At 41.5% G+C, this 72,089-nt stretch overlaps 1 long non-coding RNA gene across 1 annotated transcript; it reads right to left on the bottom strand.

The window, feature by feature from the left end:
- Positions 1–54,014: 54,014 nt before the first annotated feature.
- On the bottom strand, positions 54,015–65,949 carry LOC133385795 (uncharacterized). The gene is made up of 5 exons (XR_009762960.1): positions 65,864–65,949; positions 65,566–65,670; positions 63,739–63,872; positions 61,881–61,957; positions 54,015–54,092 (listed from the first exon to the last, which is right to left on the bottom strand). It is a non-coding gene; the product is annotated as an uncharacterized LOC133385795 (long non-coding RNA).
- Positions 65,950–72,089: the final 6,140 nt, after the last annotated feature.

Genomic DNA, 72,089 nt, shown 5'->3' with positions numbered 1-72,089 from the left:
CAAAAAGACTGTTTTGTGGCAATATGTCATGATAGTAGCAGAATGCACTGAAATTCTCTGTGAGAAAAAAGGAACAATTTATTAAGTAGTTATTTCAACAATATGTATGATGCCCAGAGAGTATTTGTAACTGGGTGTCTAACAAGGTAAGTAGGTAAAGAAATTATTGCCAATTTCTTTAAATATTTCTCTTCAGCTCCTATTTTTGTGGGTAGCAAATAATAATAATAATTTAGAAAGTTGTGGATAAATATGCTTGCAAGGTATAATATTTTTAGCAATAAGAATATAATTTTGAAAACACCAACCGCCACTAAACATTTCTAGGAGATAGACCTTACAAAAGATTTCTGCATTTTAAGACATCACCCCTTCCAAGCACTGTGGTTGGAGAGGATTGGGTAGGGCGATAGCACTCTAGCCTTCCTCCTTCTCTTCCTATCCTGGGGTTCTCCTTATATGGAATTCTAATTGCTTTATCTCAGAGACATGATGTCTGGGTTCATTAGAGACTGTTTTGAACTACAGATCCATGCAATCTGCTCTTTAGATATTTGTAGCTGTTTCAGCCCAATCTGGACAAGACACAATTGACCCGATTTGGTTTGGGATTTGTACAATTCTAGTGCATAGCCTTGGTTAAACAATGAATATGGACAGTGACTCAGTTCTTAACCATTCTTAGAAAGACAATTTCTAATTTGAGTTTCTAATTTTCTTTAAATCATCAGACTAGAGAATGCAACAAAGGTGCATTGTTGTAATGTTCTTGTTTACCTTTCTGCACCTAAGAAAGAAGATTTCTTGTTGACACAGAGCTCTAGAAGTGAACAATAAAGGTAATGGATTAGTTGCTTAGAAACCATGACATCATATATATATATATATATATATATATATATATATGACAGTTTTGAAAGCAACAAACATAACTTCACTCAAGCTTGCTCTGGATCCCTATAAGGATTCCGTTAATCACCTAATATATATATATATATAAACGTAATTGTGATTAACCAAACAGAGGTTTTTCTTATATTAACAAAACATTTCAGCTTCTGCCTTCATCAGCTGCTAACATACGAATGCTGTTACCAAGGTGGCAGTTATAGAGCTTTGAGGATGGAATGCTCAGAGGGGCTTCATTTGCAGAAGCTAAATAGTGGTGGTACTGTCCTCCAAGTTGAGGCCATGTGGGGCCAATGTATCCAGAGAGTATATCCAAAAGTTCTCCCTTTTAGTCAATGCTGCTGGATCTGCTGACATCTCTATCACTGTAATGGAAAAGTCCAACAGGCTGTGACCCTCGATGTTAAAATGCTTTGCAACCAGTTGCTCCACTTTTTTTGTCAAAATTGCCGACTTGTGGTTCCTGAAGCACATGCGTAGGTCAGTTGTGGTCTTTCCTACGTATTGGATATGACATCCTGGTCTTTTGCACTTGATTATGTAAACTATATTGCAGTTAGGTAACTATCACCGAGCAATCAAGGAGAGCTACCCATTGCTGGCAAACTCTGAACGTCGTACCAGAGCCATCAGCAGGCCTCCTGTTATAGCATTTCACCAACCTCCTAATTTGCGCAGACTGTTGGTAAGAGCTATGCTTAAGCCACCTATCACCAATTCAGGGTCTCATCCTTGTCACTCCAAATGCTGTATCACCTGTGTATACCTCAGGGAGAAAACCACTTTTACAAGCACTAGGACAGGCAGGACATATTACATCAAACAACATCACCTGCAGGTCCTGCAATATAGTTTACATCATCGAGTGCAAAAGACCAGGATGTCATATCCAATATGTAGGAACGACCACAACTGACCTACGCACAAACTTCAGGAACCACAAGTCGGCAATCTTGACAAAAAAAGTGGAGCAACCAGTTGCAAAGCATTTTAACATCGAGGGTCACAGCCTGTTGGACTTTTCCATTACAGCGATAGAGATGCCAGCAGATCCAGCAGCATTGACTAAAAGGGAGAATTTTTGGATTTACTCTCTGGACACATTGGCCCCACATGGCCTCAACCTGGAGGACAGTACCACCACTACTTAGCTTCTGCAAATGAAGCCCCTCTGAGGATTCCATCCTCAAAGCTCTATAACTGCCACCTTGGTAACAGCATTTGTATGTTAGCAGCTGATGAAAGCAGAAGCTGAAACGTTTTGTTAATATAATAAAAACCTCTGTTTGGTTAATCACAATTACGTTTATACACACACACACACACACAATTTCCTTACTCCCGGGTAGTCTCAGTAAAGTCAATTGGATTATTCTGAGGCAAGCAAAGTGACAAGTGCTCTGTAAAAAGAATGAACTTCTGACATCATGATTAGGTTTTTTTAGCAAGTGTTTCTCTTTACAGGAAAAAAAAACACCTTTAAGTGCTAAAAATTATCCTGCTTGTTAATCAAGGCTGATTACATTAGAAGCCAGGCAACTGTTTTAAGAGATATTTGAAAAATCATCACAGACAGTTTGCTTCAGCTCTTATTTCAGTGAGCAATTATTATCAAAGGAAGGCAGTTTTGTGACATCTTGCAAAGAGTTCATAACAATCAAGCTGCAGATGATATGGCATCTCTGATCTGGCCCTTCCTCTTGTGTTGACAGTTACAGGATGTATGCATTTTGTTAACTCAAACTGCAAAGCACACCTTAGTAACTCAAATATGAAATAACTTTCTTGACTTAGTTTTTAATGTTAAGTAATGAAGGAAACATAGTATCTGGAAACTGCATATACAGAAATTTAGATGCAGGTTCTCAGCCAGTGGACTTCCCAAGTCATCATCCCCCCCTCCCGGTTTTTGTAAGGGGAACAAGATTAAGAAAGCTCCAAAAGACCTGCTCTTGGGATATCACTTCATTGTGGATATATTCAACATTAAATTTAAAAAAAGTAGTTAATTTTTTTAGGTCTGGCCTAAAATGGAATATCCAGTTTTTCAGCCCCATTTGCAAAAGTCTATGTGTAGCATTTTGTGGGATTTTCAGGATGGGGGACAAAATTTGGAGGGTGGCCACTTCCACCCATGACAATATTCACGAAGTGCAAATTTTGCCCAGCAATGAAATGGGAGAAAATGCACAAGTAGAGAGTCTGGTTTTTTCAAAGCACTTAAAGGGACAGATGTTATTTTGGAGATGGAACATGGTCACCCTACTCTATAGTTTCATTCAGGGAATAGTGCAGTAATGCTATGTGTGTATCATTAGAGTGGGTATTTGTGGGTATTTTTATTGCTACTATCTCTCTCCTTACTAGGCACTTTGTGTCATTAGTAATTGTTAAATAATGAAGAGGTGTCTGTATCTAAATCTTCCAGGGACTATTTGTCTTGATACCCTGATATTGGATCTAAGAGGTGTTTCACACAGCATTTGATCTTATCCCCGTAACAATGATTCATTTGGTGAAGTTATATCATTTCCAATTAAGCACTACATGTAGCAATGATGATTTGGTTCCCTGCAGCTTTGAGTTCCATTAGAGATTCAATTATTTAAAAAAGGGTGAAGCTTAATTAAATAAACTTAATTAAAAATAAATTAACCCTTATTTCATGGAACTGCCTGAAAGTTCAGTTGCATCAAAAAGACAAAGGAACACATAAATCCCATAATGTTACTCTGTGTGAAAACTGTCTTTGAAAGTCAGGTTAACATATGTTTTAAATTAAAAAATTTGCCAGCCTGGAAAACAAAACAGACACTTTATAGAACTATGTTCACCAACTGGGTCTAGGACTAGTCTGAATTATTTATATTGCCTCTTGTCTGATGCTGTGAAACCTCTGACACTGATTGAAAGTGAGGTGTTATTAAATAGTCATGTTTCTGGAAATAAAACATTTGCAATCCAGATTCTGTGAGGGAAGGAAAAGTTATCCATTCAGCTGGCATTAAAACTTCTCATAGAGTAGGCTGAGCATTGAATACAGGGGATCTAAGGGATAAGACAAGGAGGATCAAGAAGGGATGAACAGAAAGCAATAGATGGAGGCAAAGGAACTTTGTGGAAGGGTAGTGGGAAATAAGCAAAGGAGGCATGGAACCGTAGCCCAAAGGGTATTGTGGGAAATAAAAATGAAGATTGTTCTCACTGCCCTACTGGTGAGCATTGCTAACTATGCGGGGACATGGTGATGGGGAATTTTATATATACATACATGTATAGCTAATGGGGAATTCAATATACATAAACAATGAGCAAAATATATTCTTTTATAAAGGTTCATAACATTTTAATAGTTTAGTGGGAAGCCAGATCTTTTTCTCTTTGGAGCTATCCTCCTGACTATGTTGGTTGTTTGGAACTACTGGTACTCAAAACAATTGATAACACTGTGCTCAATATCTCAGTACCTCTAAGACGTAGAAAGAATTGCAGAATAGCTAAAATGCTTAGCTCATTAGCTGGAGTGCTTAGCTCACTGTGAAAATGTACTTTCATGTGAAGTACTGAACATTGCCAAATTCATTAGAACACCAAATTCACTAGAACACGATGCAGAGAAGTGCAGTACCTATACAACGCCTATGCAAAATGCCTGTGTAATACTGTCATGTCTATGTCATTCTGATGTGTTAAATCCTGATTGGTAGATGCTAAAGTCTTTGTCCTGAAATGTATAAAAACCCCAGGCAACCAGTGCCAAGTTGCAGTTCTCCACTCACTAAGAGGGAGACTGACCAAGCATACACTTGTCATCCAATAAAGGCCTACCTTTTTGCTGCAAGACTGTGTCTTCAGAATTTTTATTCAAGGACCCCCAGCAAAAAAACCCAAGGAGAAATACAAAATTCTCCAAAATTTTGGTATAAAAGTGGGATTTTCTGGTGCTCCGAGAGAGGTGGAGGCTGACTGGGGCAGGTTAAAGGGACCAAGGAAGTGCACAAAAGAAAAGGGTAAGAGATCCATTTTAAAAACTCAGCTCCTTGCTGTCCTTTCCTTACTAGCCCTTCCAGACTCTCCTCTTCTTGGCGGTAAGACAGTCCATTTTTTAAAGAGTCTTCCATGTTGTATTGACATGATATTAAATTATATTTATACTAAATTTTGTTGATACTGGCCTTGAAGCAAACTGTTTTGGGGAAACTGTATTGGAAAAAGTAAAGTGTTTTATAATAGGGTTCGAGTCCCATGTGAATAGAAGATAATTCCTCATATTTGAGGTGCTCCATCAGGAATATTGTTATTGTTAATTATTAATGGTAGCTGTCCTAGTTCGAGTCTAGACAGGTTGTACCAGGTTATACAGGCTTTTAGCAAACTGTTTTTGGGGAAAGTATTTATTATTTATTTATTTATTATATTTCTATACCGCCCAATAGCCATAGCTCTCTGGGCGGTGCACAACATAAAAACATCCAATATACGAGTAAAAACATATATCAACAACTTAAAAACAATATACCAAAAGTAGTAGAACATAATTAAACATATAAACAACTACAACACAAGCCTAAAAATATTAAAACGTATTAAATCAGTTAAAAGTATTAAGATGTTAAGATGTTAAGTAATTAAAATTACTAAAATATTAAGAGCGTAAGTGCAAATGTAGGTGTTACAATAGATGTTAAAAATGTTGTTAAAATGTTGTTAAAAAGCCTGGGAGAACAAAAAGGGTTTTACCTGGCGCAGGAAGGACAGCAATGTTGGCGCCAGGCGTACCTCATCAGGGAGATAGTTCCATAGTTCGGGGGCCACCACAGAGAAAGCCCATTTTCTTGTTGTCAAGGAATTTGGGAGGGTATAGTTAAGTCCAAGGGTATTGTTATTCCAGTTCGAGGCTGAATAAGTATTGTTAAGGTATTAAAACTGGTTTGAGGCCAGTTTGTTAAGTATTATTATTATTGTAAGTCCAGTTCAAGTCTGGCGGGTATTGTTATTTTTATTGTTAAGTTTGTCGTATTTTCCCGGGAAGTGAGAGTAGTATTAGTGAATGATCATGTGTATGAATGGAGTGTATGAATGAAGTACTCAAGTGTGAATTGATTCTAATCACTGACCCAGCAATCTGGTGGTTCAATGAGTTTGACTGAACCTTTCTCCCTGTATGAACACATACCTGAATGAGCCTTTTTCCTGTGTGAAAGTTATATGTGTGAATGCTATAAGAGAATTGAATATACTTATGAGGACAGTGCACTACAATTTCCTTTGGAAGGAACCTTTGATTTGGACAAATTAAGATATTTAAGAGGATTTCTGGAGATTAGCTAATATTAGTGCAGGCTATGCAGTCTGAGATAATGGGGGGTAGTGGTTTCCAATTGTTCATTTAGTAGTCTTTTAAGTTTGTATGAAGAAATTTGCTCTGATTGTCTAAGCAAGTGATTAAAAGGGATAGAGAATGTGAGGGTGAGAGAAGGGAGTGCAGAGGTGTTCCTGGAAGTTTTCAAGCTTCCCTATAGCAGGCAAAAGCATAGTGACATCACCTTTAATAAAGGGTGGTATGAGGAAGAAACCCCAGTTCCCATTGGACAGGGGTAGTGTTAAGATTGAGGCATACAGGATGTAGACAGAAGGTTTGAGATATGTGGAGAAACAGTGAAAAGGTCAATGAGTCAGCGACTCTTTGTGGTGGGTAAGGAATGTCTTGGGGAAATTAATGGATTGACTTATGTATGTATGTATGTACTGCCTTCAAGTCGATTCCGACTTATGGTGACCCTATGAATAGGGTTTTCATGAGGCTGAGAGGCAGTGACTGGCCCAAGGTCATGCAGTGCACTTCATGGCTGTGTGGAGATTCAAACCCTGGTCTCCCAGATCGTAGTCCAGCACCTTAACCACTACACCACACTGGATCTCATAATGGATTGACTTAAGGGGAGGGGAAAAGAATAATTTCTGTTTTATTTTTATTTTTTAAAATGCACCAGAAATACAGTCACGAATATAACAGCCAAAATTAAACAGATAGAGACACACGGAATGTCAGGGTCCTTTTTTTTTTATCACTGCAGCTCTGGGTTTTGTTTAAAATTTTAACCCCTCTTGTTAAACCTTCCCTTTTCACTCAAAATACTGAAAGAAAGCAATGATACTGTGAGAAACCTCAGATAGGGCATTCTTGGTAATTGCACCATGACTACTGAAAACACTTGAAAATACAGACAGCCACAGCACTGATGGCTTCTACCTAATGAAAATGATTTCTCCCACACTTTTAGAGACCTTGGCCATGTCTTCTCTGGAGTTTTCCTTTCAGTATAGTACAGTATGTACTATTGCACTCCTGATGGTTTTAATGCTTGAACTATTATTTTGGTTTATTGTTATGTTCTTATTTTCATGGTAAACCACTTTGGGTCAATTTAGGTGGTGAAAACTGGTCTATATAATTTTATAACTAATCCAGTCTTTTTTTTTAAAACCCTATAATAGACCTAATGAAAACAATCAGTTGTGTCCTTCTTATAAGGCTTAAAATGGGTAGTGTACCTCAAATCTGGGGTCTGAATGTGATCCTTCAGGCCTCTCTGTCAGGCTCTTGGGACTCTCTCCAGGCCCCCCTCTCCACCCCCTTCCTACAGTTCAAAGGTAAGAATTACATCCACGATTTGCCACCTTGTCTCTGGTTGCATTCACTTTTTTCCTCTGTCCACACCCACCACTCTTGTACAGTTCACAAAACGTTTATCAGAAAGGAGTGCAGCTCTTGGGCTGAAAAATATTTCTGAACCCTCTTATAGGCACTTTCCATATTTCCAGCTCATAAACTGCAATCCAAAGCAGACTTACTATGACATGAACTCCATTAAAATCAGTGGGACTTACTTCTAAGGAAACACTGAATTTAGGGTGGCCAAATGTCTTACTCTGAAAAGGTTCCATTTAAAGGGCTATTAAAGGGGATTCCTCTATTTGAAGGCATCTTTTGTTTGAAGGGCTGTTCTGACTCAGTTTAAAGATAAGCAGCCATAAGAAGGGACAGCATGGGCCTTGAAGATGCCCATAAACAGCACCTGGAGAGCAGATTAGGCAGACACACAGGTCATCTGGTTACAGTCTTCACCTCTATGGTAAGATGTACTGTATTCTTATTTAAATTACAGAAATTATTTCTAAATGTGCATTTATACTTATGAATTAGCATATGCAGATTTTATGTGAATATGTGCTCTATTTTGTCCTTTTTGGTGATGCATAAGTACTTCCCTCTCATAGAATTCCATTTCATATGGTATTTCTCACAGGATGGAAAGAGGGGAGGACAATCTCTCTCTGTCCCTGTCTCTGTCTCTCCTGCAGAACAAATGGCTAGAAATATGCTATTTTTCCTTGCAGGATTGGATAAGAATTTTATTCCCTTGGCAGTTTCCAGTGGGGAATTAAACTCATAGAAGTCAAAGCAGGATCCTTTCAGCCACCAGAAAAGAACCCAACTGAGACATGCCTGGTTTGATGCCTTGAGGCATGATTTTCAGATGGTGAAGGGAGAAAGAGAAGTCATCCCCCTGTGTTCAGATCTCAGATAATTATTCTCTGTGGTTATGAGGCAGTCTACAAGAATACTATACAATTACTCTACAAGACTACACTTAACTTTTTTTGTTGCAGTATTATCTCAAATATATCCAAGAGTAGGTCAATGAACATTTCAGTGACTCTTGACCTCACCCCGCTGCAATCAATATATGTATTCAACATATATAACTCAGGTACAGTGTCCCTGTTGATATTTTAAAGTGAAATGTTTGAAACAAGAGAATTTGCTCCATGATTTGGTACATGCGATTTCCCCTTCTCACTCTTACTTTTTTGCACAAAATAATTGTTGCTTCTTGTGGTTTTTGAGTCAGAGTTAACACTTCTAAAAAATAAATGGTGATAGCAATGGGATTATTTGCTACCAAATTATTGCTACTGAATGCATGGGTAGACCTGTGATTTCACAGCAAAGAGGCCTTAAGTAGCTGTTGATTTCTTCAAGTTGTTTTTCTATTATGCCCTGGAGAGCTGGAAGAATTTGGTCAAAAACTATGGTCAAAACCTTGGTATACATCAGTCACTGATAGGGTTCCCAGGTTCAAGGCCTGAGACTGATCCTGAATCTTTAGGAGAAGATAAAGTCATCCAAGTGCAGGTGTTCTTGCAACCCTGTAATGGGGAAAATCACAAGGTGGAATTCTCCCTTCCCCCTGCACAAATTTTAAAGATACAGAAGACCTCTTGGAGGCCGGGCCGGGCAACCAAGAGGTCTTCTGTATCTTTAAATGTTTAGCAGGGGGAAGGCAGAATTCCACCTTGTGGTTTTTCCCATTACAGGGTTGCAAAAACACCTGCACTTGCCTGACTTTCTCTTCTCCTAAAGATACAGGATCAATCTCAGGCCCTGAACCTGGGAACCCTATAGCCAGCAGTCCTGTGCTCAGTTACTAGAAAAGGAGTGAAACCTGCAAATGTTCAACACTGACTAAAATTTCACTACTCTAATTTTGATTGTGAAATAATATTTTAAATTTGCAAGACTGAATTTTGTACTTGAAAATTTACCTCAGAACTCAAGCAACCTATTAGAATCTTTTCAAACTGTTTTTAGTGTGGTCGGTCAAATATTAAGTACCATTCCACATCGACTCCTAAATATATTCACTTAGATGTTGCAAATTTTGAAGTAAAAAAATTTCTTGATGTCCAATACTGATGTCAGATATTCATTTGACAGTTAACAAATATGCAGAGAATATTAATTGGATTGTGTTCAACTAAGACCTGCTCAGAGTAGACCCACTGAAATTAAAGAACCTAAGGTAACCATGTCTATTGACTTCAATGGGTCTATTGTGAGTAAGGAATAGCACTGAATACCACCGATTCCTTGAGAATGATTTTCCAGTGGCACAAAAATTCAAAGAGTTAAATGTTTGAGGGGAGGGGTAAGAAGAAGGAAATTCATTTAAGCTCCTGCATCAGTTCCACTGAAACAGTGGGACTTACCCAAGCATAACTGATGGCAGGACCTTTAGTATGTGCATATATGTGTTAGGAATGTTTGTGCCAAGTGCTGAGTTCTCCTGCTGTTCTGTGTATCTCTGGCTTCATTATTTCAAAACTATTTTTTATGTTGTAGGACATTTCTAAGACATAATTGGTAGTGATTCAGTCATGCCTTGGATTAGATCAAAAGATTAGAAGCTGTTTTATATTCCATCCAAGTTTCCCTATAACTCCCAAGGTTATATTTAGCCTTTACAGCAATTGTGGAGTGTTCTTATGGCCTGTTTCCTGCATAGCCATTTGTTCATCTCACAGGAAAAGAAATGTACCTGTATGAATTCTACGGGATTGAAGCTTTAACTGTTGTGTGCTAAGATCTTCTCTTGTACATTTAAAGTGGTTGCCTTAGAAGGGCCCAGAGTAGGGCCAGTTCTAAAGGGCGGCCAGTTGGGGCACTGGCCCGAGGGCCCCTGGAGCTGCAGGGGGCCCCTCCACTCCCCTTCCGTGATCTGTGGCACCAATCGCAGATTGCAAGGCAGGAGCTTCTGCCTGCCCACCATTCCCTCGCCCCGCCTACCTGTCTCCTGCCTTTTAGCATTGCCCTTAATGAAGATGGCAGCCACGTAGCACACACATGTGACATCAATAAAGATGGTGGCAGAGGCTTCATCCCCTTAGGGAAACCGTGACTGCCATCTTGATTAATGGCAATGGTAAAAGAGATGAGACAGGTAGGTGGGAGGGTGTGGGGGCTGCACTTGTGCACACATGCATGTGTGCATGTGTGTGCATGCTCACTGGGATCCAGGGCAAGCTGATGCCCAATGGCCCCAGCATGCTTGGAGCCAGCCCTGGCCCCAATTCCCAATAACCCTCTAACCATTACTATTCTAACAGATTTAGCACAATGGAAATCAGCATCACTGCTTTGTTTTCAATGTAATTTATTACAAAGGTGGTACGTTCTACAGTCATGGTTAGTAGATAAGAAAATAGATGTCAGAAGGTCCATATAAGCCAATTCTAATTAGTGGTGCCACTGACATTTCTCCTGCAATGTTCATCAAAGTGCATTTGATGGCCTCACCTCAGGTAAAACACCTGAGGAGTTTTGAAACAAGTGAAAGGAGTTTTTCTTTAAAGACTATTAAATATACTAAAGATCCTCCGTGGCACAGAGTGGTAAGCGGTGGTAATGCAGCCGAAGCTCTGCTCATGGCCAGAGTTCGATTCCAAAGGAAGGAGGAAGTCGAATCTCCGGTAAAAGGGGTCGAGGTCCACTCAGGCTTCCATCCATCCGTGGTCAGTAAAATGAGTACCTGGCATATGCTGGGGGGTAAAGAAAGGCCGGGGAAGGAACTGGCAATCCCACCCCATATATACGGTCTGCCTAGTAAACGTTGCAAGACGTCACCCTAAGAGTCGGAAACGACTCGCACTACAAGTGCGGGGACACCTTTACCTTTTTTTAAAATATACTCAGGGTTTGTTCTCCATCACATTCCTATGCTGGATTTTGCCAAAAGTGACTTTTGAAAAGAAGATGGAAGTTTTACGCAGGCAAAGCATCTTAGGAATTCTGAAGAAAGCCCCTTTTGATAAGAATAGCACAGTTTCATAAAGGGTTTTGCACATTCTTAATCCTAATGAAAGTTAGTAATTGCCATTGGATTGCATGCACTTTGTTAGACATTAGACAGCTATAAGGATATTGGACCAGAATCATTCAAGGAATTAAAAATATTGTTCCTATATTTATTGTGGGGGCTTCAACAAGAAAAAAATGTATAGGGAGGGGAAAAAGAAATGTTCTGTTTGATGAAAAAGCAATGTATAAGCCTTTGTTAATGTACAAGGCATAATTAGTTAGATAGTTGTTTGTGATATATATTGAAAAATAATAAGAATAATAAAAATACTGTGGTTGCCAGTTTGCAGAAAATGATGGAAGTTTAAGTTCTATGTAGCTCTTTTAAAAATAAAGAACCGTTTAATGTTATTTACAGAGGTGCGGGGAGAGAGAGATTTGAATCACTTTCCTTTTCATACAGCTTGGAAAAACCATTGCAGCCCATAGCCAGGAAAAGAGGCAAGACAAGATGAAGTGTACGTAAATCAAGGGCCATGTTTATTCGAATAAAGCCAATTAAGTGCTCGATTGTACAACAAATGATCTGTTAGAATAAGCAAACTTGCATGTTCTTTTTAAGGGATATTTGGGGAATATCCCATGTACCTGTTTGCCAGTGATTTAATGTCTTAAAGGGTGGGGTTACCTGGCTTTCTCTTCCTCCTCCTTTGTTTGGGATTTTTGCATATTCTCCATTAAGCCTGAGGAGAGTGAAGCATGTACATGCTTCTCTTGCAAGGTGACCATTACCATGGACTGAGACTTCTATTTCTTCATCTAAGCTAGAGCCTATGTTTTCTGAACATATGAGAGGTCGTGAGTAAACATTCTTTATCTTTTACTTAAGAAGATTGTGTCTGTTATTATTTGTTTCTGAGGGAAAGAGTGGACTGGTTGATTCTCATCCCGCTGCTTGCATTTATATCTCTGCTAAGAAATAGGACCACAAAACTATTCCTATTTCACACATATTTTCAAAATACCAAACATGACACCCTGCCATGGAAAAGGGGGTGGTCCAAGCCCAATCTCCTTCTCTGGGCCCCATCCCCGCAGAGTGGCTAGGGAGGGCTTCCTGCTCCCCCACTAGCACCACACAACTCTGAGTGGGTGTTACAGGTTAGCCCCAAAGGTGAGCCTTATCCTGCCAACAGGCCTCACAACCTGGAAGGCAAGCTTCAGATCCCACCTATCACTTTAAAGGGTGCCTAAGGGTGCTCACCAAACCCTACCCTGTGAAATTCCCACACATATCCACCACAAAAGAGGACAAGTCTCAGCTTAGTCCCTCTTCCCTTACTTGTGGCAAATAATTTCATGTAGGGCACTCTGCAGATCAGACATAAACAGATGGTTAACCAAGTCAGACATATGGACACTGTCTGGCCGGTAAAGATCAGCCCTGCTACACTTCACCTCCGGGTGATGTATTACCTTGCCCTGCCAATCAGCAAGAGTGAGTCGACCTCCCTATTTACCTTCTTATGAGCCATGTTCCTGGGGTCAATTCCCGCCCTCCATATCCTCCTAGGGAGGATATCAGACCAAACAATCATGGTCTCAGACCACCTTCTATGTATGCCCTCAAAGTCCAGGCAAGCCTGAATGATAATGGCTTTCTCCTTCAACATTCCCAGGCCATTGCCTCCCAAATGAATAACCAAATCCTGTGGAGGGTGCTGCACCAATGAAGCATCAAAGAGCATTGGTAAGAAGCATTCCCACAGCATGCCATGTCTACCCAGCCACTGGACAGAAGTGCAATGGCTGAGCCCCAACTGGGTTCCATACCTGGTCTGTGACACCCTCCTCTTGGCCCAGAACACCATGCTATGGCCACATATGAGTATCTTGACTCTCTCCAGCACCCTCCAACCTGTTAAAACAGAAACAACAATTAACAATATGCTCATTAGCGCAACAGTCAATGTAGGCCCTTGATTGGCCTGACATAAGTATGGAACGCACTCGATCACCAGTGCACCACAGTCTGAATCGCAGTGCTCCCAAATCCCAAGGTAGCTGCTGTGGAAGCTGCACCAATTCTAAAAGAGTGTGTACGAAAGAGCCCGGGATCCAAACCCAAACATGACAAGGTCCAAAACTGGAACTTAGCCAAAGGCTGACCATCCTGGTAATGAAATAGGAAGCCTGCAGAAATACCACTAAGTTGCAAAAACAAACCCAAGGCCCGGACTGGACACAGCCCATCAACAGGGAAAGAGGCTAAGGTGATAATGGCTCCTCACCCTCTCTGGTTGGTCTTTGACTTGCACAGCTGAATCTGCACACCGCTGCCATCCACCATCACATCACCTACCTCCAAAGATCAACCGGACCTGCCATTTCTAGAAGAGGCAAGCAGCTCTTCCATGCGAAAAGCCCCCCAAAACGCTATAACAGCAACTGCAAGAAACAGAACTGCCTCATAGCTGGAACTACATAATGATACCCCAAACCCATGAAACCCCAACAAAATTGCTCGTGAGATAGGGCAATGAGTGTCTGGTGCAGGATGGGCCCTAATCCACCTTCAAGTATCCTAAAATCACAGGATGAGTCAGGGACACCCTTAACCTTGGCCAGAAATCCAATCCCCACTAACTTTCCCCTAATGGTCTTCACCAAAAGCCCCTGCCAGTGAAGAACCAAGCAGAATTCCACCAACCAATCCACTAAGATAGACCAGAGGAGAGAATACCACCTGCTCAAATGAAAACTGTCAAATTCCCTACCTGCTCTCAAATAGGAGTTTCTTGTGCTGGTGGCAAAGGACAACAGTATGGCCGTCTCAGCTTCAAACTGCCAAGATTCCACAGTGCCACCAGCAATGGCTCTGGTCGATGCCTGGCTGAAGGGGCCAGCTCCTGAAAATGTGACATTTGATGGCAAGAGAGGGCATCAGCCACGCCGTTGTACAGACACACCGCTGCCAACAGGAACATGGCAGGAACATGGCAAGCAAGAAAAAAAATATTAAATTTAAGGCACTAAGTTACAAAAGCACATACCAAAAACATCACTCTACCATTGCTAGAAGTAAGAGAGTTGATAATGCACACCGTGGCCTGGTTGTCACACGAAAAATGCACCACAGAGTTAGCCAAATCAGCTGCCCACAGATGCACAGCAACCACTATGGGGAAAAACTCCAAAAAGGCCAGATCCCTGGTGATGCCAGCCTCAGCTACATAGAACTTATCTGGATAAGCTTCATGGAACTCTCTCATCAAATCAGGCATGTGGATGTTTGTCATTGCTTCCCAGGAGCTTTCCTTCGGACTGAACTCCCTCCAATGAATCAGATACTGCACCTTTCCTCAATACCGGTGGGAGTCGAGGGTCTGCTCCACTTCATACTCCTCTTGACCATCAACCATGACTGGTGTAGCAGAGCTTCGGGTGCTCGGTGGGGGTCTGGCAGTTTCTCTGGAGTGAGCAGGGATTGGTGAAATACTGGGTGTATCTTTAAGGATGCGGGTAAGCTAAGAGTAAGGCATTCAGGTTGATTTGTGCTTCCACTTTAAAGGGTTCCAGCCTCCATGCCTCTTACTTGTGAGAGGGAATCCACATCAACAAGTAACAAGTGGAGAGCCACACTTTGTCACCTACTTGTATTTCAGGGCCCATCTGGTGATGCTGTTCTGCTACTCTTTTGTAGTCAGCTTTAGCCCTGGCTAATTGTTCTTGTAGCAGCTGCTGCATGGCTTGCCACTCCTACACAACTCCGCCGCCACTGAGATGGCCGGATTAGAGCTGGAGGTGGTGAAGGTGCATGGGTGGTAGCTGAAATTGGCAAAGAATGGTGTATGCCGAGTGGATGCACGTACTGAATTGTTGTAAGTGAATTCAGCTAGGGGCAGCAAGGACACTCAGTTGTCTTGCTGGTAGTTCACGTAACAGCAGAGGTATTGCTCCAGGGCTGCATTCACTTTCTCTGTTTGCCCATCTGTCTGGGGGTGGTGCATGGATGACATCCTCAGCTCGCTTTGTAACAGCTGCCACAAGGCACACCTGAGCTGCGCCATGAACTGGGTCCCCTGATACGAGATCAAACTGGTGAGGAGTCCATATAGCCAGAAAATGTGATGAACAAACAATTGGGCCATCTCCCTCATGGTTGGCAGTGCGGTGCAGGGAATTAAGTGAGCCATTTTACTAAAGGCATCCATGACTATCAAAACCGATGTTTTCCCCTGAGAAGCAGGCAGGTCTGTGATGAAGTCGAGTCACCATTCTCCACAGTCCTTCAGGCGTGAGGAGCAGCTCCAGCAATCTAGCTGGCCCCCCTAGGGTGTGTTTAGCTCTCATGCATGTGAGACAGGACTGTACATATCTTTCCATGTCATGCTTTACCAGAAGTCCCACATGACCACCTGTAAAGTTTTAAGTACCCCAAAATGCCCTGTGGTTGGGGAATCATGGCATTGATGGACCTTGGCTGAAACCTCTCCTGGAGGCACATAAAGGGTTTCATAGTGATAGAGCATTTCTCCCCTCCCCGGGAGAAGCCTGGCATGCTGTCTTGGGAGAGCTGCTCTAGTTCTTGCACCCTCTCCTGAGCAAAAAGATCTTGCTCTTGAGCACAATGTAATTCCTTGAACCATGGATCTGGACAGGTGACCACCACCATTTTCTCCAGTGGTATAATGAAACAAAGTGAGAATGGAGGTTGGTGTTCTTTATACTCTGGGTTGCAGGATAAGGCATCAGCCCGGCAGTTCTGCACCTGTGTAATGTAGTTAATGTGAAAGTAGAACCTTGGCCCACTGCACCTGCTGTTGGTTATACTTGTGGGCTGTCTGAAGTCTCTCTAAGTTTCAGTGGTCAGTGCAGACCTCCACTTCATGCCGACCTCCCTCCAGGAGGTGCCACCAAGTTTCGAACGCATCATGGATGGCGAATAACTCCTTCTCCCAGACCGCTGACAGTAATCCGATTGGAAGGTCACTGTAGCCTTTCCCTAAGTGATGGCAGGATCGTGTTGGGCCAGCCAGGTCATTCCCAGGACCACTGGGAATTGAGGCAAATCAGCTAGATAGAATGACATCCCTTCCACATCTCAGTATCTCCACTCTCAACTCTGCTGTGGCTTGAGTTACCATCCCCAAAGTCAGGGGCCACCCACCAATGGTTTTCGTGGACAGTGGCAGCTTGAGCTTGATGATTGGCATGCTATGCATTTTGGAGAAGTCCAAGTCCGCAAAGTTGCTGGATGTGCCTGAGTCTACCATAGTAAATACCTGAACATCTTGCCCCTTGGGCAAGCCTAGGCGGGCTGGCAAATATAGAGCAGCCTTCGGTGGGAGAGACTTGAGGTCGCTGACTCATGGTCAATTCCAGCTCGTGGACCTCTACAAGAGCTGGCATTTGAAGTTTTCCTGCCACGGGGCCTTGTCCGACTTAGCCAGGTGCCCTGCCTTCCCACAATATAGACACAGTCCCTCTTTCTGATGCTTCTCTTTCTCTGCCTCTGTCCAAGCATGGCCATACCCCCCCAATTGCATGGGCTCCACCCCAAGTGGCATTGAGGTTCCCATGCCTGGGAAGATGCAGGTGCAGGGGAGTGGTAAGGGAGGCAAGGATTGAACCATCTCAGCTTTGTGCTCCTGGCGATGACCTTCAAGCCAGCTGTCTATCTAGCGGCACAAATGGACCCCCTCTGGGAAAGTACTCGGGTGTGCGGCTCACGCCAACTCGTCCAGGACCTCCGCACTGGGCCCACTGCAGTACGAATACATTAAACCAAAGTCATTAAAGTCTGTTTCCTGGGAAAGATACAAAAGTCCTAACCAAGTTTTTCTCTTGCCGCAAGTTTACAAGTTGGTGGGACATGATGTCTCTCCACTGGGGGTCTCGAAAGATCTCAGCCATGGTGTCAACAAAGGGACAAGATGGGGTCATTTCAGAGCAACAATGGGGTGGCCCACTGGGCAGCTTCTCCTTCTAAGAGACTGATGGTGAATGCCACCTTCATGTCATTGTTGGGGAATTTTGACTGCCACACCCATATGTAAAGCTTGCACTGGGCTATGAACGTGGAGAATTGCTCTACTTTCACACCATAGTGGGCAGGCATTCCCACTGGAGACTTGATTCAGGGTGTTGGCACGGGCAGGTTGGGTCCCTGTGCTTGATGTGGGGGGATCCCCTGGTCACTAGTTGAGTCATTAGGAGGCACAAGGCCTGATTCTCGTTCGTAGAGACTGGATCTCAGTTTGAAGGCTCTGAACTTCAGTTAACAGGGTTTCCACAACTCTCTGTAAGTCCTCCCTGACTCTGTCACTAGCTTCCATTCCTTCTGTCATGGGGGCATCAGTTGGAGGAGGTTGTGGGTGGGTCAAACTGTCCTGTCCGAAGTCAAGGAAACCATGCTCAGACTCGTCTGTGGCTTTTTCTCTTTTAATTAAAATAATAGATACGTCCAACGCAGTTCACCTCATTAACCTAACTACTCTTTCTAGGAACTTTGCACTGCTATAGCTCTGACTAAGCATGACCTCATGACTCTAAGACATTGACTCAGCAACTGGGTTCCCCCCTGAGTCCCCTTAAGTAGGCTTGGATCTCGCATGCAAACGAAGACTCCTCCTCAGCTTAGTCTGTTGAACTTCCCACCTCAAATGCCTCCAAGTGTGGGGCGAAGATGGTTTGATCTCAGCTTCCCCCTCTAACAGAGGGGGCTGCTAGCTGTCAGTTTGGGGGGGGGAAGCAGAGCAGCACTCAGCTGGGAAATATCTGACATGCAAGGCTGAATCTCTGGTGGTGGCAGTGGCAGTGTGTCCAGTTGGAGAGTGTCAGACATGCCAGGTGGCACTTCCACAGAGGGGTCAGGAGCTGAGGGGGCTGAGCTGTCCAAGATGGAGGCTAGGACACTCTATGAGTCCATCCTGTTGTCTGCCCCCTTCCCAGGTTCCCAGTCCAAGTCCTCATCCTTTGTTTCACCTTCAACTATCCGTCCCCTCTTTGCTTGGTTCATGACACCAGAGGCATGATATGGGCTGCCTTTGGAGCCAGCTTACCTCATCTGCCCAAAGTTGTAGGGCCCTGGGAGGTGGTGATATGAGAAGCCTCCCCCGCTCACCCTCAGGGTGTGGTGGGGGTAAAGGATAAGCAGAATGGTTTGCCCTTGCCCTAGCAGGGGCTGGTCGCCCTATACCTGTAGGTCATCTGCTTGCTTATAGTCAGCTCCCACACCTAGATATCCCCCTGCAGGTTTAGTTTAAGGGGGTTTGTCTGAAGTTTTTAATAAAGTGGCCCTTTGTTCAACCCAGCTTGCTGTGTCCGTGTATTTTTTCAACCCTCAGCTGCAACCATCCTTCCTTTCTTTCAGGTGACTCTTGAAACCTGAAGTTTTTAGACAATGCTTTTAACATGATTTTTCTCCCAACCAATGCAGTATTTATTGATGTTTTTATTATTGTTTAAATGTTTTTATTGGTATATATATAAACAATTAGGGGTGTGCATCAGCTCTGTGTGTGGGCCAAATAATGAGGGAGTTATCTGAGGAGTCTTCTCCCCTCCTGAGTTGAAACATGATGTCAATAACACCCTGTCAAAAGAAAAAATCAGGCTAGGGGCCCCCACGAATCCTTATCTCAGGGCTTATCCACATGGGAGCATACCTTATTTATTTATTTATTTATTTATTTAATTACATTTCTAGACCGCCCTATAGCAGAAAGCTCTCAGGGCGGTGTACAACAAATAAAATCACAATTAAAATATGAGCAAGTGTGAAAAATATAATACAATTATAAAAACATTAAACATGATAAAAATCCAAAATAGAATTGCCATTGAGTTTATAAATTAAAATCCATATTAGGTTTAAAATTAAATTTAAAATGTTTAAAAAGCCTGGGCGAAAAGGTAGGTTTTTACCTGGCGCCGAAAAGATAACAAAGAAGGCGCCAGGCGTATCTCGTCTGGGAGGGCATTCCATAGTTCGGGGGCCACCACCGAGAAGGCCCTAGATCTAGTTGTTGATCTCCGGGCCTCTTTATGAGTTGGGACCCGGAGAAGGGCCTTCGACGTCGAGCGTAGTGAACGGGTAGGTACATAGCGAGAGAGGCGTTCCACCAGGTATTGCGGTCCGATGCCGTTTAGGGCTTTATAGGTAAGAACCAACACTTTGAATCTGGCCCGGAAACATATCGGTAGCCAGTGCAGCTGCGCCAGGACAGGTGTTATATGGTCAAATTTCTTTGTCCCAGTGAGAACTCTGGCCGCAGCATTTTGCACTAGCTGAAGTTTCCGAACCGTCTTCACAGGTAGCCCCACGTAGAGTGCATTACAGTAGTCCAATCTAGAGGTTACCATAGCATGGATAACTGAGGCGAGATTCTCCCTGTCCAGATAGGGTCGTAGTTGGGCTACCAGCCGAAGCTGGTAGAATGCATTCCGTGCCACCGAGGCTACCTGAGCCTCAAGTGACAGGAGAGGATCTAATAAGACCCCCAAACTACGTACCTGCTCCTTTAGGGGGAGTGTAACCCCATCTAGGGCAGATCGAACGTCAACCATCTGGGCAGAGGGCCCTCCCACCAACAGCATCTCAGTCTTGTTAGGATTGAGTTTCAGTTTATTAGCTCTCATCCAGTCCATTATCGCGGCCAGGCAGCGGTCTAGTACATCAACAGCCTCACCTGACGAAGATGAAAAGGAGTAGTAGAGCTGTGTATCATCAGCATATTGCTGGAAACGCACTCCAAAACTCCTGATGACCTCACCCAGCGGCTTCATATAGATATTGAAAAGCATGGGGGACAGAACTGAACCCTGCGGGACCCCATATTGGAGTACCCAGGGACTCGAGTAATGTTCCCCCAGCATCACCTTCTGGAGACGATTCCCGAGATAGGAGCAGAGCCACCGCCAAGCAGTGCCTCCCACTCCTAAATCCGTAAGTCGCTCCAGAAGGATACCATGGTCGATGGTATCAAACGCCGCTGAGAGATCAAGGAGAACCAACAGAGTTACACTCCCTCTGTCTTTCTCCCGACAGAGGTCATCATACAGGGCGACCAAGGCCGTTTCTGTACCAAACCCCGGCCGAAAGCCCGATTGAAATGGGTCCAGATAATCAGTTTCATCCAAGAGAGCCTGGAGTTGGCGAGCGACCACACGCTCTAGGACCTTGCCCAGGAATGGAACATTTGCTACCGGCCTATAGTTGTCCAAATTATCAGGGTCCAAGGAGGGTTTTTTTAGGAGCGGTCTCACCACCACCTGTTTCAGGCAGGGTGGGACCACTCCCTCTCGTAAAGAGGCATTAATCACCTCCTTGGCCCAGCCGGCTGTTCCATTCCTGCTAGCTTTTATTAGCCATGAGGGGCAAGGATCCAGAGCAGAAGTGGTCGCCCGCACCTGTCCGAGCACCTTGTCCACATCCTCGAGCTGTACCAACTGAAACTCATCCAGTAAAACAGGACAAGACTGTGCTCTGGACACCTCATTAGGATCAACTGCTACAATAATGGAGTCAAGGTCCCGGCGGATGTTCATGATCTTATCACGAAAGTGTCGCGCAAACTCATTACAGCGGGCAATTGATGGTGTTATTGCGTCCTGGGGACCAGAGTGTAAAAGTCCCCGGACAACTTTATAAAGTTCCGCTGGGCGGTTAAGAGATGACTGAATAGAGACAGCAAAGTATTGTTTCTTTGCTGCTCTCACTGCCTTCACATAGAGTTTGGTAGAGACCCTCACAAGTGCATGATTACAGCCGTCGGGAGTTCGCCTCCATTTGCACTCAAGCCGTCTCCTTTCTTGCTTCATCACTCTTAGCTCCGGGGTAAACCAGGGAGCCAATTGAGCTCTGCAACGGAGAGGGCGCACCGGGGCGATCGTGTCAACTGCCCGGGCCATTTCTGTATTCCACAGCGTGGCCAGGGTTTCGACAGGACCGTCAATTCTATCAGCCGGAAAATTCCCTAGAGCCATCAGAAAACCCTCAGGATTCATTAGTCTCCGGGGACGGACCATCTTAATTGGTCCTCCACCCTTGCAGAGGGGAGAAGACAATGTGAGTCTAAACCTTAATAGGCAGTGATCTGACCATGACAAAGGAATAGATGTAAAATTCCTCATACGAAAGATGCTGCTTTTACAGTCGTGATAGATTTTCAAGGTCCACACTTTGTTCTCAATGGTAGCTTCAAATCTGCTGTTTTCCATTCACACTAGTGAATACTAGGGAAGTATTAGTGCCGCTGTTTCCTTGTGGCTCCACCCTCTAATTTTACATGTTTACTCCCTCTGGTTCAAGCTGAAGCTGGGAGAGCATGTAGGTGTGCAATTGACAAGAAAATGTGAAACCTCCCCTCACCTTCTCCATTGTCCAAGCCTGGGTGAAAGGCGGACTGGGGGGACTGAGTGAAAGGCAAAGTAGGCAGTGGCTGTGGCAGCTTTTGCAGGCAGCAGAGAGAGAGGGAGCGGGCAATGGGGCATAAGAGTGCCTGCCCACAAAAAAAATTGAAGTAAAGCACCTTAAAGACGAGCGCAGCACAGCTGAGACAGTTTTTCCTTTCCTTTTCACATTATCAGCGGATTGGGTTAATACAGATTTAAAGGGGAAAACTGTGTGACAGCTTCTGCATGCCTGCAACATCATGTGAACCATGTGAATTACAAGGGAATGTATTAGCACCAGACACACACTAAATCACCATGTGGATGAGCCCTCACTCCACTTTTTCTGTACATTTCTCTACCATATAGCTCAAATGTTTTCCTATTTCTCTAGGTCTGTCTAGGTCCATGGGCTTTGCAAAAATTGAAAGTGTCCAAATTGTCGCCTGCCAAGCACTGAAGTTATAGCTGTCTTTAGATTCCCCATTATAGTGAATGGGGAAATATACAGCTTCATTTTCCACATTGCAGTCTACAAGCTTAATTACACATCGTAGAGGAGAATACACAGAATGACTCAGAAACACATCAGAATTTTTGAAAAATTTACATATACATATGCAAGGAGAATCTTGGAGACCATGTATACCCTAGTAACTATGAATTAGATTATTCTTATTTGCAGATATAACAACCAGTAAAATCTGTTCTTGTCTACTTAATTGCTATAGACCTATGAATAATCTAATCTTGGTAAATGTTAATGAGGTGTGGCACATATTAAGGCAATGTTCCATGAGACCACAGTTACCATTTATCATGTATTTCTCAACAATACCTTTATAAATTGAAACAATGTATAAATAATATCTTTATAAAAATAAACAATATTGTTATTAGAAGCTCATAAAATGAGCTGCTAGTCAGGATCAGTGAACATAGAATGGTTTCATTATTATTATTATTATTAGTAGTAGTAGTAGTAGTAGTAGTAGTAGTAGTAGTAGTAGTAGTAGTAGTATCATAAAAAACCTATCCTACCCTTCCTCCTAGAAGGAGCCCAGGGTGATAAACCAGTGACAGAACACTAAAAATATCTTAAAATATCTCAAAAACACAACACAATAAAAAATCTTTAAAATATCATAAAAACATATTTTCCTAATTTTTTTAAAAAAAAATTCCTAAAAAGCAACTACTGATACTAATACTAGCAGCAGTAGTGGTAGTAATTTATTTTTATTGATTTGTTACATTTATGTCCCTCCTTTCCATACAAAAAATACTCAAGGTTCAGCAATGTGGACAAGGGTGGGACAGCATTTGTTACATGAGGTTGCATCCAACTTAGCACTACATCAACAATCCATCAGTGCAAATATTTCTGCTTGTGTTACAAAACATTCTCTCCATCTCCTTCCCCTGTTTACCCTCTAATTCTGGTCTAGGGGTTCCCTCAATCTTCTGGAGCAGATTTGGAGAGGGCACAGGGTGGCCATGGGAGAAGGGGGCAAGTCCTGTAAGAACATAAGAAGAGCCTCTGGATCAAGCAATTGGTCCATTTAGTCCAGCATCCTGTTCTCCTAGTGGCTAAACATATACCTATGGGAAACCCACAAGCAGAACCTGAGCACAAGAACACTCTCCCTCTTACGGTTTCCAGCAACTGGTATTCAGAAACATACCACCTCTGATCATGGAAGGAAAGCATAGCCATCAAGGCTAGTAGCTACCAACAGCCTTATCCTCCATGTATCCTCCACATAGCACAAGCAGAAATCCTTGTGCTGATGGGGCACGTTAATTGAGTACCAGCCCTGGCTTCCCAATGTCAATAACCAAGAAGGGGAGCAGGAAGGTGGTGGGGAGGTCGATGTGGTGTGGGTCAATCTGAGACTTGCACTGCTGTGCCTGCACTGACCTCCCTGCCACCTCACCACTCCTTTCTGTTATTGGCAATGATCACTGCATTGGGAAGTCAGGTAAGCAACACCACCACTCCGCTCCTTCTTGCAAACTGCTACTGAGCTAGCCAACAATAGAAAACTCATCCAATAGTATTACTGTAGTAGTAGTAGTGATGGTAGTAGTGATAGAGAAATTATTATATACAAACAATAAGCAAAATATATTCTTTTATAAAGCTATAAAGGTTTATATCATTTTAATAGTTTAGTTTAACATTTAATAACACTTTTCTTCTTGCAGCTGTCTTCCCTGACTGTGCTGGTTTGTTTGGAACAACTTGTACTCTAAACAACTGATAACACTGTGCTGAACATCTCGGTATCTCTAAGACACAGAAAGAATTGGAATAGCTAAATTGCTTTGCTCATTTGCTGGAGTACTCAGCTCATGGCGAAAATGTACTTTTATGTGAACATTGCCAAATTCACCAGAACATGATGCAGAAAGTACAGTGTCTATGTAATACCTGTGCAAATGCCTGTGTAATATTGTAATGTCTATGTAATTCTGATGTGTTAAATCCTGATTGGTAGATGCTAAAGTCTTTGTCCTGAAATGTATAAAAACCCAAGGGAACCAGTGCCTGTGGCAGTTCTCCACTCACTAAGGGAGAGACTGACCGAACGTACACTTGTCATCCAATAAAGGTCTACCTTTTTGCTGCAAGCCTGTTTCTTCGATTTTACTCAAGGATTCCCAGTCCAACAAACTACAAAATTCCACATCAGTAGCAGTAGCAGTATTAGAGGGCCAACTATATGCATGGAACTTTTACAGATATACATAAGCAAAACACAGACAGGCTCCCTGATCCCAAAGAGCTTACACAATTTAAGTCCAACAGTGAGGAAAACAGCAGAAGAAGGAAAGGGAAAGTTAAGGGGAGCAAGGGGCAGAGCTTGGAAAATTTACTTTTTTAAACTACAACTCCCATCAGCCCCAGCCAGCATGGCCACTGGATTGGGCTGATGGGAGTTGTAATTCAAAAAAGTAACTTTTCCAAGCTCTGGCAAGGGGTATATGGGAAGAAAAGCTAACTTTTATTTAAATTTGGTTACAGTTGGGAATGAGGATTAAGAGTTTGGTCAACCATCTCAAGGAACAGCTGAGGCATGACAATTTTAAGGAAGAGGAAATGTAGCATTTCTCAAAGAGAGGCTTTGTTTTCCTTTCTAAAGTGCTAGGTATCACTGAAAGTAAGAAGCAGATTGTTGTGTTGTTGTTTTTCAAACAAGATATTTCACAGCAAGCATAATGGCTTTTTGGTGCTGTATGATACGTTAAACAAATGTAGAAAGTAACATGTGGGATGGTGCCAGTAATGTAGAGTATAAATATCTTATGTGTTGCTTGATATCTAGTATGCTTTTAAGTCTATCAGTCTACATTTTAAACTGATTCATGCTGTCCCCATTGACTTTCTTCATAAAAATGATGCATTCTTTTTATGCTTGCATTTCAGAGTGAATTTCTGAAAACCGATTGTTGTGCCTCAGTCTGGAAGCCACAGAAAATCATTTTTATTGGCTGGTTGTGTGCATGGGCAGTGTAACTGGACAGTGTAATAGAATGTTTATGGTTTGAAAATGTGTTTACAATATCCAATGGGCATTGAGAGACACTGGGTTATTGCCTCCACACCCCAGAATGGCCCTGTGATATGTAAATAGCCCTAAGGCTGCTCATATTTTGGTAGGGTGGGGTAGGTTTTGTCCTTCTTAATGCATTGTTGGATGAGCATTATAAGTATTTTGTATTGCACATTGTTTTTAATTTGGCTTTTAATTGGGTTTGCTTGTTTGCATTTTATCCTGCTGTGATGTAGCTTTCATTTTTTTTAATAAATCAGCTAACAAATGCAAATACTACTAATAATAACACCATAGCTTTATTAATAATAAGGATCTGCCACAATTAAAGGCCAATATGACAAGAGTAGACAGCCTAACTGGGTGAAACTGATGGGAAGACTTCCCTCTCGTTTACCTGGGCAGGGCCATCCTAGCTCCAAGTAACCAATCAGATGGTTAAGTCATCTATGCCAGCAGTAGACAGCATGGTGGGGCTGTGCCATTCACCTGACCTCCCTCTGACTGAGTCACTGCTGCATACTGGGTCTGAGAGGGTGAAGGGTGAAGTGGCAGCGAGGTTGGCATAGTGAAAATGCACTAGTGGAGCCAATCTGGTGCTCTGGCTGGCATATTTGTCTTGTGTTGGCCTTGCCACCTCCTCACCCCTCTTCATCCCAGTATGCAACAGCAATTCAGCTGGAGGAAGAGCAAGTGAACAGCATGGCCCCAACATGCCATCTACTACTGATGTGTGCCCTTCATCACCCATTTGCTCTAAATGTGAAATGAGGGGTGCCTTTAGGAAATGTCTCCATTCTTCTGTTCAGAGGGAAAAACCTGCCAGTGCCCAAGGTATGTCAGCCCTCCCATTTGCCCTCAAGCTGGGTGACAATCAGTGTAGATTGAGCTACCATCCCTTCACCATGCACATGTCCTCAGGGGCTTACCAAGGCACCTAATCTAAACCCCTTCCTGTCTGCTTAACCTGCCAGTTGTGACAACCAAAATAAAGGATCAGCAGTATAGAGCAGGTGAAAAAGGATTTCACTACCACCACCACAACCAACCATCCCCAAAAATCCTACTCGGCTTCAAAAGGCAACAGCTAATCCTACACTACATCAGCCTTTCCCAACCTTTGGATCCCTAGGTGGTGTTGGACTACAACTCCCATCTGCCCCAGTCAGCATGGACAATGTTCAGAGACATCTGGGAACCCAAAGAAAGGCTGCACTACATAAAAGGATAGGAAGGTAGGGTGCAGCACTAGCTGCTAAAGAGGCCAAGGGAGGGCAGAGCCAGCTTTAAAAGCTGGTAAAATGTACCCACATGTGACCTGGGTATGTTGGACTCATGTGCCTAGAAAATATTGCATGAGCATCCTAGCAAGTGGGTGGGGAAAAGAAGCCCCTGAAGCCATGGAGCTCCCTAAGGGCAGAGTATGAGTAACTGTAGTCTTTGAATGAAGGCTGACACCATTATGAAAGAGGAAGATCCACTTATACTTATCCAGTGCCAGAATTGGTGTGTGTGTGTGTGTGTGTGTGTGTGTTTTAGAATCATGGATCTTAGAATTATGGGACTTGATTCTAAGGGGATAGGAATGGGGAGGAAGGAGTGAAGGAAGGGTGAGAGAAGGGGCAAGAGGGAAGGGATAGGAAAAGGGAGGGTGGGTCTGATCATTTGCACACTTTTTGAGTTCAATGGGATTTATTGCTGTGAAATCATGTTTAGGATTGGTGAAACTGACCTGGGGGAGGAGCAGGGCAGGGAGGAGAGGAGATTGGGTAGGTGGGCATTGGGCAGAGGTGAAGTCCCTTTCCTTTCCAAAAGGAAAACATTGGGAACAGTATCATTGCTTTTCAGCATTTCCTCCACCTTTTTATTCTACAGCACGCACATGTAGCCTCCAACCCAAATTTAAACCAATGCTGTCCCTGGCCATATCCACACTAGACCTTTACTTCATTTTACACAGCCATGGCTTCTCTCAAAGAATCCTGGGAAATGTATTTAGTGAAAGGTGCTGAGAGTTGCTAGAAGATGCCCTGTTCCTCTCACAGAACATCAATCAGAGTGGCTGACTGTTAAACCACTCTGGCCACTGGAGGTCTGTCGGGGAAATAGGAGTCTTCTCTCAACCTCCTTCACAAACTACACTTCCCAGGATTCTTTCAGGGAAGACATGACTGTCGAAAGTGAAATAAAGTTCTGGCATGGGTGTGGCCCCCTGATTAGCCAAGCCCAACAGCTGTAAATCTGGCTTTGAGAACACTGACAGTTGGTTCTTACTGAGCATGCATGACGTTATCATTGAGTTCAAGGTAAAATTTCTTAAATTAATTAAAAATCAGACATGCATTTTTTTAACTTTTAAACTGCAGAAGATGAAGGTCAGAGTATGGGGCAAGGTCAGTAATAGGATTACAGATACGCAGTGAACATGGCTGATTTTTAATGAATTTCAACAAATTATGAGAACTCTGACAGGAAAAAGTCCAAAATGGGTTTGGGGGTTTCTCTCTCTTTTTTTACACTTTGATCTATTGATTATCTCTGACTGTTTTGTGTATCACCATGAAAATTTAGAGGGTTGTTAAGCGTTTCTGAGTTTTGTTTTGAAATGAGGTTATGGGAAGCATCAGAATGGCATGTGGCGTATTTTCAATTTAACATTGTGGAATGCAAAAAATCCATGCTGCCTATTGTATATAGCCACTCTCGTGGCTGTATAATAAACATGCATGTCAAAGAAGTTTATTATTTACACTACCCATAAATATATTTATAGTGCAATCCTATGCATGTGTACTCAGAAGCAAGTCTCAATGTATTCAATGGGGCTTACTCAGACAGGGAAGCATGCACAGGACTGCAGTTCAATGATAAGGAACTTCACTCACCCAATCCAAAATTCAGAATCATGCCATGTTAAGCTGTTTTGCAACTGTTTTATACTTGTTTTGTGGTTATTGGATTTTAAATGGCTTTATTTCTTGTTGTAAGCTGCCTTGGTTTCCAACCCTTCCTCACAGGGTTGTTGAAAATATTCCATATACATGCACACTGGAGATGTAAAAATACATATCCCCCATATAATAGTCTATTGTCAAAACCAGTTGGCCATTGCAGAACATTTTTTTTAAAAAAATAAGTATTAGTTTCCTGCCAAATAAAATCAGTGACACCTAATTAAGCCCTGCTTAACTGTTTTAAAAAAATGATCAGAGGGGGAGAGAAAAATTTACAACACAACCCTTTTCTATGTTCACTCAAAAGTCCCATTGATTTTCAGCACAATCCTAACCATGTCTACTCAAAAGTAAGTCCTCCTGCTGAATTCAATGGAGTTACTTCCCAGGTATGTGGATTAACTTCATATTGGGAAGCTTCATATTGGGAAAGTTTTCAAAACAGTTTATGAATAAGACAAATAAACTGCCCTCTTCAACCAGTAAAATTTAAACTTGATTTACTCCTTAATTAGAAAAAAGTATAACACTGCAGCATGTACACCTTTTAAAACTTCTGTTCAAAACTTATTTGAAAGATAAAATGCAACAGAAGCTGCGACGAGGACTCACATTTTGGTTTATATCTTTTAATATAAACTTTTTTGATATAAAGTAGAAACTTGTTTTTTTAAAAAAATGAAAGATAAGAGTCCAGAGATTAAGGTGACTCACCTGGAGACCCGGAGAGGACCCCCCAAAATGGGAGGCTCCAGGCAAAAACCGGACACCCAGCAACCCTATTGTGAAGTGTTCTAATCCCTCACACAATGAGGGAAAGTGGGGATGAGCAAGCAACTCTGCCTCTTGTAACTCTCCATGAGTTACAGGAATAACTTTTGATAACATAACATAATTTGATGATGCAACATGATCTCAGAGGTGTTGATGGGGGCTTCTTGTTCTTTCAGCATACTTGGTCCATCATATGGTGATTTACAAGAGGGCCTTCTCTGCCCCCCCCAACTTGGAATTCCCTTCTCCTGGAAGCCTAGTTAGCGCAGACTCTAATGGACTTCCTCTGCCAGGTGAAAACAATTGTATCCTCCCAGGCTTTTGGAGTTAACAAGTAGGCATGGTGCAAGCGATTGTTTGCCCTCATGAAGTTGCTTTATTACTGTTTTATTAATACAGTTGTTTTAACATTTGTTTATATGCTTGTTTTATTTATTGTATTTTTATGTATTGCTGCAAAGCCAACCTGGGATCATGTTGATGTGATGGACATTCTGCACATTTAGATAATTAAGAAGCCGTTTCTGCTCACATAGGAATTCTATGTCATTTGGAATCCTGACCTTCATGAATTCTAAACCATACTGGAAGCCTACATGAATAGAGCTGCAGTTCCCCAAACACCCTCAAGATCTGCTCCAGATGATGGGGGGGACACCCTGGAGCAGGCTTTGGGGCTGTGCAGGGAGAGGAGAGGAAAAGAGTCTTGCTGTGCAGGTGGAACACTGTTCACACAGCATTGGGTTCAAACCAATAAAAACACATATTAGAGTTTAAGCAAAGCCTCGTCAAATTATATCTATCTATCTATGGAAAGAGAGAAACTTCAGCACAATATGTTGCTCTGTCTCATCTATTGCCTAAAATTTAACTGAATTATTAATATTTCATTACTACACATTATCCATGGTTAACTAAACAATGTTATGTCTACACTGCAAAAAGGTTTAAACAAGTAAAAATTTGGTATGTTTGAATAGGAGTCTGATTTGGGCATAAATTGGATTTAATGTAAGTAGGACAGGGCTCCAATTTGATATCTTGTCACATACAAACAAACCCCTTTGTTTTTGTATGGAACGAAGGGATTTATGGGGAGGTGTGATCTGCCACAGGAAATATTACACAATTGCTGAAGTACTAACTGCCTGATTGGGCTGCCTATCTGAGTGAGCAAATAGCCCATCTGCCTTCCCTGGAGGTTAAACAATATATGGAGATTGAAGGTATCCAGTAAAACCATCCTTTAATGTCTGGATGCATGATAGATGATGGAACACTCCACAACAAGCCATCAGTATTCATTATAATATTTCATTCTGAACTTGGCAGTCCTGCTTCTCTTATCTCTCTGTTTATGCACATAAGCTATAATGAAGAAGAGAGTTGTAATACTGTACATCAGTCTTTTATCTCACTTTTCCTTCCATGTTGTATGACATTAATTAAAAATGGTTGAGCCACATTCTAATAAATATGAACTGTAATTATGCTTACAAGAGGAAATATTGTATCGGTGGCATTCAGTGCCAAAGCCTCACAAGTACTATTGTGTGAATCAAAACATTCACAAAATCCACTGCTCTCCATTCTCTAGCCTGACATATTGGGCCTGATTTCTAAGGCTGAACTTTCTGTCAGCACACAATTTCTAATTCGGAATGATACTAAATTACAGGGATTAGAACCCGATATCCAAGACCAATAACTTAGGGCCAAGCTAGGAGATATGTGACATGTGTGATGCACTTGGATGGTTTCTTTGTTTGTTAAATAGCTGCTGGGAGTGTGTGGAATCAGATGCACAGGTAAGTGGGGCTTAAGTCTATTCCCTGTGCCGTGGTCATGACAAAAAGCACACCCCACACTCCCATAACCTACTTTTTTTGCCAAGGGAGGGAAATTGCTATTGGCACCATTTCACATACTAGGAATGGGAGAGAAATCCTATTCACTTCACACTTAAAGACAAACTTACCAATTCACACTTTCAGGAACAATACACAAACCAAAACTTCCATCCTTTGAAATTTGCACTTCTCCAGATTTTGCAGTGCAGTTCTCCAGCCAAGTAACATATACAGTAGGGACCCACTCATATGGCGGGTACGTTCCGGACCCCTGCTGAAAAGCGAAAACCACTGAAAAGCAGAACTCATTGAATAGAATGGCATGCGACGTCCGAAAACCACCATAAAAGTGGAACAAGCGCCGTATGAGTGGGGCTTTAGTCTAATTGCATCTAATTGAGACCGCTGCATTAGCGAATTGCTGTAAAGCGGGGCCCCACTATACAAAAATCGATATGCTGGGCTAAAGTGTCTATAAAAATTCTCATATTTGTGAAAATAGCATATAAAATGCATTATATTCAGGAAAATTACTTTGCAAAAATCTGTATATTAGGTAAAATTGCATCCTTCCCTATTAGGAGAAATTCACACTAAAACACTGATGAGTTTTCACGAGGACTTAAAAAAAATCAGCAAACTGATGTGGAAATGTGAAGGACTGAACTTCAGACTGTAAAAGTGAGAAACCAAAGATTCACCCATCCTACATATTACAGGGATTGCCACCCTTTGGGGCATATTGGAGAAATTGTTGTGGGCACCACACACACACATGCATCACAACTAAGTGCACACTGCAACCTATTCTATTGGTTACAGTAGAATGCTTCTTTCAAGCCTTATTTCAACGGGGGAGGTCCAGGTGATGGTACCCTGTGAATGCTAAGGAAAGCTCCGTGGGCACACATCCACTTGTGAATGCTATGTTGGTGGCCCATGATGTATCATCTAGTTTAGGCCTGAGTACTTGCCTCTGCATTAAATTTGTCAGAAACAGAAGTCTGCAAATTCAGTTAAATAGGAGGATTTATGTGGCTTTGGATTTTTTTTAAAAGCATGGCTTTGAAACAGAAATGTCATCCTATCAAACCTTCCTTCTTTCTTTCCTTCCTTATTTATTTTTTATTTATTTGCTCCTTTTCCTTGAAATTCCTCACCTGTTGTCTCCAAATAGCAACCACCAAGGTTACCTTAAAATATGTATTCGGTGAAATTTGATGGCAACAATAGTCCCAGGTTGTAGCAACAGAGTGGAAGGGATCATGGCTTTGTGGTCGAACATGTACTTTGCCTACCTAAGGCCACAGCTTCAACCCTGTCACCTAACAGCCTTAGGAAAGACTTCTTGAAACCTGGGAGAGCTCTTGAGAATCAGAGCAGATATTACTCAGGTAGTTGAACCAATAGTCTGACTCAGTAGAAGACATCTTCTCATGTTCAACTTTGCCCACTGCATGGAGTTTCTCTACCAGCCCTAGATTATACCAATCAGTGCTTAAGACAGGCAGATGTCAATGTGCAGCATGAGAAACAACTATCAGTATATTCTAAAGATCCTGGGTACAGCTGTATGGAACTCAATAGATTCATTTTGCCAGTCTTATCTGAACCTTTTGCACCCCATGTTTTACCGAATGAGGAATATCCATTCTAGCCAAAATACTTATGCAGGTTACAGTATTTCCCCACCCTATTCTAATGCAACTCAAGCGATATCTACTCAGCAGCATCCACTTGTACTGCAGTTCCTATTAAACCAACTCTTCTCTTTCCAGTACCAAGTTTGCTTGTCAGGAGCAGCAGCATCCATCATCCAATAGCAGGTAATGGAATATGTTAGCTGCTTGCAACTTATACAGAGCCTCACTTCAAACATTATCTGCAGATGAATGGCTGCCACATTTCTGTGACTTCTCCCATGTTTGCCCCAGTAACATATGCTACTTTCATCGATGTTTGGCAGATTGCTAATTATCACATTAACAAGATGCTCTTAAAGGAGCCAAACTTTGCTCAAGAAGTATGTAACCACATAGTTTATCTTAACATGGATATTTATTAAGGAGAGACATCTGGATCAGGCCCCAAACAGGGCAGCACACTTCTCAGGCCTGACATTAGCATACAGCATGTTTGGGTAGCTGCTGAGGTTCCAGCACCCCACCAGGGTCCACTGCCCCATCTGCCCTCCCCTTTTAACTTTTTTCTCCTGCTTTCCCAGTCACCACTGGACAGCTAGATCTGGGAAGTAACATTTAAATCTCCCACAATACCCCAGACATAGTGACTTTCTGGGATATTGCAGGGCATTAAAATGGTAGCCCAGTTGGGATCATCATTTTTACGCCCAAGATACCCTGGCTATGTTGGGGGCATAGTGGAAAATTAAAATGCTGACTTCCACCCTCTTGGAAATGATTCAGAGCGTTACTGCTTCCACTGCTGCAAAGTAAGCCCATCAGGACCCTCTGATATAGAAGGCAGCTCACCAACAGCATCCTTTGCTGAGGGCCTCCTCAGATCTTGAGCCGGTCCTGACACCCCTATAAATGACATATGAAACTGTGTTCAGTTGAGCCTACTGGACTGTGTCCCCAATGGCTTCAAAATTAAATCTTAGAAGCAGACCTGTGTCTGCTATCTTAAAAGCCATAGCTCAGTGGTAGAGCACAAGCCTTGCATGCAAAAAGGCTTCAGGTTCAATCCCTGGCATCTCCAGGTAGGGCTTGGAAAGACTGCTGTCTGGAACCCTGGAGAGTTACTTGCCAGTCAGTGTAGATAATACTAGGTGGATCAATGGTCTGAGTATAGTATAAGGTTGCATCCTGTACTCCTATCTACAAGAAATGAGACTTATTCATGTGTAAATGTGCATGTAACTGTGGCATAAATATGCAGTCCACAAATTAATTCCCTGATAAACAGAAGACACGGATAAATATAGGCTTTGAGTTTTTCTGCTGTGTTGACTGTACTGTTTTTCTTATAAGATGTCATACTCGCTGGAATATCAACCCCAGGTATGCTGTTTGTCTCTGAAATGCTTGGTCTGTATTTGTACCAAGCTGTGACATTTTAAGGAATGGACTTTTTGTGTGTGTCCCGCCAAATGCTCAGTGACTGATAAATTATAATAATCACACTTGGACAGTGCACTACAGCAGCTTGGTAACAGCAGGTTCAATTGAATTAATCAACTGACGCTTGTAGCTCTATCATGTAAGTACATAAGAAGAGTACATAGTGTAAGCAATCAGAACAAGATGCACGCAAAAGTCTGGCCTCTAGACTACAGTCAAAATATATAAATATGAGTATTTATCCAAATTGTAAATCAGTATGAACAGACCATAGAATTCATGTGTGGGTTTATTGTGGTCTTCAAGCCTTATGATTTTGGGACACAACCCCACCACCTTCAATTTTGTAAAGTTCTCTTGCCTCCATCCATTTTATTTGACCAACCTCATCAGCTGAACAGATCACTGTAGGTGCAGCAGCCTGGAGAAGAGAAGACTGAGGGGACATATGATAGCACTCTTCAAGTACATGAAAGGTTGTCACATAGAGGAGGGTTGGGATCTCTTCTCGATCATCCCAGGGTGCAGGACACGGAATAACGGGCTCAAGTTGCAGGAAACCAGATGTCAACTGAGCATCAGGAAAATCTTCCTAACTGTTAGAGCCATACGACAATGGAATCAATTACCTAGAGAGGTAGTGGGCTCTCCGACACTGGAGGCATTCAAGAGGCAGCTGGACAGCCATCTGTCAGGAATACTTTGATTTGGATTCCTGCATTGAGCAGGGGATTGGACTTGATGGCCTTATAGGCCCCTTCCAACTCTACTATTCTATGATTCTATGAGGGTTTTGACATTCCTTTGTTCTATGGTCCTGCTGTTTTAGCAGCTGCTGTGCAAACAGACATTTCCATGCAATGCATCACATGATTGCCAGCCATTTAACTGTGCGCCGTTGTCACTGAATAGCCTTAAAATGCTACTTTTTACAAAAAAATCCTGGGTAGGCTGTACAATTGATCCAGGATTGTCCCAGAACTGATCACACAAAAGGTCTTGAAGTCTCACCTATCTAACTGTCCATGTTCATACACATGCTTATTTAATCCCTGCCTCTCCGTACCACCATAGAAAAAATTTGTCAATGCAATAGGAAAAAATCCTGTTTCCCAGCATTTCCCCCCAAAATGTTTGCTTACTCATATACATTGCTTTCATTCTCAGTTTCCCTCATTGGCAATATTATGTGATCTGACCCAATTGGATACATAGCACCGTGACATCATTCCCTTCATTGAGCATCCCTCATTATCCATGTGACCAATACACAAAGCAAGAAGAAGCATCAGCCAAGGACTGGAAGAAAATGTCTAGGGTGAAATGTTACAGCCAGGGGGAGCACTAAGAACATAAAAACATCAGAAGAGCCTACTGGATCAGGCCAATGGCCCACCTAGTTGAGCATCCTGTTCTAACAGTGGTCAACCATCAGGCCCAGCACCAGCTTGTAACCAGTTTGGGCACTGGCCAAGGGCCCCGGTGCTGAGAGGGGCCCTTGCTGCTGGGGCTGGGCAGGTATAGGTCCAACTCGACAATCCACACTATCATCAGGTCATAGAGTATGCACCTTGTGGAGCAGCAGCCACCCTTCCAGGCTACACCCCCTCCCACCACTGGAGCAGGCTGGCCACACAACTTCCTGTGGCGCCACGGCACTGCACCATCACACTGTGTATGCAAGCTTGCCGTAACTCAAAATGGCAGTGGGTGCATCAATATGCTCCCAACATCTTGGGTGCTGCAAGTGTGTGCGTGCAGTGCAGTAATCCACTGACATGGCTGGGCCTATTTAAGCTCCTGGCGGCAGCAGTAGTGCCACCACCACCAGCACATTCAAGGGCCCCTGCAATCTGGTGCCCAAGGGCCCACTGCAGTCTTGTGCCGGCCCTGCCAAGCACTTGCCAATGGTGCAAAAAAAATAGAAAAAAAAATGAATGGCAGAGCAATCCTATAAGAAGTTGGTATAACTTTGCTGGCATAATTTAGGCTAGTGTAACTTACCGCTATTCATAACTGTGTTCAAGAGTAGGGCTACTGCCAGCTGAGCCAGCCTGAGCCAGGCAGAGGGGGGGGGAAGCCTTTTACATAGAGTTTGCCTTATACCACCCTTTTTGCCAGTATAACTTCTGCTGGGTTCTTGTCCCTGCAAATCCCCCAGAATACCCCCTTTTAAGGACTTATGCAGTCTTGGCCGAGCTGGCTTGGCTAAGCCCTAACTGAGCTGGGATGAGAAACTTCAGCTAGCATAGTACCATCTGCTCAGAAAGATCTGTCTAGTCCAAACTCTGTTCATCCTGATGGATTTTGAATGTGGATTGCTGCCTAAGGCCACATCCACATCAGGCATTTATGCCACAATAAACAGTCATGGCTTCCCACAAAGAATTCTGGGAAGTGTAGTTTGTGAAGGGTGCTGAGTGTTACTAGGACACTCCTATTCCCCTGACAGAGTTCCAATAGCCTGAGCGGTTTAAAAGTTAGCCCTTCTTCCCAGAGAATTCTGTGAACTGGAGCTCTATGAGGGGGATAATGTTTTCCGAACAACTCTCAGCACCCTTCACAAACTACACTCCTTGCGCTCATTGAAGTCATTCTGCTAGTGCAAGGATTTGGTTGAATACTGCCCCCTACAAACAAATAAAGCACAAATGTAAATTCAATTTGTGCAGGCTGGTGTCAGTTATTCCATTTAGGAAAGTTTGTTTTTTCCATTTGCAGAATTTTGGATTTTCTTCACAGAATTCACAGATTCTAGGCTACAGTCAATGGGCTCAGGTGTGATTCATATGGTACTCACTGCAATGTGGGTATCGCCAGAAAGCTTTCCCTGCATTGGTTGGCTTGGTACCCAATTTGTAACAATACTTTATACAAATCCTGCTCATTTTTTAATCCAGATTTCTCACTTCAGCAGTTCCAGTGGAGAGTGGTATTCACATGGGAGGCAACATTGTGGTCAAATCCACACCACACCTTTAAAGCACTTTAACAGTCATAGCTTCCACAAAAGAACCCATTGGAGTTGTTAGGAGACCCCTCACAAAGTTACAGTTCCCAGCCCCCTTAACAAACTCTGGTTCCTAGGATTGTTTGGAGGAAGCCATGAGTATCAAAGTGATATAAGTGGGTTTTTAATGTATGGTGTATGACATCTGAAACAGTATACCCATGTAAGAATAATCTTATGTTACACAGCAAGTAACATCAGCTGGTACCATGCATCAGTTAGAAACATAGGTAAATAAAGGTAGCTGCCTTATACTGAATCAGAACATTGGTCCATCTACCTCAGTATTGTCTACACTGACTGTATGTGACTCTCCAGGATCCTACCTGGAGATGCCAAGGATTGAACCTGGGACCTTCTGCATGCAAAACAGGTACCATTCAGCTGTGCTCTTGTTCAATTGAAATCCAAGAACATCACCTTTTCTAAGTCATAGCTTGTAGTTTGTGAGACATTTATAGCAAATGTCAGGGCATTGTAGTTTTTCATTTATCTACACCCCCAAATCAGACACATCAATTCTCTACCCTCTAAATTAAATTCAGTGCTGATTAAAATTAACACATAGAACAGAATCCAACATGAAACTAAATGTCCGTGGCTTCCAGTGCCTACGGCAGATCTCAGTAATATTGCTATGGATCTAGAAACATATCCAAAAGCTGGGACTAATTGTTGTAGTAAGTCATCCATCACATTTCAACATTTAGCAGAAGCTGTGCTAATTTGTTATGATCAAATAAACACAGTAATTCTGAAAGCTGCAGTACCTGAGAAAGAGGTGTTATTACAGAATGGAAATAAAGAGAAACAAGTAGGACCTGCAATAAAATGTGGCAACATGGAGTGTTGCTGTTCAGGATTCCAGCTGCTCCAATCCATTCTCCTCCCCACCCCACAGTTTTCCATCACCCTCCCCCCAAATTCATCCTGTATGCCATGGCCACTGAACACATATAGTCCTTGTTGGAACATGTTTGGGGTGCCACTAATCTCTCCCCCCTCCATTTATTGTACTTCTGCAAACTTTGGTGTTCCCTAAGAAGGGGAGGAAATTGCTTCAGTTCTCATTTAAAAGTGAACCTACCTGATTTGCACTTGCCCAAAAAATAAGTGAAATGAAACACACCATCCTTCAAAATGGAGATTTCTCTGAATTGTAAAATGCAGTTCTCCTGCCAAGTAATGTACAAAAAAGTATATGCTAGAGAAAAGTCTGTATAAAAATGCTTATTAGAGAGAAAAAAATCATTTTTTGAAAATTTGCCATGCAGTTCTGAGCCGAGTAATGTGTACAAAATGTGCCTTAAAATGCATATGCAAGTGAGAATAACACTGAAATGCACTATATTAAGGGATATTTTAAAAAATGTGCATATTTGACAAAATTGCATTATGTATATTAGGAGAAATTTGCACAAAAATGCTGATGAATTTTCATGGGGACTTCTTAAAAAAATCACAAACTGATATGAAAATGTGGAGAACTGAACTGAAGATTGGAAAAATGAGAAACCAACACTGACATATTCTCTTATCTCTAAGCATCTTGCATGGGGATGGTGCCATTTTTGCTAAATAAGCAGTAATAGTCACTGCCCAAATATCAGACATAAAAAGAAAGAATGACACATTCCCTTTCCCTGGTTCTTAAATACACCAAATGTGTGAGCAAACCAAACTTAGAAAAAAAAATCAGCAGTCCTTTGAGATGTTCTAATAAGGAACATTCAGGAGGCTATTTTATCCGATGCCAAGAAGATAATATGACCCCTGCTGAATCAGACTAATACCCAGCTCTATGCATGTTTATTCAAAAGTAAGTCCTACTGAGTTATATGGCATTTACTACCAAATAAATGTGTCTGAGATTATTTTGCAATGGCCTATCTAGTGAGAATTCTGTTCCCAGCACGCCTCCAGAAAAGCACAGAAACAGGGCATTCTATGGAAATAAATAGCATTCCATCACTAAATTATTAGGCACATATTCCTGTTATATTGTAGTGCTGTTGGCATTTCACATCCTAAAAGCTCTGATGTCTTGGTGATGTGGTGTATGGAAAAGCCACAATATACAAATGGGGGTGCCCTCCACAGCTGAAATGATACGTATGTATTTCCTATCCAAGGATGTTATTCCTAACAGTGAGCTCAGATTGTGAGTAGCAACAGAAATTGAGCCAAAACTGAACCACTGGGAAAGAAGAGGGAAGTGTTAGGATGCTTGGTGAAACCCAAGGTCTCTGTTTTTTTAAAACACCTTAAGGGAGACCCCCCTTCCCACAAAAAAAAAAAATAGCCCAGACATGATTGTGTTCATTAACCACAGAATTTTGAGTCAGTTGGAAAAGAAAGATGGAAAAGATGGGTGGGAGTGGAATTGCCTGTTTGGAGGGAATGGTTGGCCAGAAACCTGGATAGGCTCCTGTTAGGAGTAGGGTTGCCAGGGCCGGCCTCCAAGAGGTCTTCCGTATCTTTAAAAGTTGTGCAGGGGGGAGGGAGAATTCCACCTTGTGGTTTTCCCCATTACAGAGTTGCAAGAACACCTGCACTTGGCTGACCTTCTCCTAAAGATACAAGATCAGTCTCAGGCCATGGACCTGGCAACCCTAGTTAGGAGGAAGGGTACACTGTAACATTTTGTTGCAGGTAGTGCTTTTGTTCCCAAGCACAAAAAATACAATATGCAGCAGCCTTTGCACTCTATAAATTGTGCTTTGGGGGAATTGAGCAAGCTTCTGGAAAACATCTTAGTTGCATTAAAAAAGGTTGAATGACTAAAACAGTTACCCAGTGCTTCTTTTAACAACAAAATGCAGGGAGATGGTTTTACAATATACAAGTATCCTTAGCAACCGGGAGGCAGTTGAGGTCTGTCTGAATTAAAGTTACAGCAGAGCACTATAATATTGTGGAGTGTTGTCAGTGAGTCTGTCACTCAGATTCTCCCATAATTTGTCAGAAACAGCTATTTGCAGGGGTTAATAATAACTTGACCGTAGGAAATTGCATCAGGCGAAAACGTGGTACACAGGCTGTCAGCCAAGACACTTACTTCTTGAGATATGAAGGTTTTAAATTGATAGGGCAATTCTTTTTCACAACTCAGGTGGAGGCAAAGAGTGATTCTTGACATTTTTTGAAAATTAGCTCTGACAAGGTCGTCTTTAAATTGGACCTGGTTAATACCTGTGGCTTCTTTTGTATATAACATACAGTAGCGGTTCAATAAGGACTCAGTCCATTAAGATGTTCAGGATCATCTTAGGAGTTGTAATGCTAACACTTTTATTGACTTTGATGCTGCCCAGAGGTTGCTGAACACTTTGGAAGTTGATCAGAATTTTACTACATGAAGCCACAAAACATGATGGCTGAGACATTTTTTTAGAAATCACAACATCCAAGGCTTTTAATGTTTGGGAATCTAACTTGTTTTTCATCCATTGCAGTGAAGCTTCACAGATCCTAGGCATGTTTCCTTGGATCTGTCTCCCATTGTATTCCATGCTGCATACTTGCAGGTAAGCACACCTAGTATTTCAGCCCAAGGCTGCAAATTCTATGCCTTCTTATGTAGGACTAAATCCCATTGAACTCAATGGGACTTAGCCAGCAAGTAAATATTCATAGGATTACACCCAAAATTTGGTATACCTGGGCTTTCCCTCTAAATTACAGTGCACTGTTTTACTAGCATAATCTCTACCATAATGATGGGTGATGGTATGTGTGCCTCTGTGTAGGGATCCACATTTTTGCTTGCCACACAGAGGGGAGCATAATGAGCTCAAATCCTCCTCCCCCCACGACTGTGGAGTTGCAGAAGTGGCTGAAGAACATTCTGGCAGCTGCAGAGTCATCTCCGCTCCCTCCCTAGCTCTAAGCTTGGGAAGAAAGCTGGGATTGCCTACCTTTAGCATTTAAGAACATTCATTTCACAAATGCAGCACATCTGCTTTCCCCCTCTCCCAAGACTTTCGAATCCACCTCTACATTTTTGTGCATCCCATTTGTATAGATGTTCTAAAGTCATTTTCTTCTCTCTTTCTCTCTCAATGGAAGATTATACTAGAGCACATCATACATGGGACTCAAGAGGCTGTTCGGTAAAACTCTTCATGTTCTTTTATGCAATGTTATGTGGTTAATATCAAGTTCCAAGCTCGTTTAGTACAAGAAATTGCTAAAAGGAAGATAAAAATGTGCATAAATTATCCAGAGATGTGCATAAATTATCCAAAGTTGTATAGGGAGGAAGGTTTTATTTACATGAGGTTCACTTTAATTTTCATTTATATGGAATTCACTTTAATCTAATGAAAATCTCTAAACTTTGGACAGTTACAATGACAACAATTCTGTACACTTAGACTGGAAAAATGAGCCATGGCTCTTTGTATACAAGGAGCCATTAATAGTATTTATCATGAGTCTTTTATTGAATGGTGACAGTTCATCAGGAACAGTGTCAGGAGCTGTCAGGGAGTCCATTATAAGGATTGTTCTGGGTTTATAGATGAAAAGGCAGTACAGGCCTTTTGTGCCTTTCAATTTCCCTCCCCCCATATTAATGTGACTTAGTTGCTTATCATTAATGACAGCAATATACAGTAGGGCCCCGCTTACCGGCGCTTCACATTCCGGCGTTCCGCTAATGCGGTGGCGGGAAATTCCACATTTTAAATCCGTTTTTGCGATTTTGCGGCATTTTGTGTCATTTTGGCATCATTTTCATGCAACGCGCCCTATCATAATCAATGGGGTTCCGCTTTACAGCAATTTCTGCTTTACGGTGGGGGCCTGGTCCCTAACCCGCCGTATAAGCAGGGCCCTACTGTACAGCTTCCCTTCTTCATCAGCCAACATGCAGTGCCAGCAGGGCCAATGCCACTTAAGAAGGGGGGGAACAGCTTCCCTATCAGTCTACACAGCCTGGGCCGTGGCCAAGGCTAGTACAGGCCCTATTTTCCCTTTTGGTCACTGAGGCTGTGTGTGAGTTCAACCTGGGTAGGGTGCAGAGGATGGGGTAGGGGTGTGAGTTAGGCCCTGGCAGGTTTTATTTAGCATTATGCAGGGCTCTTTGGCTAGGTTATGGCCTCTTGCTAGGCCCAGGCATATATTAGGTTTGAGGTACTTCATTCTATTAGTATTATATTATATTGTGGCCTTTTTGTGGGGCCTGGTGAGCCTTTTGGGCCTTTCATATTTGGATAAAAATGGTGTGCAGAGACAACAGGGTTTATTGTTTATTGTCTAAACAATATCCTAAGTGACAGTGATCCTTTTTCATTCCAAGAAAAACATGCAAATTTTTGCAGGGAATAGAAGGTCTAAATAGATGATAATGTGGCTTAATTGGAGGATAGGAATAAAGAAGAAAGGCAGATTTGCTTAATGGGCTCTTATCCATATTTGACCAAATCTTACACTCTTATTGAAACAGAGGCTGCCTTTTAAGATACAGGCAGAATCTTCACCCTTTCCTGATGATCTTTTCAACAACAGCAACAAAACTTTCCTCATTAGGACTTCTGATACCATTTACTGTTACAGTGGGGCTGCATATTGGTGACAGCAACACATCCTCAGCATCTGTTGCTCTAGGAATTATATCATTTACCTGAAATTAAATATAGCATGCAAATTTTGCATTGGCACATCTATTCTGATATGTGTTGGAAAACCAACAATGAATAATCTGCTACAGTGGGGCTGCATATGGTGACAGCAAGACATCTTCAGCATCAGTTGCTTAAAGGGAGCTGGGTTAGCTGCAATAAAATGGTAGCTGGTAAAGTGTACTTACTTATAAATGATTTTCTTTCTTTCTTACAGAAGGATGTAAGAAAGCTATGAATCAGTGATCTCCAAGAGCATCTGTCATGAACCATCCCGTTCAGATCTTGTAAATTCAGGTTTGCGGCTTCCTTGATGGCTTGATGGCTTCCTTGTCTGCTCTTCTTCTTTTTCTAGTCTCTCCTGTTTTTCCCAGCATTATTGTCTTTTCTAGTGAATCAGGTCTTCTCATGATGTGTCCAGAGTATGACAACCTCAGTTTCATCATTTTAACTTCTAGTGACAGTTCTGGTTTAATTTGTTCTAACACCCAATTATTTGTCTTTTTTGCAGTCCATGGTATGCACAAAGCTTTCCTCTAACACCACATTTCAAATGAGTTGATTTTTCTCTTATCTTCTTTTTTCACTGTCCAACTTTCACATCCATACATAGAGATGGGGAATACCATGGTCTGAATGATCCTGGCTTTAGCATTCAGTGATACATCTTTGCATTTGAGGACCTTTTCTAGTTCTCTCATAGCTGCGCTCCCCAGTCCTAGCCTTCTTCTGATTTGCAGACTATTGTCTCCATTTTGGTTAAGGACTGTGCTGAGGCATTGATAATCATTGACAAGTTCAATGTCCTCATTGTCAACTTTGAAGTTACATAAATCTTCTGTTGTCATTATTTTAGTCTTCTTGACATTCAGCTGTAGTCCTGCTTTTGTTCTTTCCTCTTTAACTTTCATTATCATCATGGTTTGTGGGTGGGTAGGAGGTGACAAGGGAGGAGATGGAGAGTGAGACAGGGTGGAGTGGAGAAAACAATTGTTTAAAAAAATGGAGTGGAGGAAAAAAGGAGCTGGAGGGCAAGAACATGGATAAAGGAGGAGAAGGGGGCAGCAGCAGAATGGAGATAAAGAACTGTGGAGGTGAAAGATGACAGCATGTGTCTGCTTGCACTTGGCACACAAAGTGGCCCCCACCACCCTCTCTGGCTACTGTGCTGCATTTGCAGTATTTTAACTTTTTTGCATCTCAGGGGAAAATGTTTGCTTGGGTGAGTGTCCCTTAGTTGGTGGCAGGGCAGGGTCCGGGATGTGGTTAAATGAGAGAGATCATGCTTGCTTGCTGGCTGGGTGTGTGTGCACTTGGTCTGATGTGCAAAGATCTTCATAGTGGCTTCTGCCTCCCTCCCCACCTCCCTTACCAGCGGAGAGACCACCATTGCTATCATGGATAAAAAGAATTATTTTACTACCTCTGAATGCTTATGTTTATTTTTAATGTTGTTTTAGGCTACGTAGATATGCAGCAGCCAAGGCCAGCACCTTGTAGCCATTTTTTAAAAAAAAGTAACTGAAATGTAACTATAGTGATTACTTTGGAGGAAAAGTAATCAGTTACTTTCAGAGCAATTGTTATTGTAACAGTAATTACTACTTTTTGGACCATGTAACTGTAATTTATTACTTTTTAAAAGTAATCTTTCAAGCCCTGGGAGATACACCAGTTCCATTCTCTTGGCCCTTGCAGGCAGGCTGTGAAAATGTTCCTTTGGGAGTGAAAGTGGCTGGGAGTCATAGTTGTTGTTTATTTGTGTGTGAGAGTGAGTATGTGTGTGTGTGAGTGAGTGAGGGGGGGGGAGAGAAAATGCTCTGTTTTATTGGTTTTAGCCATTCCCTCTAGTTATGATGTCGAGGCTGTGAGTGCAGTTGCTAATGTAGTCAATGTGGTTTGGGGTGTCAACAAGTTTGGGGGAACTCTCAGGTTTGTAAAAATACAAAACATAGCTATAGCGGGAAACTTCCTGAAGGGGCAATACCATGGCCTCTGGCAAGGCATTTTAGGGCCCATGGGATTTTGTTGGTCTGGATGGGCTCTCCATGGTCTGAATAATCTGGAAACCAGCAAAGGCTTACTCAAAAATACATAGTCATTAAAAAAATTCCCTTCTCTGCTGCTAAATTTCATTATTGGAGTGCAAATGCAAACCTTGCATGCTTTTGATTATTGACTCATGTCTTCAATTTATTTATTGCCTGAGTAAGGCCTTTCCAATTTTCTTTTATAAATGATAATCTCTTGAGGGTGTGAATATGCAACCACATATTTCAACAACCAATTTGTTTATGTGAGTCCTGACACCAAACAGTATATATTATTTTCACTATCATTATACCATTTCCTTTCCTCAGTTATTCAGGTAGACAGAGTGAAAGAGGAACACTATCTTCTCAAATGACAGTCATATTTGATCTAAAATAATGCTCTTCTTGTTAGGAATCAGGTCACACTATCTTGTTTTCCTTCCCCACAAATATGATATGGCATATAAGGAAAAGGTCATATACTTGGTAGTCATTCTAATAGCAAATATTTAGTCTGAATTTATGATTGCAAACTGGCAATGAAATTACCCACACATTCCCTTTCAAGATTTATATCTGTATAACAGCACATGCATTCTCTATGTTGTTACACTGAGAGTTGACCTTGTGGAGGCATCATGATTTAATTATCTAGGATGGAAGGGAAATCACGATGGTATCATATAGTTTAAAGCCCTCCATTTTCTTTGTTTGGTTTTCCCTCTCCTTTCTCTCTGTCTCTTTTTTCAAAGCTAAGTTCCTCATTTCAACCTAAGATCATCTTAGAAAAAGGGAGTATGACAGTTAATTTCATGGAACTGAAATTTGTGTGAAACTGGCCATACAGAACTTGAATCTGGTTGCAATTTAGAAACAAACTGGAAGCATGTGTGATCAGAACGAAAATTAGCAGATGAAGTTACCTTCAATACCTGGTTTTAGGATCATTTCATTCTTAAGGCAACTCTGCATGTTGATTTGGGTATTTGCACTAATCAGGCACCCAATAGCCAGCTCTCTTATGGCGGTGAGTTTAATTCCTAAGGAGAGTATGTTGCTAAGGCTAGGAGGAAAGGAAATAGTATTAGTGTAGCCATATGGCTGGTGCTAGAACAGTTGTGCATGAATGTCTTCTATCACTTCTATTTTAAAAGGCTTTGAAATTAATAAAAATAAATTTGACACAGATTTCTAGGATGAATAATGAGGGAAATAAAATTTTCTAGTTTAGATTCTCTGTAGAAACATTAGTAACACAGGAAAGAAGCAAAGAAGAACACCAACAAACATACAAAAATATAATTATCTTTGGAGATGGCAGGTGTTGTCACCACTCACCATATGCTCAGAGGCACGTTAACAAATTCTTGCAAGCTACACAGGAAGTGGATTGGACTGTGAAAGAGCAACCCAAATGGTGTTTGCATTTTGACAAATTTGTAGGGCAGTACAATATCTCAGAGAGGAAGTCGGGTCTCCTGCTCCTCTGGTGCATTCATTATAGCTGCCCAATTTCCCTGCTTTTTAAATTTTGATAGAAATATCTGTGGGCTATAGGTACTTTCTTAAACTGCAAGGTTTTTTGCCTATTAGTGAATCTCTATTATAAATATAATATCCCTTTCCAACATGTTGTCCCAAAGCATTATGCAGACCAAACATTAAAATCTGCATCCCTAATAATTCTTCAAATCAGTATTTAAGAAGGATTTAAGTATTCATGCAAAACTGCATGAAGAATAATAACCAGAAAGTTACAAGAAATGTGCAAATGTAGAAGCCAGACTAATTGTCTGCTCTGAACTTTAGAATGCCCTGCCCTTATCTTTTAACATGGCTGCTCCAAATTTCTTTACAGATTTGACCCTTCACTTCAGAAAGAGGTCTGAGAAATGAGTAAGAGTAAGAAGACTTTCTACCCTTTCTGTCTACCCTGTGGGCTACTATAAACTCTCTTTGACAGCCAACTCAGTTCCAGTGAGTAATAATTAACACAGAGAAAACACACATTTGGCCTACCTTCACAGGCAGCAGCTTGGGAACAACAATTGCAGCCACACTTTCAAATATGGGAATTCTCTTTTATCACTGTTGGGCAAGAAACAAACTGGCATGCATCCAACAAGGTGCATATCATGGGTTTTAGGGAGTTGAGCTGAGTACATAGAACCACTGCTGGTGCTTCTATGCATATAAGGAAGTGAGGTTAAAGGTAAATGAAATGCAAACAGAAAAAGAAAGACAAAAGACAGTGAGGATTTCATAAATGCAATACCATACCAACCACAAGAAGATTCCTAAGAGTAAGGCAGACAACTCAGCATCCCACAACCAGTCAAGATTCATAACCAAAAACCAAAACTAAAAAAAATCCTGGCAGTCAGTCAGTCAAGACCACAGATATTCCCATACAGCACAACCTGACCCAGGGGCTGCAGTTAATGCAGAATGCTGTGACACAATTGCTGACATGAGTGAGATCCTATCAGCACATAATACCTCTGCTCTGAAATCTGCATTGGTTGCTGATTTGCTACCAGGCCAAGTTCAAACTGTGCTTTCCATGTTATGGGTGCCACATAGTACTTCTTCTGCTCTTGTAAGAAATCAGTCCTGTAATGTGGCAGCACCTACGCTTTGGAACTCCTTGCCTATTCACGTTAGGCAGATGCCTCTTTTCAGCACCTGCTAAAATCATTTTTGTTTAGGCAAGCCTATCCAGGCATGTAGAAGCTATTGTGTTTTTAAATCTGTTTTTAACTCATTGTTGGTTTTATTATTTTGAATGTTTCTAAATACCTGTCTAACTGTTTTTGCCAATAATTTAATTGTTTTAATTCTTTCTGTAAACCGCTTTGAGTTTTTTACAATAAAGTGGTATATAAACGTTGTAAATAACATAAATAAAATTATGAGTCACTGTGGCCCTTGAGTCTCTTCCCACTTTTAGGAACAAAGGAATCTGCCTTATGCTGACTCAGGCCATTTGGTACCATGTAGCTCAGTATTGATGACATGGACTAGCATTGGCTCTCCAGGATTCCAGGCAATAGTGTTTTCCAGAAATTGAATTCTGGACCTTTGCATGCAAAGCATATGCCCTACCAATGAGCTCCAACTATAAATGTGAGGGGGAAACTACATTTCCCAGGATTCTTTAGGGGAAGTCATGCACTTTAAATGCAAGTTGGATGCCCTTTAAATGTATTGTGTGGATCTACCTAATAAAATTTTCCTGCATGTAAATTGTTTTAATTAATTTTTCAAAAATAAATGAGCTATTAATTGTAGTGGGTGACCATGCGCTACTCACCATCTCTCAGGCTGACTGCCCATCAGGATGAAAACAATAGAGAACCATGACCACCTCAAGCAAGAAGGGCACACTTAAAATGTAGAGGAAAAAATAATCTACAACCATAGTGTGAAATCAAATACTTATTGGGACATAGCATGAAGAAATATTTATATAAGCATGACTATTAAATATGTTTATTATTTAAACAACCTGTAAAGATATCTATAGTGCAATCCTATGTTTGTTTACTCAGAAGTAAGTCCCAGTGCATTCAGTGGGGCTTACTCAAACAGGGAAATGTCCAGAGAACTTCAACCTCAAGTGATAAGGAACTTGTTCTTTTAACAAGCCTTTTAAGTGGAGACCTTATCCCAGTCTGTGTCTGTGTTGGAATTGCTTTTTAATATGTTTTTAAACCTTTTCTTTTTTAAAAAAGAGTTTTAAATGTTTTTAAAGGTGTTTTGTTTTAATATATTTTAAAGTCTGCTTTTATGATGTTTTAAAGTGTTTTTACTGCTTTTGTTTGCTGCTCTGGGCTCCTATTGGGAGGAAGGATGGGACAGAAATCAAATAATAAATAAATAATAAATAAACTTCATTCAGCCAACCCAAAATTCAGAATCAAGCCACTTTAAGCTATTTTGCAATTGTTTATACTTGCTTTATAGTTATTGGATTTTAAAGGTATTTATTTCTTATTGTGAGCTGCCTTGGTTTCCAATCACCAACCCTACCTCACAGGGTTGTTGGAAAGACTCCATACACACAAACACACACTGCAGATGTAAAAAAATAAATCCCATATAATAGTTTATTGTTAAACTAGTTGGTCATTGCAGAACATTTTAAAAATCAGTATTAGTTTCCTACATAATAAAAACTGTGATACCTAAGTAAGCCCCACTTAATTGCTTTAAAAAATAGGATTCGAGGGGAAGAGTAAGATTTACAACACAAGCACAATTCTTTGCTATGTTCACTTAAGAGTCCCATTAATTTACAGTATAATCCTAACCATATCTACTCAAAAGTAAGTCCTATTAAATTCAAAGGGGTTTACACCAGGTACACAGCTTTACTCCCAGAAAAGCAAGTATTGGATTAAAGCTTTTGTATTGGGAAGGTTTTCAAAACACTGCCCTCTTCAAGAGCCTGGGACTTGACTCTTGCACAAAAGAAGAAAAACCCCCTGAAAGCTATATAGTTACCCAGTTAATGAGATGTTCACATAAAGAGTGGGAAAACCACCATTTTCTGGCATTGCAATGATGTCTAGGCACTACCTGGAGGTCAACCAATCCCAACCCTGGCTTCACTTATTGGCTACAATCCTGAAAGGGCGGGGTTAGAGCTATGAGCTGCTATAACAGATTGTTAAACAGATTTAACAATGGGGTAGGGTCTGGCATTTTGGTGTATATCTTGTAAACCAGACCACCTAGAAAACTTTTTTTTTAAAAAAAATTGAAGCTGAGAGTCAAGATTAAGGTGAGTCACCTGGAAACCCGGAGAGGACCCCCAACAGCCAGAGTATCTGGCTGAAATCCAGATATCGGGCAACCCTAGTCAAGGTTCTTATTAGCACTTCTATGGACCTGTTCCAAAGCAGATGTGTTGCCATGGGAACAAGGATGGCTCCTGGCTGGGGGCCTCCCCATGCTGGAGCCGAGGAGAAGCTTGTGTCTTTGAGTCTAATAGAAGCTCACTGTGCCATGGCTTGGGGTGGCCTTCCTGGAAGTCTGATGAAAAACCAAGATCTGATGGGCTGCTCATGATGAGAACCCCTCTATCTTATACTCATGTTTTATTTCAGCTGTCTGAAGTTCTTTTGTTAAATGTGCTTTACAATTTGAACCTGTACAGCAGAAATAAACACCACTGAGTTCAATGGTGTTACTCCCAGGTAACTCTGCAGAGGATTGCAGTCATGCCGCATAAATGAAATTATACAATTTTATTAGTGGTTTGTTTCTTTTGAATATCTGTGATGTTTTTAAGCAGTGTGTTAGAAAAGCAAGCTATACAAATTCCCAATGGCATGACTCTGGATTTTCCTTGGAGGCATGGCTATGGGGGCTAGGGTTGCCAGGTTCAGTCCCTGAGACTGATCCTGTATCTTTAGGAGAAGAGAAAGTCAGCCAAGTGCAGGTGTTCTTGCAACCCTGTAATAGTTAAAACCACAAGGTGGAATTCTCCCTTCCTCCTGCACAACTTTTAAAGATACAAAAGACCTCTTGGTTTCCAGGCCCAGCCTCCAAGAGGTCTTCTGTATCTTTAAAAGTTGTGCAGGAGGAAGGGAGAATTCCACCTTGTGGTTTTTCCCATTACAGGGTTGCAAGAACACCTGCACTTGGCTGACTTTCTCTTCTTCTAAAGATACAGGATCAGTCTCAGGGATTGAACCTGGCAACCCTAATTGGGGCTTTCATGATGTGCTTCACAGCTGTTAGGAATTTCTGCCAAATATGCTTGCACTCATTTATAGGATACTTGGTTAAGAGTCTGCAGTGAAAAGAAGTAGATTGCCACTACTTTGAATTTGAACAGCAACTGTTGTGAACTCAGCACTGGCTCAGAAACTACAACCATACCTTTACCAAATAAAGGCACCCATAATGCTATAATTTAGCCATTTTCATGTTAAATCACCTTTTTGAATGAAGGAGAAACAAGACCCCTGCAGCTGAATGGCCATGAAGATTAAAATGTTCAGCTCCAGGCTTTTCAGTGTTACTTTTCTTAATGTCAAATTTGTGTCCATTTATTCTCTTGTGTAGAGACTGACCAGTTTATCCTATGTACATGCATGTATATTTGCAGATCTTAAAGTGACCTTCTTAAAAGCAAATTTCAAAGACAGGACACAGCAGGAGATCTCTGAGATACCACTATAACCACTGGCCTACACCCACCTTTTCCTAAATTTGGCCCTGCCCCGCCCAGCCTCTTCCCCAGAAATTGGAAAATCTAAGCCCCTGTCTGCTGTCACCAGCCAATTCAAAAACACCAGTCATGGCCACCCCACCCAAAACACGCTCAGGCAATCACCACCATACATGTACAACTCATGTGCTCTAGATCAGCACCATAAATCAACTTACATGGCCCCTGGCACTTCAGGTACAAAGCTACTGCAACCCCGCACACTATTCCACACACCCCACCTCCTCCCCCTGCACCCACCCATCACATATGCCAAGGAAGCACACCCCCACAGGTCAATAAGGGGGGGGGAGAAGGCTTCACTGAAAGCAGAGAAATGGCTACACAGCCCATACATTAGCAGAGAGCAATGACAGACAGCCCACCCACCTCTCACACACCCCACTGAAGAGACCCTCAGATATAGTAAAGGTGTGCATCACCACACCCAGCAAGCTCCTCTGTCTTCTTAGCAGCAACAGCAGAAGCAGTATAACCCATGGCATGAAATACGATATAGAGATTGCCTGCCTTACCTATGGATATTATATTTTTTATTGTGCAAGGGGGATCTGTATATCAGGCCTGCATAACTTGTGAGCCACAAGTCTGAGCACAGCCCACTGTCTACATGTAGAAGCCCAGCAGGGTTGATAAATGTTCTTTTCAGTTTCAGCTGCCTGCCTGATACTGCTTTATCTATAGATATTTATTTTCTGGCTTTATTTTCTTCATTCCTCACTTTCTGGCACTGAAGAAGAGCCAAAGCTGAGTTTATTGGCTAACTGTAGTAATCACCTTGGAAGGATATACATTTACAGAAGCTCACTTGCAAAGTTGGTTATTGACTACTCATTTTATGAGCCACGTTCACTTCTCTCCATAGAATCAAGAATCTACAAACTGTATGGAGAAGACTGCACTAGGAACAGTAGGAAGAAAATAGTAAAACAATTAGCAAATGGTTTAGATTTTTCCTCTCTGTAAACATGAAGGTAACTGAATTCAGTGAAGCAAACCTGACTAATAGAATTACAGCATAAATGCAATGAGAAATTCCCAGTAGCAACTCAACTGAAAAAGCATGTAGGCATTTGATAATTTAGATGATTTTTCTTTCTTGCTGTCTTCAGATGTCAAGGGCAGAAGAAAATAAAAATGTGTTTTCTTCTTTCATTTTCTGTCTCCAAGCTACAGATTTCATTTCACTTATTCTGTGTCAGCGAGTCCAGCATGCAAGGTTTACTTTATCAATTAGGATATTTTTGCCGTTGGATTTATAAGGCAGAATGAGATACCAGTGTCTATTAAATTCTTTGTATTAAAGCAGGCTGACAGTTCTTTGTATAAAATAGTATGTTAATAATATTAGAGGATAATAATTCCCCTATTTATATTTTTATTCTCCAAAGTACTCTTTCAGAATGTGGTGGTGGTGGTGGTGCTGCTGCTGCTTCTCATTACCCACCCTTCATTCAGAAGTCCCAGAGTGGGTTAAACAATTTTAAAACACATAATTAAAACAGTTAAAAACAACACCGCAGAAAATAGGGCGGGTCCTAAAAATGTGCATCTCACGTGTCGAAGGTCAGTGTAAAGTGGTGTGTCTTCAGCATTCACCAAAAGTTATACAATGAAGTTTGCCAGACGTATATTGGTGGGGAGAGTTCCACAGCTTAGGGGCTGCCAGAGAATGCCTTCTCCTGGACAACCCCCCCAAGCTTCTGAGGATGGTGGAACTACCAAAAGCAGCAGTGGTGAAACTTTTGCGACCTGAGGGCCACATTTCCTTGTGGGCAACCTTCTGGGAGCCAAATGGCAGTGATGGGTGAGATCAGAGGCAAAAAGAGGGTATAGCAATTAATATGGCTCCTACCTTTGTACAATAAGCAACATTTCATCCACATACAAATAACCCAACAGGTTTCTCCATGCACATCCCCATCCAGGCAAGCAAGAGGCATTAATGTATTCCAGCTTGGCAAAAACACTCAAGTATTGCGTAGGCCAGGGCAGGTGAGAACAGTACCCTAGGGAATGGCCAGCAGATATAATATGGCCTAGGAAGAGTCCTGAAGGCCATAAAGAGAGGGCTGATGGGCTTCATTTGGCCCCTGAGACCTGAGGTTCTCCACCCCTGGTTTACAGAACAATAAATATGCAATACAATTAACAGTATAAATCAGACAAATAAAATGACAAGTCAAGACATAAAAGTATCAGAAAAATAATGGCAAAGCAGTTTATTTTGGCCTGCAAGAGAAGGCCTTAACTGCTCTTTAAAAATCATGATAGAACCAGCCACACATGGCTCCCTGGGGGGTCAATTTGCACAATTGGCATGGTCTGAAATCTAACTGTAAGTGAGGGAAAACATAGAGGGTCTCTTCTGAAGATCTTAAGAGGATATTGGCTGAGGTGTATCTTCATATACAGTACTCTGGACCCCAGGTCATTTAGACCAGGTGAAGGGAAACTGCGACTGTCTAGATGTTGCTAAAGCTAAACTATAACTCCCCTCAGCCCCAGCAAGCATGACCAATGGCCAGGGATGAAGGGAGCCATAGATCAGCAACATCTGATTTCAAGCTTTAAAAGCCAAAACTGGCACCTTGAGTTAGGTCCAAAAGCAAACTGAGAAAGAGTGCAGCTGTTCTGAGAGAAGGGTAATACGACCTGCAAAATGCTAGCCACTACAAGAACGTAGGGAAAAAGGTACTCATTTTTATGGAACAGCTTGTTTACATAAAATACTGTTTCACTTTATAATCTCAGTTTTGAATTTTCTGTACACACACATGCATATGGAAGAACTGCTGATACAAACTATATGGAGGAGATTATGGGTGACAGGCTGATGGGAAAACAAAAAGAATGTTAAATATTATATGGAGCCATCTCAGATTAAAATGTAAATCAATAGAAAATAGAACTCATTTGTATACCATCTCTGGAACTGTCCCACTAGGTTCATGAAATGCATTTCTTCTGTAAACTTGCAGCTTATTTTCTTTGCCTTTTATTGCTTTCTGCTCATCCTGTTTATTGGAAGACATTTTAGAACAGTTTCAAAATAGCAGTTTCCTTGTGAGGAGATAGTACAGGAGACTTGTTTTTTGTAATATCTGTTTATGTAGCACATATATATGTTGAGCAGGTGGGAAGCAAGCAGTTATACAAATCTATGCCCTAAAATCAGCCCATTATCTCTTTTTAAAAGACCTTTAAAAAAATGTTATCCAGAAATCTCTTTACATTTTTCCAGGCTAGATCAGCATTGTGTTCTTTTCATTTGCCAATGTGGCTTCAACCCACAATAAGCTTTTTTCTTTTTCTTTTTTTTTAAAAGACTAGCTTGATGAGGTATTAGTAACCTTAAAATTGTCAAATTAGCCAAAACAGCCTCATAACCACAGCACCCCCTAACTCAATTCCATCCAGCCGCCACAGTGTGGAGTAGGCAAAAAATCTGCCTGCTGATGAGGGTGGGTAGAATAAAAAATTCTACTCAGCCCTGAAGCAACCCAGGTCACACCATAGCAATGGGAGGGCAGGATGGATGTTGTGATCCAAAGAGAGATTGTAGGTGGCATGGGCTTAAATAAACCCTGTTGCCCCACCCTTATGTGATCATGCCACACATACATACACACATGCAGTGCAACTGCCCTCTTTTAAAATGGCAGCCAGGACTTTAACCTCAGGCCGCAAATACATCCTGCCCATTCACACTGCTCTTGGGTGAGCATAGCTGCAAATGTGCAAGTTCCTCTCACATCCACTTATACTGCTTTTTGGAACAACCAAAAGCCACCTAAAGTTTCATGTTTTGATGGTGATGTGTGACTGACTATGAATCACCAAATGAGTGATAGTATCCTATAGCATTTGTGAACCTGAATCTGTTTGCGAGTAAGTATGTGATTGGCATTGCTGTTTATGTCCAGTTTATGTCCAGTTGGACCATCTGAACAGTTGGAGCTGCCACTTTCTAGCTCCTGAGCTTAGTGTAACAGATACATATTTTAACAAAGATGTATTGTATTATATTGTACAGTTTCAAACCAAGAAGTACTGTCAAACCTCAAAGCTAGCAGTGGGGCTAAACAAAAGCAGGGCTCAAAATCTTTTGATTGATTGATTGGTCCCATGAGCCTATCTCAGTTAGGGCCAAGATTCCCTCAAAGTTCAGAATTGGTCAATATGGCTCATTTTAGCTAATCTCTTGATTCATTTGCTGCAATCTTACTAGCAAGCACTCATGGCAGGTGTCAGTTACACCGTGTGTGTGTGTGTGTGTGTGTGTGTGTTGCGTGTGTTGTGTGTGTGTGTGTGTGAGAGAGAGAGAGAGATTGATTGATTGATTGATTGATTGAAAAGACAGATGGAGGACATAGTATAAATGCCCATAAATCTTAACACAATAAAAATCACAATAATAAATAATTGTACATTTAACATTTAAGACAATTGCTTGAGTGGTTTGTTTAGTACCAAAAGATGCTTGGTCCAAGAGGGAGGACTTTCAAGTGTTCCATAAACTCAAATATTGGCTGCCCTGGGCTTCCTTAGGGAGGAAGGGCAGGATATATATTTATTAATATAAATAAATAAATACTTGTTGTGGGGTGTTTACATACCTAGGCATTTACATATGGCAACATCTAGGCCAGGGGTGGGAAACCTGTGCCACTCAGGTGTTGTTGGACTCCAACTTTCATCAGCCTCAGCCAACATGCCAATGTTCAGGGATGATGGGAACTGTAACCCAGCAACATTTGAAGGGCCACAGGTTCTCGACTCCTGAGCTAGGAACTAATGAAGGCACCAGAAAGATCTCATGTTGTCACAAGGTAAGTTGGGGAAAGGGAAGGGGACAATGGGAAACTTCAGCAGGTTCTGGGGTAGGTGTTATGGAGACAATACTACCCTATTTAAACTGGCCAAACATAAATGAATTAATGGGACACTATTTGAATCAGACACAACTGAGTCAGGTCCATTCCAACTCAGGCTTAGAGGAGCTAGCCCATTATTAGTAGGACACAGTTCAAAGACTGACTAAATTCTATTGTATCAAATTTTAATATAGTGCTGTAATATAGAGAGTTTGGGCAGATGTTGCTGAATCCAGCTTCACTACTGCAGACTCCCTTAATAGTCCTGGCAAAGTTGCCAAGCAACATATTTTGTTATGGAAACTACAGGTTAATAGTCCAGGTCAGTTCAAATTATTTATCTCCGTAGAAGCTAATTGTTAAATGATTGCTCTTGATAGCTAAATCTTTCTTAAGCCTTCTCAATGGGACAGACTTTCCCCTGCCCCCTAACTAAGGATGATGTAATATAGATGTCTGTGAAAGGAAGAAAAGACTGCTTGCAGTTTTTGAGTGATACACAAAGGAAGAGAGCTGAGATAGGAGGCACTTGTTAGCTAACAACATCACAGAATGAAGGGGTGCCTCTCTCTGGAGATCTGATCTCTTTTTGATTTTGAAGTGCAACACAGAAAGGGTTGGAAGTTGTGGTCAGAACAGGAGTCAATCCATTTACTCCTTGGAAGAATTTACACCTTCACCCATTCCTCGGCTTCTGTAGCCAGCCCACAAGGAGAGAGAGACAGAAAAACTGTTGAAGATATTTTCTACCTAGATCTATGTTGAGGCTACCCCTTCTATTTTTTTTTTATTTACAATGTTTTTAATCCTCCTTTCAGGAAATACTGCTCTCACAAGGTGGCTTACAAAATTCTAAATGAAATAACCATCCCCTCCATCTGCTAAAGATTTTGATTTCAATAACAGCACAATTGAGCCAAACACAGACTTTAAAAACTCTGAAGGCACAATTATTAAAGACCAGCAGTGATGAGGTCATGAAGTCATATCTTCCGGGGGATGGAGTTGTAAAGGTGTGGGGCCACCACTAAGAAAGCCCCATCTCTAGTACCCAACAGCTCTCACTGGTGGGCCAAAGAGCAGCATCTCAGATGCTGACAATAATGCTTGGGCAGGTTCACACAGGTGCAGGCAGTTTTTTGTGATAGAAACATAGGAAGCTGCCTTATACTGTATCAGACCATTGGTCCATCTAGTTCAATACTGTCTATACTGATGGGTAAGATTTCAGGAAAGGAATCTTTCTCACCTCTACCAGGAGATGCCATAGATTAAACTTGGGACCTCCTGCATACCAAGCAGATGCTCTACCACTGAGCTACGACCTTTTACCAACATGTTTCCAAACCACTGAGGGCTTTAAAGGCCAAAACAAGCACTTTCAGTTTGACCCAGAAACTAATACAAGACCTTCCTCTTCCAGTAAGCCTTTTAAGTAGAGACTTTATCCCAGTCTGCATCTTTTATTAGAATTGGTTTTAGATATTGTTTTACTTGTTTTATTGTTTGTGTATTTTCCACCCTTTGCTCCTTTTAGAGGAAGGGCATATATAAAATTAATAAATAATTAAAATATAATAATAGATGCAATGTGAACTCAGTGCCCAGTTTCCACAAGTCATCTAGCTGTACCAGTTGCTGTTTCCAAACCATCTTTAAGTCCAGCCCCATATAGAATGCATTGCAGTAATCTAACCTGGATGTAAGGCATGCATCGCTGTGGCTAGGTCAGCTATCTTTAGAAAGGATGGCAGCTGCCAAGCCAGCCTAAGTTGATATAAAGCAACTCATAAACAATGCTGAGTCCAAGAGTAACTGATTGTTCATGTGTTTGAATGGCCTTATCTAGATCCAGATCTCCATCCAGATATTCATATTTCCCAAACCCACAGTATTTCTATCTTATCCTAATTAAGATTCAGCTTCTTAACCCTCATCTATCCTAATATTCCCCCCAGACAACTGTGGAGGATTTCAACTGAAAAGGTGGAAAACAGAAGTAGGGCTGTAATTCTACTGATCTTTTCCACCATCCTAAACCTAGGGAGGTGGGATAAGACCTCAACTGATGAATTGTAAAAGGCATGGAGAGTCTGGTGTGAAAAGGATGTGAGAACTTATAAAATAATCACTTTGGTTGTGTGTCTTAGGGCCCAAACACTTATTAGACTACAGTAGGTAAATCCTGTTAAAGAATAGCTAACAGAACTTCTTGAGAATTAGGGATGGGGGTGTCAGGATCCCACCTCAGGCCACCACCTGTCAGGTCCCTCCAGTCAGGATCCTGGTTTTTATTTGTTCTCTCACCGGCTCTAGCACAGATCTCACAAGATCCCGCTGCTAGGCAGCACCACCAGCCACTCCCTGTAAACAATACTGCTTTAGGACTTTGCCTTAGTCCCTTTCTGGCGTATTGTTACTGTGTGTCTGGGTGCACTTGCAGGCCACAACCCCCCTGTATCTTTGTGCCAATAAAGCATACAGCCCTGGGTTGCCCTGGATACTTGATGATACACTATCTCTTCACCGCTGCCACCATTTGATACTGTTTCTCTGCCTTGGTAAATACCCTGCCCACCCTTCTGGTCTGTGAAAACCCCAGCCAAGGATCAGGCTCTTGGTAAACCAAGAAAATATTTATAACCAGGAAATAACAAGTTTACTTAAGGGATATTTAACAAGCGTATGGTTTCATATATTGTCATTAAAAAACACACAACCTCCACTAGTTATTGTCCTGGCTCTCACCAACAGATTCAAACTCTGGACTCTTGGCTCGGTTACTGCCAGTGGCTTTAATCCACAATCTAGCAGATTGGAACATAGATCAGGTTACAGATCACACAGCATTCAGAACACTGCAAAGCAATACTAGGCATGGCTTCACAAGCAAAGATGTTGCAACACTTGACAAACCCCTACATCCCCCTTAAGGAGGACTGGGTGGGCATGACTACTTGCACAGGGCTTGTCTCTCAGCTCAGAACTGCAAGCGGGCATTCCTACAAGTAGGCTGGTTGACAAGTTCAGTCTTTGCATCTGTGCATCATAGCAATGGAGGTGGGAAAGACTCGGACAGGTCCTCCCCCTGCTCCACCTCTGGTATCTTCTCCTATGCTGATGGTGGTTCAGCAACAAGAGGCAGTCTAAGAGGCAGATCCACCACCAAAGGTGGGAAAGCGGAATGGGCTGGCAACTCAACCCCAATGATGGTATCGGTCGGTGTCTCTGCATACAGCTCACTTAGCCCCTCCCATCAATCTCATCAATAAGTCCCAGATGACTGGCCCCTTCTCCTGCATCCCATTTGGCGTCATCCTCCTCCTCAGATCACTCTGGCTTCAGATCTTTCTCTAGGCTCGTGACAATTATATGCAATATTATGTGCAAAGGATACATATATGCATAATATGGATAAAGAGTCTATCTCATGCTGTCCAATATTTCTTCAGCATAATATTATGAATATATTAATACATGTATATTTTTATACAGTTATATGCATTGCCCCCACACACCCCAAAAAGACTCATGAGACATGACATTGAAATAAAGGTTTTATTTATTAATATAACAGCTTGGAAGAACTGCAGACAAATTAACCAGATTAACTGAATTCAGAAAGTACAGGGAGGTGATATTTTAACTAATTCTGTTGGGTAGCATCCCTCTGGACTCCTGAGCATGTGCTATAGCCACAGGCTGAGGCTTTCCAGCAGAGAAGGGAGCAGAAATTACTCCCACCTTGCTAGGTGAGCCATGGATTCAACATGTGCACCCAGGCCCAGCGGCACCAGCATTCACTCAAAATGCATGTCAGGTTGAAAGGGGCACCCTCAGGTCCCCCAAGGCATATAAGCACTGGCAGTTTCCTAAATTGTGTCCTTAACTCAATAATTTTATCCCCAAGTTCGTCACCTGCTCAGATGGGAAACCAGCCTATGCCACTCTCAAAGGCCAATCAAATTCATTTCAACAGTGTGAAGGCGGCAAAAAGGCAGGATCCTAAGGCCAATCAAGAAAGCCCACCAAAACATTCCTACTTAGCCCCTTCAGCAGGCAACTAACAGCCCATGCTGCATGTGGGGAGGACACAAGATAGCTAGAACACAAGGAGGAAGGCTCAGGGGTACTATGCTCCAACTGCATCCCCATTGGCCAATAGGCCTCCATGTGGTCCTTCCCTCAGCCCCCTCTCTTCAGGAGACAACCTTCCAAATCCTCTTTGGAAAAGGGGAGAGGCGAGGGCAAACCCTTCCCCATCTAAGAAGAGGCATGACATTGTTGTATGTATCTGTTTCTGTGCTGGTCACTTTAGGAAACCTGGAGGTTTTATGCATACATGTGTATAATATCATACATATAATTAGGGTTGCCAGATCAGAAACAGTGATGTCACCGGGGGTGGGCCCTAGTGATGTCATTAAGCATGATACTCTGAGCATCAACCACAGTTGCTTGGAGCATACGATTCAAACAAAAACATTTCTTTGATTGAAATTAAGATAGAAATCTTAGCTGAAACATGGTGTTCCCAAGACCAGCTGAAGTGATGGGATAATTCCTTCTCACTTGCTTAGAGAGCCTGGGTAGAGAACATTTATTCTAGACCACTTGCTTCTGTCAAGAAGGGTTTAAGTACCCTCAGGCCAGGCTAGTTGCCAGAAAGCCATTGTAGGAAGAAGGAAGGTTGGTGTTGTGGAGATGTTAGATGGGAGCACTCAGGAGTAAAGATGGATGTCTCTGAAGACTGCAATTCTAAACACATTTACTAAGTGCCATAGAACTCAGTAGGTCTTACTTCTGAGTAGATATGGTTTGGATTGTGCTGTTGACTAGGGATCCTCTACAAAGATATCCATATCCAAGCAGGGTTGGCAACCCCCTGCCTGGAATACTCTGCCCCTGCCTTTTAACACAGCTCCTCCAAACTCCTTTACAGACTTGACCCTTCACTTCAGAAAGAAGTCTGAGAAATGAATAAGAGTAAGAAGATTCTCTACCCTTTTCTGCCTACTCTGTGGGCTGCTATAAATTCACTTTGATAGCCAACCCAATTCCAACTGACAGAGAGAAAACACATATGGTTTGGTCTATCTTCACAGGTAGCAGCTTAGGAACAACAGCAATTGCAGCCACACTTCCGGGTATGTGAATTCTCTTTTACCAACATTTTTGTTTAGGCATGTAGAAGCTATTATATTTTTATCTGTTTTTAACTCATTCTTGGTTTTATTATTTTGAATGTTTTAAAATGTTATTGTTTTAATTCCTTCTGTAAACTGGTTTGAGGTTTTTTACAATAAAGTGGTATATAAATGTTGTAAATAAAATACATAAATAAATTTCTGAGTCAATGTAGCCTTTGGGTTTCTTTTCTCTTTTAGGAAGAAAGGAATCTGCCTTAAACCAACTCAGGCCATTTGGTACCATCTTGCTCAGTACTGATGACACGGAGTAGCATTGGATCTCCAGGATTCTAGGCAATAGTCTTCTCCTGAGATTTAATTTTGGACATTTGCATGCAAAGCATATGCCTTACCACTGAGCTACGGCTCTTCCTGTTTTAAAAAAGTATCTTTTAAAATCGTTCTTTTCAATTCATGAATGAATGCACTTCATTACTAGGGCAGATCCACACCATTCATTTAAAGCACATTCAACACCCATTTGAAGGACATGAATCCCACCACAGAATCATGGGAATGGTAGTTTGTTAAGGGGAGTGGGAACTATAACTGTGAGGGGGAAACTACACTTCCCAGAATTATTTGGGAGAAGCCATGAGCTTTAAATGCAAGTTGGATGTGCTTTAAATGTATTCTGTGGATGTATTTCATAAACTTTGCCTGCATGTAAATTGTTTTAATTCTTTTTTTAAAATGGAAATGAGATATAAAGTTTACTGGGTGGCCATGGGCTACTCACCATCTCTCAGCCTAATCTGCCCCACAGGATGAAAACAACATAGGGGAACCATGACCACCCCATGGAAGAAGGACACACTGAAAATGTAGAGGAAATAACATACAGTCATAGTATGAAATCAGATACTTATTGGGACATAGTATGAAGAAATATGTATATAAGCATGACTGTAAAGATGTTTGTAGTGCAATCCTATGCATGCTTACTCAGAAGTAAGTCCCAATGTATTCATTGAGGCAACCTCAAGTGATAAGGAACTTCACTCACTCAACCCAAAATTCAGAATCATGCCACTTTAAGCTGTTTTCAAACTGTTTTATACTTGTTTTATGGTTATTGGATTTTAAAGGGATTTCTTTCTTGTTGTGAGCTACCTTGGTTTCCAATCACCAACCCTACCTCACAGGAATATTGGAAAGACCCCCACCCCAGATATATAAAATACACCCCCCATATAATAGTTTATTGTCAAAACCAGTTGGTCATTGCAGAACTTTTTTTTAAAAAAAATCAGTATTAGTTTCCTACATAATAAAAGCAGTGACACCTAAGTAAGCCCTGCCTAATAGCTTTTAAAAGCAGGATTGGAGGGGGAGAGATTTACAACACAAACATCATTCTTTGCTATGTTCACTCAAAAGTCCCATTAAATTACAACACATGACTACTCAAAAGTAAGTCCTATTGAATTAAATGGGGTTTACTCCTGGTATGTGAGATTATCATTGCAGCTTTACCCACAGAAAAGCAAGTAGAGGATTAAAGCTTCATATTGGGAAGGTTTTCAAAACACTGCCCTCTTCAACAGGCCAGGAAAATTTAAACTTTTTGACTCCTCATAATTAGAAAAGCATAACACATTGTAATGGCATTTAGTTCTCCTGCACATAGAAAGAGATGTTTGCTATTGCTGACAGCTATGAATTTATTCAGTTTATGAGATTTTTGGAGAAGCAGGAAAAAACCCCCAACAGTTTTCTGGAGTTGCAATGGGGTCTAGCTATTGCCTGGGGGTCAACAAATCCCTTGTCAATGACAACCCTGACTTTATTTATTGGCTACAAACCTGATAGAGCGGGCTTAGAGCAGCCAGATATGACTCATTTAACATTGCACAGGGGGTAGCTGACTTTTTGGTATATATCTCACGAACCAGACCACGTAGAAACTTTTTTAAAAAAATAAAAGCTGAGGGTCCGGAGATTGGGGTGAGTCACCCAGAGAGGACCCCAAAATGCTAGAGTGTCTGGGCAAAAAACAGAGACCTGGCAACACTAGTGGGATTTTTTTGTATTTTTAGTGGAACTTGGGGATGAGACTTGCTTATCATTGAGATTAAAGAGTGAGATGGGAATTAGGATAAAAACTGCAGATAAACTCAACATTGAGATTTTTCAGGAAATCCCACCCCTAGTGATGACTCCTATTCATCACTTGGAAGAGAGACAGAAATTGTGCATGCCATGTAAGCAAGACTGCAAAGCAATATTAGACTGGTAACTATCACTGCCTTGCAAGCAGGAAAGGAAGACTTAAGAGGCTATCATGGTACAAGTGATGCTATGTGAGGCAGTATAATCATAGCACAACAAAGCATTATGAAGGTCTAATGTTGCTCAAGAGAGTTACCAACCAGTAAAGAGGGGCCATCTGTTGTAAATACCACCTGCTTCTCTGGCCAACAGATCCATGGCTATGGCTCAAATCCAAGCCTTGGACTTGGCTTCCAGGAACTGGGAGGAAATGATTCCTTTGCAAGCCTAGCACAATCTGCATGACAATCACCCCAGACAGGAAGACCTGCAATTTCCTGGGCAATATAGCTACATTTTATTCCTGAGTTAATCAAAGGACTCACCATGAAGTGAATGCAATTATTCAGGACTGTATTAGGGTAGTTTTTAGAAAGTTTTCCAAGGGACTCTTCTTGACTTCAGTTTGCTTCATGTGTCAGCATTTCTGTCTTTGGAGGCAGCAGATGGTAAACTTGATCTGGGAAATGAAAAGTGTGTAGTTGTGAGAGTGCTCTCAATAGGAGGGGGGATCACTCTGCTTTTACACTAGATTCCCTTAGTATTTGGAGACAGGGCTTAACAAATGACACCATCTCTTCTGTTAATGGCTGAAAAGTCAGAGGCTAATGAGACTCTTCTGTTCACGACTGAGCATCAGGAAAGCATCAGGTTGTAGAGCTGGCAAATCACTGGAAGAAAAACCCTCTCTTGCAGCACTGTCTTAAGACTCTTAACACTTCATCTGATTTACTGTAGGCTAACTTCAATCTAGGAATGATTTAAAAAGTGTACAGGAAGTAGAAGAGCAAATTCAGTCCCCATACCAATAGTTTCAAAAAATAATAATCTTATGGGGAAAATGCAAGTGCTTCCATTGAAGACACCAATGTGTGGGTGCGCATGTTTGAGAGAAAGAAACCCTTCTTCCATCATGTCACTGGCTTGGCTTTTCCTGCTTGGAGTCCAGAGGGGAGGCACAATTTTTCTCTGACTGCAGAGCTGCAAGATAAATACTGGATCACATTCACTGTGGTTCCTGCAATATATAAGATTTTTCTTTCCAGAACCAAATGTTTGCATTGCTGGCATCTAATTGCAAGCTATGTTAGTCAACACATAATATCTTCTACAAACTTTAGGCTACTACAATTGCCACTCTGTCCTAAGTAGCTATGAGACTTATGGCTTTGACTGTCATAATGGCAGTGTTTGGCTCTACATCTATATATTCATCTATATCTGTTTCTATCAATAGATAAATCAGTGTATTTAGTATCAATAAATTGCAGAAAAGAAACAATTATATATATATATGCAAGTAAATATTTGAGGACCAAGCAACTTAGTATCAGAACAGGTGCCTTCTGTTGCTCCGAAGCCTTGGCAGTCTGTCAAAAGTCAGAATTTTTGCCAACATCATTGTGCAACTTGGCACTCTGGCTGCTAATAAAAATGCAAATCTTCTCTAGAGTGGCTGGCACATGGCAGTTGATGCAGTAGTCTCATGCTTGCTGTCTCATCCTTGAGCCACTTGACCTGTTGTTTTGGATTTCTAAACAACAATTTGTAAAGCACACCGGTAATGGGGTGCAAATTTGAAAAATCTATGCCATAAGAGACATAAGAGACCTGTGACATAAGAAATATATGAAGATAAACTAACATAGAGGTTTCTGCAAGCCAAAGGCTCCCAGACACAAATGAAGTGGCTGCAGTATCTCTGTATATCCCCTACTCTGTCAGTTGAAGCTGCCTTATAATCAGAGCACTGGTCCACGTAGCTCAGTATTGTCTACACTGACTGCAAGCAGGGAGATACTTCTGCCTGAAACCCCAAAGAGCCACTGCCAGTCATTGTAAACAATACTGAGCTCCATGGACCAATGTGCTGACTCACTATAAGGCAGCTTTCTATGTTCCTGTGAAGGAGAAAATAAAACCAAGAGGAGATCCCTCAAGAATGCTTTAAAACAAAACAAAAGCCACGAATTCATGAACCAAGAAAAACAAAACTAATGCATTGATATGAAAATATAGATAAAATGAATGAAAAACATTAACAATTTTCTCAATAATTAGAAGGAAGCTCAGACACGGAGCAAGACTAGATAGTACGAAGCTGTAAAAAACAATGGAAGATGTATTTCAACAGTAGAGCGAATATTTCTTACAGTAAATATTGATGGATACTCCGGATTATGTTTCCATTTCAGTACTTCATCAGAACATTCTACTGTGTTGAATAGCAGCCAAACTTGACTCTCCCACTAAATTCACTGCAAAACAGAAAACATAAATTAATAAACAAACAGAAAGCTACGGCTAAGAAGTAGCCAATATAGTTTGCTTTACCTGTAGCCTTTCCAAAACCTAGGGCAAAAAGCAATTCTCTGCAATCAAAAAGTAAAAAGCCTAATTCAATATAAATTCAAAAGCTGTTATGAAAATAACCCTTGGGAGAACACTTACCACCAATATGCTTCTGAAAAAGGGCAACCCAATTCCAAAGCAAGGTGGATGGAAGCTACCTGTAAAACACTACCAGCCATGACTGTTTAAGTGGAGAATCAAGGTCAGCTGTCATGAATCATTTAAAGGAACAGAATAAAATATGACAAACAATTCAAACAACTGAGCTTAATAGGAAAAGTCCACTGACTGACAGTGACACTCAAACATCTCTGAGGTAGTTTTTAAAAACAGACAAATCTAGTTCATCATTAAGACCCTCAGGTGATAAACACTTTAATTCAGGATTCAGAATGCTGCTCTCATGGCCAATAAATCATAAAGTGAGACAGATTTAAAATGAATACATTGGAACTTGTTTCGATGCAAAAAAAATCTTAAAGAACCTTGGAAGTGATATTTTATAAAATGCATCGTTAGCAGGGCTTTCATAGTCTGGGTGTGAATTTTGCTTTTGTGTTCATTGATCCTAAATCTCAAAAGGTCTAGAGATTTGTCCCACATACAATTTAGGACGTGGATGCATGATGATGTACTCTGCATGAACTGAGTTGCCAGTTCAATGGTGAACTGGAGAATGATTTCAAAATATATTTCTTATTATTGTCTTGGGTTTATGAAATCCTTTAACTGTAGACACTGAACAATGCCCACAGGTAAAATTTCCTATAATGTCCTGAGGTTCTATGAATTAAGCCTGTATGAAGGAATCTATCTGCTAGATTAGCTATTCTACAGAATCCTATTAATAGTGCACGGCGTTAGTGTAAAACATATCACTTCTGGGTATAGCTCCGAATTGTGGATTGACAAAAATAGACCATGACATCCAAAAATGAAATCTGTAAGTGATCCATATGACATGTGAATTCAATGTACTCACTAATGAAATTGATCCAAGAAAAAAAGAAACTAAACCTCTGAAATCTGTGTGAATACAATAAAATTGTCATCAATGTAACGTCTATAGAATTTGACATGCTTCTTCTAAGGATTACAGGAGAGAGTCAAGATGATAGTCCACTCCAGTTTTGCCATGGACAAATTAGGAGTGCTGAAAGCAACAGGGCTAACCATTGCTACCCTCTTAATTTGTAAAAAGAATTGAGTATCAAACTGAAAATAATTATTTACCAAAATTATATCTAACAAATCCAATAAAATGTGATGGTGGGGAATCAGGATCAGAACATTAAATTTAGTATCCTATCCACTGTGGGTGTAGCTCCCTCAAGGAATAAGGATGTATGTAAAGAATTAATATCCAAAGTGATTAAGCAGATAGAATGATTCATCTTAAGACCCTCTATTTGCTGAACGAAATGTCTGGTGGCTCTAAAATAAGAATCCACAGAGACAACACTACGCAGCAGAAATGAATGTAAATACTGAGTGAGTGGTTCCAAAAGGGGCCTGATCCAGAAACTATTGTCTACCTAGAAGTGAAAATCCCTCTTTATGAATTTTGGGTAGAATGTAAAATACTGGTGTACATAAGAAATGTAGCCGTGCTACCATCTATATAACCCAATACTAATGATTTCTGCACCATAGTTTTGATGATAAACAAGATATCAAAAGTGGGATCTGCACTTAGAGGCTTATAACTGTGAATAGCACCCAACTGATATGACATTTTCTGACAATAACATATTTTGACTAAAGCAACTATGACACCCCTTTCCTCTGTGATGCTTTATTAATAGTGGATTCTCCTGAAACAGTTATAGACTGGTTTCAAGAACTTATTTAGGCTTTACAAAATTATTTGAATCTTGGTAAGACAATATGCCTCCCCCTCTAAGTTCAAATTTTGGTTCAGTCAAGAATACATTGCCATGAAAAATTCCCTAACTAAAAACTATAGGCTTTATAAAGAATTAAATATGACAACCGTCCCTATCAAATGATTTGTGCTGAAAATAATATAAAGATATTAAGCCTATTAAAGGAAAAAAAGAAACAGAATCAGAGAGAGTCATGACAGTGCCTAATAAAAGCATCAAGAACAAATTATTCAGTTACCTTTTGGAGAATAGTTTCTAGGGGGTGGCTGAATACAGAAGTCAGCCTGGAGCATCATATTCCTGTTAATTCCTGGGAATCACATTTTTGTGGTATTTATGTAATGGAACAAGGCCACCAACAGGTATCATTGGCTAACATAAATAGTTTCCCAGAGTGGCCTCCTGTTTCTACCTTAGAGGTTATTAATCTTAATTCTAAACTTGAATCTGATAAAGCACCTGGTGATGATAATAGCCCTGTAGAAAAAAGGAGGGGTGCAAACCCTGAATGCCAAAGGAGGATCAATATGTTTATTGTATCGTTTCTTAGAAGATGTAGCTTATAATATAAAATGCCCAACGCGTTTCAGCCCATCAAGGGCTTTCATCAGGGGCTACAATCCAACAGAAAAACATAATCAGGACAGACATATATAACATTCATTATAACTGTTGAAATTCTTTACATTATATTATTAAAACTCATATTTTTTACAAAAATTCTTTACAAGAACTTTTTTCTTTTTGGGAAATACCCATTCAGCTCACCCACATTTACAAAGAAATAAAAGTGTAAATATATAAAAATAATGCATGTAATTCTTTAAAAATCATCTCAAATATTGCAAAATAGCAGAGTTTACTCACATGATAGTTGCTAAAAGCTCTATATACAGATGCAAAATTACTATACTGGAGCAAATATTTTTATATATTTACACTTTTATTTCTTTGTAAATGTGGGTGAGCTGAATGGGTATTTCCCAAAAAGAAAAAAGTTCTTGTAAAGAATTTTTGTAAAAAATATGAGTTTTAATAATATAATGTAAAGAATTTCAACAGTTATAATGAATGTTATATATGTCTGTCCTGATTATGTTTTTCTGTTGGATTGTAGCCCCTGATGAAAGCCCTTGATGGGCTGAAACGCGTTGGGCATTTTATATTATAAGCTACTTCTTCTAAGAAAAGATACAATAAACATATTGATACTCCCTCCTTTGGCATTCAGGGTTCGCACCCCTCCTTTTTTCTACACGTCATTGTATGCCTTCCACCTTCCTTTCTACTTGATGATAATAGCCCACCTGAACTGCTTAAGGCTAACATTTGTGGTGGGACCAGTTTTAGCAGCCCTGTCCAGTTGCATTGGTCACTCAACATGTATCCCAGAGGACTGGGGGCTTATCCCCTTTGTCCGCAGGTTTAATTATAATAGTGGGATTTTTGAGCAGAGAAATTAAGGGTCTTTATCTCACAATGAGATAAATTATGCCATTTTTAATGAGGAATCTGTTCCGTTTTCTCAATACACATCCCCATGGACAAAACAACTTGTTCAAAGTACTGGGATGGTTAATCATGGGTGTGAATTTAGATTTTGATTTGAACTTGGATGTATTTTTATTAGAGGAATCACCATAAAATTGTCTTACTTTCAATAGTCACACCAGTCTGAAAATATCATTTCTGGTATTAAATTAATTATAATAAGGTGTGGGTACAAAGGGTAGTCCCTTTTTTAAGACAACAGTTTCCTCTGAATGTAGGGATTATGAGAAAAAATTAACCACTAGGTCTGCCTTCTTTGGGGACCAAAAAAGTAGTCAAGAGTCGTTCCCACAGCATGCAATATCTACCCAGCCACTGTACCACTCTGCATTGACAAAGCCTCAACTGGGTTCCATGAGGAGCCTGTGATGCTCTGTGACTGGCCCAAAAGAGTATGCTGCAACCACAAATGAGCACTCTGATATGCTCCAGCACCCTCCAGCCATCTGCCAAAGCAAAAACAACAAAGTGAACAACACAACCAATGTGCAATCCCATTAACAAAGGCCCTTAGAAGGTCTTACACCTGGAAGGCTCCAGACTTCCACCAGTCTACAGCCTGTATATCCTCTCTCCCAAGGCCAACCCTGGCTGCTATAGATGCAGCCCTATTGCAAAAGAAATGGGTGCCAAAGTGGGCAACACTAACCCCAATCTGAGCTAGGGCACATTTGGTGACAGCTTAGAACTGATATTTTGTGAGTGGTTGGCCATCCTGATGGCAAAACAAAGGCTTATCCTGAACTCCTCATAACTGGAGAAAGGTGCTAAGGGGCCAGACTGGACATAATTCATCCATGGGTGTGTGTGGCCAAATTAACCAAAACACCCTTCCTGCACTGATCAGTCTTGGACTGGCACAAATTTGGACATCACCACTTCCCCAGTTTGACTTTGTGAGCCTCTAGTGCCTACCCAGATGAATCAAACCTAGACACTAACAACAATTCCTCTATTCAAAAGCCCTGAAAAATGTTGTCAAGATGACAGCATGAAACAGAGCCACCTCAAAGTCTGAATTGCAAGCAGATGCCCATGTGCCAAACAGACCCACCAAAATATTAGGAGAAATTGGGCAATGAACATTGGGCACAGGAAGTTGTGATTGCATCTATCCCTCAAACATTTTCCTAATCCTAAAATTATCAAAACTACCCAAAATAGTCTTAACCTTACCCAAAAAACTCAAATCTCCTAACATACGTTAACGTACCCACTGATGCAACAAAACACAAAACTCAAGGAGTTGTACAAGGAATGGGCCAGAGACTGGGGTTCCCATGGGTCTCATGGAATGCAGTGAATTCCTTACCTGCTATCATATAACTGGAGTTGGTTCTGCGAGCAAGGGATTGCAATATCACCTTCTCTGCCTCAAACTGCCAAGTTCCCACAACACCACAGGCATTGGCTCTCAGTGAGTCCTAGCCAAAGGGGCCAGCTCCCAAAAGTGTGTCATCTTTCCTGCTGACACGAGAGGGCGTTGGCCATGCCAATGTCCACCCCCACCTCCAATGTCGGGGATGCAAAGGAGAAGTATAGGGCAGCTCACCAAGCCCTTTGTGATCCTCCCCTCGCTTCTTCTTTCACCCCTGATATTGGTGGTGCAAAGGAGCCACAGGGGGTACCTTTCACTGTTTCCAATGAATGGAAATTGCTCTCTCCTCTTTGAGCAAGGTGTGGTCCTAGTGGCCATGAGCTGATGAGTGGTTGGGAACATGCCTTACTCCAGCAAAGAAACAATTGGAAGCCCGCAGTAAGGTCCTGCTTGTTCCTTTGAAGCCCTGCCCTTACGTGCCCACACCTGACGTCATGGGAGGCCTGGCATGGCAAGCCAAGTCTGGCCCACAAGCCAGAGGTTCCCACCTCTGGGGTATCAAATACAGTTATTAGCCATTTCAGCTAATTGGAAACTCCATGCTGAGAGACACTATACAACACAGTATACCAGATGCGGGGAACAAAGAGCAGGCCCTTTGCACTTCCAGAGGCAGATGGCTGGTTGCTGCTGGAAACAGATTCCTGGACTAGATGAAACTTGGTCTAATTCAGCAAGGCAATTCCCATGTTTTTAGGATCATTCTCAGTCCCCTGTTCACTTGTTAAACTTGATAACAGACCATTTCATAGCTACAGGGATAACCTAAAGGCATCCTTGCAAGCATATTATTTATTCAGAAACTACCTCTGAGAAGGCAGATGATAGGTGAATTATTCATTATCATTATGCAGGGGAAAATTCAACCTCAAAACCTGTTGTACAAAGCCTGTTAGGCACTGTCTGGAGAAGTATGCAGATTTTAAGGCAGAATCATCCATGGAAAGTGTATAGGTTCCCTCTAATGGAGGAAGCTGTCTATGAACTAAATCAGACCATTGTGAAGACACCTCAAAAATTGTTCCAGATCTGGAATCACTTGAGGAACATGGAATGTAGCACTTCAGGGATCCATATGTACTCTGCAAAATGTGTTACTTCCTGTACTCCCAATTACTAGATCCCATGTAACTCAGTTGCTTTTACATTCTTAAACATAAATTCTCCATTTACCACTGTTAAGCTTTATCAAATCTGTGGTAAACACTGTTGGGATTCTTCTCATGTTAAGTAAGTTGTATGTGATTGAGGAACCACATCACACAGCTCAATGTATATATTTAGGCTTTTCAAGAATATTCAGTGAGACATATTTCTGGGTAGACATAGAATCACAGAATCAGAGTTCAACACAACCACAAAGGTCTTCTAGTCCAACCCCTGCTTGCCCTTTAGGGGAAGAACTGTAGCTCAATTTTAGAGCACCTGACTTGCATGCAGAAGGTCCCAGGTTCAATCCCCAGTATCTTCAGGTAGGGCTGGGAGAAACTCCTTGTTTGAAACCCTGGAG

This window comes from Rhineura floridana, chromosome 5, assembly GCF_030035675.1.
Source record: "Rhineura floridana isolate rRhiFlo1 chromosome 5, rRhiFlo1.hap2, whole genome shotgun sequence".
NCBI lineage: Eukaryota > Metazoa > Chordata > Lepidosauria > Squamata > Rhineuridae > Rhineura > Rhineura floridana.
The sequence above is the reverse complement of the archived record's forward strand: the minus strand, read 5'-3'. Positions and strand labels throughout refer to the sequence as shown.